The sequence below is a fragment of the Myxocyprinus asiaticus genome, chromosome 13, assembly GCF_019703515.2.
Source record: "Myxocyprinus asiaticus isolate MX2 ecotype Aquarium Trade chromosome 13, UBuf_Myxa_2, whole genome shotgun sequence".
Taxonomy (NCBI): domain Eukaryota; kingdom Metazoa; phylum Chordata; class Actinopteri; order Cypriniformes; family Catostomidae; genus Myxocyprinus; species Myxocyprinus asiaticus.
The window spans coordinates 15,593,057-15,665,145 of NC_059356.1; the positions used below are offsets into that span (position 1 = coordinate 15,593,057).

Here is a 72,089-nt window from a genome sequence, read left to right on the forward strand (position 1 = left end):
ATGGTAAAGGGGGTCTGGAGGTGATGGTGAGGACCATATCGTCCAGGCGCTGTCTCCACCATACTCTGGGCACTTAGCCCAAACACAGTGCGATTCCACATTATAGTGTGTTTCTGCTCTCTTAAAGTTATAGTTCGCCCAAAAATTAGGTTTCAGTGAATCATTTAATCCAGTTCACAAAACTGGTCTGAATGATTCATTTGTAAATCAAAGGAAGATTTCAACTTGAGAACTAATGCAATGATCCGGTCGCAGCAGTTCATAACTGACTTAAGCAAAAGATTATCTGTGAAAATCGACTGAAATTTCAGTTCGCTCTTCACAAAAAGCTATCGTTTAATTTAGAAGACTTGGAATGTATTTGCGTGGACTACTTTAATGATACTTTTATGATGCCCTTGTGTCCTTTTTAAAGCTTGTTAGCTCAAGTCCCCATCAATCTTCAAAAGATTTTTGGGGTTGCACAGGATAAAAAAAGTCATACAAGTTTGGAACAACATGAGGGTGTGTAAATGATCACAGAAGGTTCATTTTTGGGTGAACTATTCCTTTAAACCAACAAGGGGTGTGGGGGTTAGCACAGCAGGGAACTGGAGAAAATATTCAGTAACAGCAAGTGTGAGACCAAGTGGTGACTGACAAGAGTTGTAATCTTCTGCCGTCACAGATGGGTCCCTGAATGATGGTTCACAGGAGGAAGGATCCATATTGCTGATGGATAGGCAGAGATAATAAACAATGTCGCTGCTGTATCTTGCCCTTCTCCCTCAGGCTTGGGCTTTGTTGCAGATGGTGCTGGACACTTAGAGGCAAAAAGGCAAGAATACTAAGCCTTTTGACAAATCTAAACCAGATGAAGCCCATATCTCTTATATGAATACTGTCAGTGTAACTATCAATGAAACAAGGCCAGTATCAAGACTCACTCTGGGGAGGCTTTATGGGGTGGCCTGCTTTTTGGCCCCATCGCAGGTGGGCTGATGTAGCTTGAGGATGAAGGCAGAGCACCTGGCACACTATGCCAGAGGCTGGCTTGTCTTAGCTGGGGGCGAGTCGCCCATACAAAGCCATCTTGTTGAAGCTCATGGTCCAGATGGAACAACTCTGTTTGCCAAGGATACCGCTTTCCACTTCCTGCTCCAAAATAAAAAGGCCAGTCTTCAAACAACTCATTAGAACAAAGAGTCCTACACAGACTAGTTTTTTCTTTTACATTTTTGTATCTCTTCATCTCTTTTGTACGCTCGCTGCCTCTCACGCATGCATGTTCAACCTCACACTATTTCAGACTCATGCTTCAATGGAATAATGACGTTCTGCTGGTCGAGAGAGAGAGAGAGAGAGAGAGAGAGAGAGAGAGAGAGAGTTGAAGTAACACACACACAGTCCCTCTCTCCCCATGAGATAGGCCTTCTCTCTCACCCCCGGGCAATAATAGACTAATGCTTTCCAGATGCTGTATTCACTGGCCATACCCAACAGTGGAAGTACCCCTCTCCCGGGACACTTAACGATGCCCCGGGGGCCTTTGAGAGAGAAAGGTTTGAGTCTGTACTCCCTCCACCCCATCCTTTCCCTTTTTACACACTCGTCTCCCACCACAATCAAGAGCTACTGAGCATTGATCAGCAAGCATGAAGGTCAAAGGACAGAAAGCAAAATTCTTTTCTCAATCTGGTTCAACTTTCATCCAGTTCTCATGCCATTCACACACAAAACTACGAAGTACCTTGTAGGACAGAGAGGGAATTTACTTTTGGAAATTGTTTTGTGTTCCTCACAAGTTTTCTGTTCCCTCGCAATAGTTTGCGTTTTCATGCAATTATTTTGTGTTCCCTCACAATAAGTTTTGCTGTCCTTTGCAATTGTATTGCGTTCCATTGCAATAAGTTTTGCGTTCCCTTGCAATTATTTTGGGTTCCCCCGCAATATGTTTTACGTTCCCTTGAAATAGATTGCGTTTCCTTAAATACGTTTTGCGTTACTTCTGAATAGATTGCATTCCCTCGCAATCGTTTACATTCACTCACAATGTTTTGCGTTCCCTCGCAATAATGTTTACGTTTCCTCACAATAAGTTTTGCCTTCCCTCGAAATACCTTGCGTTGCCTCTCAATCATTTGTATTTTCCTCGCAATAGTTTGCATTCTCTTTCAATAAGTTTTACATTCCCTTGCAATTATTTTGGGTTCCCTCACAATAAGTTTTGCATTCCCTTGAAATAGTTCGCATTTCCTCATTATAAGTTTTGCGTTCCCTCGCAATCGTTCACTCGCAATAAGTTTTGCGTTCCCTCGCAATTATTTTGGGTACCCTCATGATAAGTTTTGTGTTCCCTCACAATCATTTGCATTGCCTTGCAATAGTTTGCATACTTATGCAATTATTTTGCATTTCTTTGCAAGAAGTTTTGCGTTCCCTCGCAATATTTTGTGTTCCTTCACAATGAGTTTTGCGTTCCCTCGCAATGAGTTTTGCGTTCCCTCGCAATGAGTTTTGCGTTCCCTCGCAATAAGTTTTGCGTTCCCTTGAATTTGTATTGCGTTCCCTTAGAATTGTATTGCGTTCCCTTGCAATACATTTTGCGTTCCATTGCAATATGTTTTGCGTTCTCTCGCAATTATTTTGGATTCCCTCACAATCATTTTTACATTCTAGAAAATATGTTTAAACTTTTTACGTTTCAGAAAATAAATTCCCTCCCTGTCCTCTAAGGCACTCCATACAAAACCCATAAGAGGTGTAGATGTGATTGAAATTATTTTAAAAAGATAGACTTCTCAGCATTTATTAATGCCATTTCAACAGGCAAGATCTCTAATCACTAGATAAACTCATGGGAATGTGACCTGACCACATGACCTGTTTGTTTTATTAAGGATCCAGGGAGGGTAGGTACAGGTATCTGAGCTATGCAAAGCGTTTAGTTGCCAGCAGCTCATATTTCAGGGCTCAAATGGTGTCCATTTGCCTTAAATTCCTCCAATTCCAGAGTCAGTTACTTTTTAAAGGCTCCTTTTATAGGCCACAGCCAAAAACTGATTACCTCCATGACCATGGCTGAGTTGTTGGTGATGGATGCTGCTCTGGGTTATCTCCTCCACTGCTTTCTATGGTCCTTCTCTGGGCTGTATCAGAGACAAGTGCTGCTTCTTCCCTTAGAGAGAATCCACATTAGCTCCCAAATGCAGGTTGGTTGTCCTAACTTTCTCCCTTAGAGAGAGAGAGTAAGAGAGAGAGAGAGAGAGAGAGAGAGAGAGAGAGAGAGAGAGAGAGAGAGAGAGAGTTCTCACAGGAAGAAGAGAGGGTGGGATTTAGTGTGTGAGTCTGAGAAAAACAGGCCTGTTGGCTTTAATCTTTGCCTCAGTGCAGAGCTGGAAAGGGACGCTGGGGAACAACAAAAGCCGCAAAACCTTCAGCCTGTTGGCATAGCATGTAATCCTTCTGATAAAACACTGATTCTTGAGATAAGGGACAAAACATGTTTAAAATCTGAATACTAAATTAATTTGAAATGGACATATTCGTAGACAAAGGTCTCAGCTATCGAACCATGTAAGGGAACAGGTTCTTATAAAAAAAGCTCTTTTTTTTAAAATTATTATTTACTTACTTTTATTCACTTCATAAATTACATCTTAATTTGTGTCAACTCCGTCAGACACTAAAAAGCATGCTATTTAAATTTGATCCATCCAACAAGTGTGTAAAGTCTTTAATTATCTAATAATGGTGGTCAGTAAAGGAATTAAGTGATAAAATACATTATTTTATTTTTTTCCTGTTTTCACACTATTCTGAAAATTCTGACGGAGTTGACAAAATGTAATATTTGTCCATCTTCACCATGTGTTGTACACTGGATCCGTTTAGTTTTTTTTTCCTCAGTTGAAGCTGCCTCTATAACCTAAACCAAAAAGTCGAAATGATTCCACAATTCTAACAGAAATTATCATAATGGGAATGATGGAGTTGACATGTTGAAGCTGTGATCGCAGAGATTTAAAATATAATTTTTTGTTTAAATGTACCAGACCACGTGTCCTACTGTTACATCCACCATAAGCAGGAAGTGGGAGAAGGGTCCACAGAGTTATAGCTGACCATGACATTGTCCGATTTATTCAGGATTATAAAAAAATCTGACGGAGATAATGCAAAGTGAGGACACAACTTTGATAGGCAGCTTATTTTATGGAGAATATAACTGAAAGTTTAATTTATGTCTTGTTTAATATCTTACAGATCCCTTCCTTTCATTTGATATAAATATGTATGAATTTGTTGCATTTTTAAACATTTTGTTCGACATTGATCCTCTTGCTGAGGACAGGTTAAGACAGGTTGTGCTTACATGTATAGAGCATGCATAAAAAAAATAAATAAAAAGAAATGAGTATATATATATATATATATATATATATATATATATATATATATATATAAAGAAATTATTAAAAAATATAAATAATGAATGCCCTGAGCATACACATTTCCTTTAGATTTAATATTTGTATTATTATGAATTTCTTGATTTTTAACATAAATAGGACTTTTGTATGTATTACATGTTTTGTCTCTTATCTCAAGAATCAGTGAAAAAACAGGATGAATAAAAGCAGAAATATTCTTCATACAGACATATCAATAATTTTTTTTTCTTAAAGGAATAGTTCACCCAAAAATAAGCTAAAAAAATCACCTACTATCCCTCTACAGAGGTCATACAATACAATTTATTCAAATTTTAAGCAAAAAAAAAGTCATAATTTTGTTTTTCATCCCATTTTCCACCCATTATTGCTGCCCCAACCTTTAATAACAGCCTCTTTGCAAAGCCTGCATTACACTGTGAATAGCTTGTTAAAAATAAACTTTCATGTCATTTGCTTTTAAAAATAAACTTTCAACACTCCTTTCTAACGCTAGGATTCTTCTGAAGAATATGAAGAGTGGCAGGTGCAACACACAGGCAAGAACATTACAAGGTTTGGTGGACTTTCACAAAGTTTATTCTATTATTATTAATTAATTACTCTTTTAATTAATTTCATTTTTTAGGAATAATGGCATTTGTGTAACTTCTTCCTTATTCCCTCACCATAACTGAATGGGCCAAGCTGCTGAACACTGGCATGGTTGACACCAGAAACATGAGGATTTCAAAACTAGTTGTTTTTACACCTTGTTGTCTAATTTTTTTTTTATTTTTCACTGGGGAAGTTTTAAGTTCAGTAAGTTACAGTATGTTCTTTTCCGTAGTACAGTGAAGTCCTTTATATGAAAAAACAGAGTAAAATTTGACTCCGCTGGTAGGACATCTTTAAAATTAAATGGCAATATAAAAGGCAGCAATACTGCACTAATGCAAAGAGGTGGGCCATCTATATCTGCATACTGCAAGAATGTGTCCAAAAGAGGAGATAAAAAGACCACACAAAAACAGCAGTTCTGAGGTGTATGACTCAGACTCAGGCTTGGTTCGAGAACTGGAAAAGCCTCTGGATGAAACAGCTCTGTGAGAATATGTCCATCTGCAACACATACTGTGAAGCCCACCTAAAACAAACAAGTTAAAGATGCTCTGAGTTTAAAGTATTGAGAAAAAAACAGCTCAACATGTTTAGCATCCTGAGACACATCCTCCTCAATAAAGCATTTAATCCCTGTTTTGGGTAAATCTTATCCATATTTCCACCTTTAGGTATAATCTGTTTAGACTACAGTAGATAGCATGCAGACTTCAACATGTACTGGAAACAGCCAAGATCTCTAAACTTCATGTGAGTACTGTAAGTCCATTGTATTTCTTACCAAACACTTATGAATTACAAAAGAGAATTGGGAGCTAAAACCTGAAAACGCTTATCATTGTTGAATCACTAAGGATGATAGAAACGAATTGTGAATCGGGTCTCTGCATCACTGAGGTAGACCAAAGAAACATTAAAGACATGAAAAACTCACACAACTCTGTGTGACATTGCTAATCATGTCCTCATGAGCCTCACCACACTTTCACAACCAGAATGGTCCTGAGGTTCTTGTGGTTGCCGTAGCTGATGTTTTCTTAATCCTGGAGAAACACAAGACTGTTAGAGGTTTGGATCAGGCTTTACTATTGGACAAACCGCCTGTTAGCAAAAGCCAAACAAACCAAACGACAGAAAGTTCATTCTTCTGTGGAAAAAACTACCCTACATATAACTCAACTACACATACCATATCAGTAACTGAGAGAGCATTGAGCGTTAGCTTTATAAAGCCGCCATCTTGTGTTGTGAAAATGTATTGCAATATTTTGAGCCTAGGCTATTCAGCCTAAAGTTCATTTATTATCATTATTGAGGCTTCAAATGACTCAGTTTCTGCTATTTAGCTCTTCTAACGCAAATTTCTGTTGAATTTGCAATTTACCATGGTCAGGACTGTCACTAAAATTCATAAGATAATATTTTCGGACTCTTGTACATATCAGAAAGTTGAGAAATATAATTTACATGTTTTATTACCATTACAAAGGCATCATCACTTACAAAGTGTGTAAATAGATTATAAAAACAATAGTGAAAATAGTAATAGTAAAAATACTCCTTCTTATGCTATACTATTCACATTATTAGAATTTAGGAACAATTTTGTAGGAAATTACATAAAAAATATTATAATAATAATTATTATTATTATTTCGATTTTCTGAAGAAAATGCGAATGGTGCTTGCCTGTGCAAAAGTTGCCACCATGATACCATCTATTCTAGTTTTCATGGGTGTTGCTATGTGGTTGCTGAGTTGTTTTTTCTTTAAAACCCCTATGTATGAGTACTAGTATGTTGATGTTTTGCCATAGCAAGCACCAGTAAGTCCATGTTACAAGATTTGTATTGTTGCACTCTGAATGTTTAAGTCTAATTATACTTAGGATGCAACTACACAATGTTGTTTTAAAGGGATAGTTCACTAAAAATGAAAATTCTCTCATCATTTACTCACCCTCATGCCATCCCAGATGTGTATGACTTTCTTTCTTCTGCAGAACACTAACAAAGAGTTTTAGAAGAATATTTCAGCTCTGTAGGTCCATACAATGATCCATATGACTCATGCTTAAATCTATATCTTCAGAAGTGATATAATAGGTATGGGTGAGAAACAGAACAATATTTATGTCCCTTTTTACTCTAAATCTCCCAACATTCAGATATGAAAGTGAAACTAAACAGGCACCACATGTGACTTTCAGATGTAAAAGTGGAGATTTAGAGTAAGATAAGGGCTTAAATATTGATCTGTTTCTCACCCGCACCTATTATAGTATATTTTCATATTATATCGTGTATTTTCATATATCAAACATAGAAAAAGTGCTTATATAGAATAGTTTGAGCATTATTTTAATCCAGGAAAACAAACAGAGACTGTAAGGTCTTCGTGACCTCGCTGAGAGAAATCTGGGCACTCAGCCATGACGGAAAAGTACTTTTCCGAGCACTGAACGGTACAGCCAATAGCCAAGTTATCTTATTAGATTGTTATATTCTATTTACCTACAGAGCTGAAATATTCTTCTAAAAACCTTCATTTGTGTTCAGCAGAAGAAGAAAGTCTTACAGATCTGGGATGGCATGAGGGTGAGTAAATGATGAGAGAGTTTAAATTTTTGGGTGAACTATCCCTTTAAGAACATTTCTTCCTAAAATGTACATATAACCTACTTTTACTTATTGGAGAATTTCCAGGGGGTACACCGGGTTTAACGGCACACTGTAAGGAAAATGTGATTTTTAATCTGGCCACAACAAAGTGTTTCAAGAATGAAAAAAAATATATATATATAATCTTTTTATTGAATATTGATGGAGCAACATAATTTGTGTACAAAGAAATAATAATAATTAAAAAAAAGATTGCTTTGATTAAAATTCTTAAAAAAAAAAAAAAAAAAAGTGGTGAGGGGGTTATAGTGATATCGTGAAGGTATAGTAAAAAAATGGTCAATTTAGGCAAATACTTTTGAAACAGCAAGATTACAAATTAAGGAACCAAAATTAAAACAAATTTAGATAATGCTTATTCAAAATAACTACTTCAGAAAAGAGTGTACCATTTCCTGTAAATTTCAATCACATTTGACATCTCATTAAATCTCATGTATTCTATAAACAAATTAATCTCCATTGTGATTGGATCAGTTTATATGAGCCCACTTTGAAATATTTTCATAATTTTTTTGTAGGGGCATTTAGCCCCTGCAACAGTGGGGTTTTTTACCCTGGTCTTTGCTATGTTGTTGTTATTTGTTGTTGTTATAGCCTACTCTATGTGTTATCGGCCATGAACAGGAAGCTATTTGTTATCATCCACTTTATTGTGCGGGGGAAAAAGCTTAATCAACATCCTTAAAAAAAATCTCCTTTTGTGTTCCATAGAAGAAAGTCATAAAAGTAAATACACTTGTCAAAAATGGTTTGAGTGAAAAGCAAAGCACCTACAAAAGTACTGTGATATTGTCATGTACTTCAAAGAATGCCATGGTTGTTTTTGGACATGTGCCATAGAAATACAAAGTCCCTTGGAGTACCATTTATGTCCTCTGAACAGAGGACTTTAACTGTTCCCTGGTCCAGGTTGAAGCTAAGGGGTGACCGTGCTTTTGCAGTAGCTGCCCTGAAACGTTTGAACAGCTTACCCCTGTACATAAGAACTGCCCATACTTTAACTATTTTTAAATCTCAGCTAAAACCCCAGTTTTTCTCTCTGACATTTGGTCCAACAGAGTTTATGATAATAATTAGTGTTATTAATATTTTTCCTGCTGTATTTCCTTTTCTATTTTATTTATCTTTATTTTTATATCTCATTTCATATTTGATTATTGTATAGTACATTGGTCAATAGTTTGTTGTTTTTAATCATGCTTTATTAATAAATTGACATTGATATCAAATTTACATGGTATATGTACAGTATATCATTCAATCATTCAGAAGAATAGTACCATGTTATTACCATCTGATACCATACAGTTTTTTTTTTATATGGAAAACATTGCCCAACTTTCCCTGTTTATCATAGTATTGTTCTTTCGGTTGGGTGATGAAAAGCCTTTTCTTAATTTATGGAACTGTCTTTAACAAACAGAATTGTTCTTATTGGGTGGAAAGGAAAATGAAATGTCATGGCATTCTCCAGCTTTTAGTTCACTATACTCATAGAGTTTGAGTCATCCCGTCAGAACAGGTCTATGAATCGCATTACAGAAGGGGATTTTTGGTCCAGTGGGGGTGCTGCTCTTAGTTGGAAGTTTTCCCAACAGAGCTTGGGGTCATACCAGAAATCATGTGATCTCTCAGCAGGCCCACTTTTTTGTGCACAGTCAAGCTCATCTTTAACATTTTAAAAGAAGAAGAAGAAAAGGGGAAGGGGTAGAACCAAAAGCCCCTAAATCAAAATGCTCTGCAGAGTCGAATATTTTTTAAAGAAAATATCTTTCAAACTAGTAATACACTTTGACATTCACTGCGTGGAAACATGGAAACATTGTTTTACCTTAGCCCAGTTGCAAAATAACTGCATCCGATCCATCTTTTGCAGCATGTCAGCTGCCTTTATCCTTTCCCCCACAGAATTTATTGAGTGTTGCACAATGCAAAAACTCAGTTTTAAAGCTATAATCTTTGAAGAAATTGAGTTTGAGTCTGTCAATGAAGCAACTTGTCTCCATTATCCATTATATTATCCTCTATAGCAGCTATGTAAAGTACAAATTGCAGGGGTGTAATTGAACATTAATTATACTTAAAGGGAGAGTTCAACCCAACATAAAAGTTGAATGGAAAAAGATGCATTAAAAAGGTAATGACATTTCTTGATCATTTGACATATAAGAGTTCATTGTACTATAAAAACATACTGTAAGTGTCAGAACTGAAAACTGCCTCAATAGAAAATAGCATTTATTTAAACAAAGCTCTTGAAATAACTCGTTTGGAATTTGTGGAACTTGTGACATCACAAGCACCAAATCCATCTGCATATGACTGCCTCCAGCAAGACATCAACACCTATTTTTCATCACTGCACCTTTGGCGCCGCCCACTGGTGCTCACAGTCATCACACAGGTGAAGAGGAGAGAGATGGGCCTGTCATGGGAGATTCATCTACAGCAAAGAGGCCTTACACAGGACACCTTCATGTGTCTATCTGGATTTAAATAGTTTTCTACATAAACATGCACTAGACCAAAGTCTTCCTTTTTATCATGCATCTTGCAATGCTTTTAAAAGATGCGATGTCAAGTTATATCTCTAAAAAGAGACCCCCATTCTGTTTCATCTTGCTATTTGCTGCCTTGTTGTTGAGTTGTTATGAAGGCATCCTGGACCCCTTTTGCACCCATCTGTGCTATTTTTAATTGTTGATCTTTTGTAAACATGCACTATATGGACGTCTTTGATTGTTTTAATGTGTTTCTGGTGATGTGCGCCGTGTTTTAAGAGTGGTACAAGCCCAACTTTTAAAAAATGCGTCTCATTCTGCTGCCTGACTGGAAGAAACACATGCTGTTCTGTGTGTAAACAAACACGGAAGATGTGAGATGTCACTCTTGTGGAGACCAGCATCTCTGCTTTGGCCAGTTGAAGCCGGTTGAAGCCCACAACATCACCATGGATTGTATGTTTTTGGGCTCATTTCAGCGTGGATTGCTTGTGTACCAGTCACAACATGATTCAAGCTTTGCAAAGGAACTGTTATTGAAAGATGTGGCAGTTAAACACTACCAGACCCGTGAGTAAACAGTTTCATTCACGAATGTTTCAAATTTCATGACTGTTTGATAGCTGCTGTGCTTGAGTGAACAATCTGATGCATTCAAATGAAATGTGAATTTCATTTTCAAAAACATTCTGTGTTTTCCCCGAAAAGTAGTTATAATGTGAAGTTTGTTAATTTTCTTCTGATTGTGTTTCAAATATAGCTGTATTTGAGGGGCTGCATGAAGTTAGCCAATCATAATAGTGGGAGTTTACATTGAAGTCTTAAAGGGCCATAGAGCTTAAACCGAGCTTTCAGGCAGAGTTGCAGGATGGAAAATGATCATATATTATTAAATTATGACTGTTTTGGTGCAAAAACCTTAACTGACATTATAAGTGGACCTCAGTGAAGATAATACAATTATATATATATAAAAAGGAGTATATTATGACCCCTTTAAATTGAACGGTGACTGAGACTGTCAGTCCCTGGCATTCTACCTAACTTCTGTGTTCCACGGAAGAAATAAAGTCGACCTGGTTTGGGACAGCATGAGAGTGAGTAAATTATCATTTTTGGGTTAACTATCCCTTGAAGTATTTGTACTTTACTTAATTACTGTTAAAACCGATTACTCTTGCTCAATTACATTTCAAATTCCAAAAATATACCTTTTACTCATTAAAATCTAATTTAGACCACCAAAACACAAAATGTACTGAGTTTTAAAGCCAATAATATTACGCTCCCAGCTGAACTTTTATAGTCATAGACATCAGTTTCAGTTTAAACTGTATTTGGACACAGCTCATCATCAGTCACCACAACACCTAAAGCAATGTGTTGTATTTATGGCCATCCCCATTGCTAAAAATGGACAAACTTGACTCACGTGTGAACATGACTCATCCATTTTAGACTATAGTCAAGCGTCAAACAACTAAAATAAGCTGCTGCTGAACTGAAAGTTTATCCATTTCAAGGAACAGGTTTCAAAATAGAGGTTTCAGTTTTACATCGGATGTGTCCTAAAGCCTTAGTCAAGACATTGAGAGATTATGATTAAATAGGTTGCTTTACAAAGTTTGTGTAACAAAGCTACTTAAACAATAAACTCTCCTCTATCTCTTGAGTGAAAAAAGGCTTAAACATTTACTTTTTTCTTTTAAATACTAGTACATTTAATTGTGAAACTACTGGCTACATGCTTTGACTTTAAATTGAATAAAAGTTAGCCACAGTATTCACACTTTCACTTCAATATAATGTCCTACTACTTTTTACACCTCTGACCTAAAGTGCTGCTCTGTTCACAGCACGATGTATAAAGCATTCCTGTTGAAGTACATTAATCTGATTGATCTACAAAGGAACTATGTGGAGGTTTGACACTCCCAAGGACATGCTGGAGTGGGAAAAAGGGGTTTTCGTTGAAGAGATCTACAGTGCTGCACTGGTCAAATGAGCAATGCTCTATAGTGTAAGACTGGAGAGAACGCAAAATGTTTTCAACATTATAACTTCTTGAAGATACCAACATATCTAGTTATCTATCTCTCTGTTTTACTGCACCCCCAGTACAAAACACTTATACAGTATGCACCAGTTATTAGAACACGTGAGAGGTTCTTTCCCGTGCAAAAGTCACCCCCGGGGTGTTGTGGGTGGTTGCCAGGGGATTACTACATCTTACAAATGTGTTCTATGTGTATTATAGCGTGTTGGTATATGGTTCCTATTGTGTTTAGTGGTTGCTAGTCTTTACGTCATTTGTAAATCTGATCGCTTCGAAAAGTAACAATTAGCACAACTCTTTATTACAAACTGCACAATTCTGCAAGTATAGATCAAAAGTTAAAATCAGCTAAAATCTATCTGTGCTTACTGAAATTTGAAACAATGCCCCTCAGTGGCCGAAGCTGGAAATGTTTTTGAACATATGCATGTTTTTGCTCTATCTCACAGCCATGATAATATCTTTTTATTCTAGCCACCAGTGACAAAGTTTGAATCTGTCATTCATGTTAACTTTTAACCAACAACCTAGACATTTTTAATTTTGTTTTATTCAAATGCATCAAAGAATAAAAATATTAGACATCCCAAAAATATTTTTTATGTCCCAAAATAATTTTTTGTGTTATCTTCAATTCCTAAACATAAGGAATCATACAGTTTGAAAAGTTGGAATATATAAATGTAGGACTTCATAAAACAACAACAACAGCAACACTACATGGAAAAGAACAGAGCAGAGGCATACAAAGCTTTGGAAAACAAATGGTGGCTGTTTGGGACTGAGAAGTACACTTTATCAGTGCTTTTGATCAGTTCCATGTTGTCATAGAATGTCCTTCAAACAGCTTAAAGGAGCAGAATAAGTTGTGCCCTTAAGGTTATCTCTCTATTTTTGTTATAACCTAACTCAGTGTAGTTAGTATTTCATTATGCAGGTGCATAAAACTTTACTGTTGTGATGAGAAACTGAGAATGAATCCAGTCTTGAATTGTGATTTTATCACAACACATTCCATTCTCCTCACAGAGCCCCCTTGTGAACCCCTTTTCTGGATATCAAAAAACACAGATAAATGGAACTTGCACAATATATTCCTAATCTGACTGTAATCAGATTTCTCATTCTGTTTAGGGGTCATGTCATGTTAAATTTTTTTGATATTTTGTCATATACAGTCAAGAGGTCATTGTACTATAAAAACATACTGTAAGTTTCAGAACTCCAAAATTCCTCTTCACTCCAAAAAGAGCATTTATTTTTTCTACCCTGTAAAAACGAGTCATTTCGAAGTCATTTGGCCCCAATAGTGATGAAGGAACGGGATGTTCATCTGAATGTCCCCACCTCCACAGCACATGACAGAGAAGCGGCTGAGGTACTCCAACACTGAAAGTGGTACTATTGTTACTGTAATTTGCTTTTAACCATCAAAAAGTTTAAGATGTTGAGTAAGGTTCCCAGACGATGTTGTGTTCCTAGTTGTGGAAAAACTGCTTCTCTGCATAGCCTTCTAAAGGATCCTAACAATAGGAATGAGCGGTTTAAATTTATTTAAAGGAAGTTCCTTAACGCGTCAATGTGGGACTGACCTAAGCTCTAAAGTATGTAATATCGTGAAAGTGCACATTTTATTAATTCTACCCCAAACCAAAAGCTCAGCCCTAAATCTAACCATCAGTGGAATAAAAATGTAATCTTAGAAAGGAAATGGAACCTCCGAATTGCAGTTGTCACTCGTTATGCAAACGTAATCACGTCCTGGTTTCAACTCGGGATGAGAAGCCAGGTCTCCTTCGCAGCTGAGGCAACAGGCTTCCAGTTGCGTGACAGGAGAAAGTAAATGTGTTTGAACTGATGCAAAAATGTATAATGGGAGATAGCGCCTGTCAGTAACTTGGCAGGATGGGGCTGCTACCAGGGTACGAGAACATTCAGAAGCAACATGCCGACTTCCCATGTGATCATGTTGCCTTGCTATTGACATTCTCATTGCACTAGACATGGACTAAAAGCCACAAAACTCACATTTTGACTCCATGGGGTCTTTAAAATTGATATCTCATCAGTAAAGCTTGACATTCACTGGCATTTTTTCATCTTAAGAAAAACACTTCTGCATGTATGTGTGTACAAGTGTGTATTTTCTGTATTGTTTTATAGATTAATGTTAAAAAAAGTTTTAAAACATGGTTATGAAAAACCATAGATGATGCAATGCAGTAAAAACCTACATTTCAGTTGACAGCTTATAAAGCTTGTAAGGTTTTAAAGGTGCCCCACTCCTCTGAGTAGCCTACAGACACAGGAAGCTCTGTTCTTCAGTGAAAACTGATCCTCTCCTACAATCTCAGAGGGTTTAGTGCTTTCTGAATTCCTCTTATCAGGATCTAGCCAACCATCCTCTCTTCCGGATTCTTGAGTGACACAAATTTATTTTCATTTTTAATCCACAGCAAGTCATTAGAACTTGTGGAACTTGCTTAGTAATGCTTGTGTCCCTTTATTAGGTTTTGTTAATCAGTTTTATTAGTCACAAGTAGACAATGGATTAGCAAACAGTTCTGCAATTGCATGTCTGGCCAGCATTGATTTGCCATTACCAAAGCACAAACATCACAAGTTAGAAAATCTGTGTGTAAATAGGGTAGACTGAGTACAGTTGTAACACTTTTTGCTGTAATGCACAAATACTGACCAGAATCAATGTTCCATTTTTTTCCAATGAGATGCTCTTATCTGTCTACCAACAAAATAGATGTCAAAAACCTTCATACGTACAGTAGTTCCTGTTTTTCTGCCCCGGGACAGTTGTAATGTGCTAATAAATAAGGCATTAGACCTAACTAACTTAAATAAAATATACTCACACATTTTATACTCTGTGATTGTTTTCAAATATTTCCAATGCTTGCATATGTATCAATTCTAACACAAGCATATGTATTTATTATCACACATCAGCTGAAAATCCTCTCTTGGTTTTCCTAACCCTGATCTGAGGCATCCTGGGACATTAAAGGGATAGTTCAGCCAAAAATGAAAATTCTCTCATTATTTACACAACCTCATGATATCCCAGGTGGGTATGACTTTCTTCACCAGAACACATTTGAAAAAAAATTAAAATTGGAAAAATATCTCATCTCTGTAGGTCCTTAAAATGCAAGTTAATGGGAGATTTCTCTTTTGATGCTCCAAAAATCACAGACAGTCAGCATAAACATCATCCATATGACTCCAGCTGTTAAATTAATGTCTTCTTAAGGGACACAATCACTTTTGGTGTGAAAAAAGATCAATATTTAATACTTTTTTAACTCTAAATCGTGCTTCCGGTCAGCAGCTGTACCAGTGTGTGACGTAATCGAATTGGCATGTGCATCACAGCCAGAAGAGCAGCGCTGTTTACAAGTGAGGAGGAGGAACACTGTACAGAAGCTTGGTTGGTTTTGGTTTAGATCGGTATTTATCTGTAAGTTTACTTACAATGGTGCGTTTGTCTGCTTATCCTGGATGTCTCAACTGAGTGGACAACGTAAGATTACATCCGTATCATGGCAACGTGAATACGTCACACAAGAGACCGCTTGAGCTCCACCTTCTCGTGAAGCTTACCCGAAGCGCTTGATCATAGTTAAAAAGTACTTAAATATTGATCTTTTTTACAACAAAAGTGATCGTATTGCTTTAGAACAGTGGTTCCCAAACTTTTTACAGTGGCGTACCCCTCCAAACATTTAACATCCATTCGCGTACCCCCTCTCTAACGCATAGATAACATTCACACAAGGTATTTTGAAAATATGTATATTTAACACAATTATCTTTGAAAAACATCTCCCTTATGTTATATTTGTAAATGTTTTGTACATGTTATATTAATCATATACATATTGAATAAATGGCTTACCGACTGGGATGTGTATGCTAGATATGATATAACTGCATAACTTCAAAACTCCCCTTGAAAACTTCGCGGTATGCAAGAATAGCGTTTGGTTCTGTGCCTGGAATTGTGCATCATTGCAGGTACGGCATTGCTGGCTGACTTCGAGCATTGTGGGTAAGTATCTCTGCAATTGCGCAGTCAGCTCAAGGTGCTTTTTATGTCACATTTGACACTGTTAGCAAGGTTGAGCTCATTTGCTGAAAAACATCATACAACAATGGAAAAACAGGTCTCTAGCGTGCGAGCAAATGTTAGTGAAAATTACTGTGTGTGAATATGGAAAATTATTTGGCTGCACCGGATGTCTGACACCTGTCATCAAAGCTTATGAACTTAAACTATCAGAATCAAAACTCCCTATGCATCTAACCTTAAATACAAATTACATTTTAAACTGCAAAAAAAAAAACAACAAAAAAAAAAACACAAAATAAAAAAAATAAAAAAACAGACAAACTAAAATCATGGACGACTGACATGTGCAAGTCTGCTGAAACAGTGAAGCATTAACTATCACTAAGCTACATCATCTAGCAGTGTGCTGGGCTGGCGAAAAATTATACTTGTGTGACGCAGGACGCATGAGTAGATGCATTTTTTTAACCGCAAAAAAAAAAAAAAAAGGATTATTTCATTGGATATTTATCTGACCTTTATGACACAACCATTATGGTGTTTCTACACTAGAGGGTACACAAAATAATTTTCGCCAGTGAGAAATACATGAACTGGCTTGAATGTTATTATAGACAGTGATGAAACCAAAAGAACGGTAAATCTCAGAATGTTATGTGCATACCCCCATGTCACCTCACGTACCCCCAGGGGTACACGCCTTATGTTCTATCCATCCATCCATCCATCCATCTATCTATCTATCTATCTATCTATCTGACTGGCTGACTGGCTTTCTATCATTTAACTCATTAACTTATTTGTCTTGTTTACTTATTTTACTTTTTATAAGCTTTCAACCTGAGAAAAAAAATCATGCCCACCCACTATTGTTTGTTTGTGTAGAGCCTAAATAATGACACAGTATGACACAGTGAGTCATTGAGTACACGTGCAACTTAGGCCTATAACTTAAGGTGACCAGATTTTTGTCAAGTTCAGTGTTCAATAGGTCATTGAAATTTCATGTTACTTGTTAAAATGGGGACAAATCGGATTTTATGTATTTTGACCATGGTGAATGTGGTGTGTGCTGAACTATGCACTGTAAGAAATTATTTTGGTTAAACTTAAAAAAGTAACCTGGCTGCTTTAAAATTTTGAGTTCATTTAAAATAAAATTTGAATAAAATATTTATTAAATAAATAAATAATTTGAATAAAAAGGTCTAGTAAACTAACAAGTAGTGGAATTAATTTTTTTCTTTTTTTTTCTTTTTTTTCTTTTACATTATATCAGTGCATTGCCATTGTGCCATTAGTTTACTCAATACAAACCCAGATTATTTTGTTATGTGAACAAATTAGTAAATCTAAGTTGATCTGGCAAAAATATTAAGTTAACAAATCATGGAAATATTTTTTTACAGTGTGGTATATCATGTCTCAATGAAATTCACGGAAGTTGATCATTTTTAGTGGTCTTCTGTTTAATCTTTAATGAGTTCATTCTTTTCTATGCTGTACAGATGACATTGTGGCATAAAAGTGAACTAAACAAACATGTTTAAACAATGAGGAACTATTGCAGCTGACTCCACAGCACAGGGGTCCTGCCCTTTGAGCATCTTAATAATTTCATGGAATACGGTGAAGAATGTAAACCTTTAGCATCTAAAACATATTTTATCATATGACACAAAGATATTCAATATTGTAGAATAATGATAATAATAATTTTTATAATACTATTTTACCTAACTGTTTGCGAATCTCATGTGGACATGTTTTTCTTAATTACTACCTTATGCATTATGGTGCTCCTTTTCACTCACTTGTTTCCCTGCAAGGTGCAAATCTATGCTGTAATGTACTGACTTACTCTACATTTCTTTGCAGATATTTTACTATACATTTTTAGTTTTCCATGTTATTGATGTCATATTCTTATTTTTAATTTATTTTGGGCATATGTTAATACAAAAAATGAGTAAATATGTGAGAAGGCGCTTCCTTTAGTCAGTGTGTGAATATTACTAGCGCAAGAGGGAGGGAGAGAGGATGGTGGGCCGATAGCGCTGATATACACAATATACAATGATTAAAGATAAAATTATTAATTTTATTTGTTCATCTGCGGGGATTAATTTGATTACTTTTCACCAGTATGTTATTGTTTGTGCGGTCTGTGCGGGAATTACAGCATTATGAAGGCCAAACTTTCAGGAATGTTTTACACTGTGCAATACAGTCCCGTGCCAAATTCAGAATCTGTTATAAAATACTTAACAACATAACTTGATAACATAAATAGCTAGTATGTGCCTTACCTTGAAGTTTATAACAATGATGATAATTCTCTTCAATTGCCTGTTCCAGTTCTTAATGGCAAAACTGTCCCGACCAAGTAATAAGTAAAGGAATATATGAATAAATTGAAGCTGCTCTAGCGAGCAGCCCCCTCTGTTGGTCAAAATAAACAGCACAAGGTAGGCTTTGCTGCTCCGGCTTTCTTGCATAGTAATATTTCACTATGAACGCTGTCTTGAACACTCTGGAAAAACGGGGGCATTTCTGGGGACAGCTCCAGTCGGGGACAGGCCACCAAAAACCGTGACTGTCCCAGGAAAACGGGGACGTCTAGTCACCCTACTATAACTGGAAGTCAAATAATGGCCAGGGGAGGAGGAATGCATGAAAGGAATGCATGAAAGAGGGATGCATGAGTTTAACTAGAACTCCCTTATTAGAGCGGGACATTCCAGTGAGCTGAACTGCAGGACAAGATTGCAGAACTGCTAAAGGATTTTCTATGACCAAACACGTGGTCACTTTCACTCTTCATCTCACGCTGGTGAAATTTAACACAGATCTACAGAGAGAGGAGACCATCGTTTCTTGGGACCAGAACTGGTTTTCAAAATGCAGAAGCGTGCGTTGTGTCTCACCACAACATTTCAGATTTTCGATATTAACAAAAGAAGAAACAAAACGTTTGAAGTAACGCTGTTGCGATGTTTTAGGAGTTTTCTGTACTTCTCACTTGTATCGCTAGTCGCAGGTAAGAATTTAATTGTTTTTCTCATAAATTGTTTTTGCTCTCTCTCTAGTTGAGATTAGTTTACAAACAAGATTATGGGAAAATAGCTTATTTAATTCCTTCTATTAATAAACCCGATTTACATAAACATATAATGTTAGCCCAGCAAGAACGTTACCCTAACGTTAGTGAATGGTTTGCATTTGGTTTGTATATATCGTATATATTGGGGCGTTATAACGGTAGAATGATGGGATCAGAAGGTTATGGTTCTTTAAAACACACTGTGGTATTGAAGTATTCATATTCATACCATTATTTACATGCTACTTTAAGGTTTTTCAAAGAGTACAATGGTAGTCCTCAAAAAACATGGCATTACTTTTTGTTGTTGTTGTTGTTGTAATGAATACCGAGCCTTGACTGCGGCTGGCAATGGTTAATACTTAACAGCTCGTGGTAGTTTATTTGAATTATTTCTGCCCGTCTAGTAACATGATACTGTTATTATACCCTGTCATACAAGTAATTCGTTGCCTTTTTCATTTGAATTTATTTAGCACTGTCCAATTTAAAGCAAACATATTTAGACTGGCAGTCGCTTGTGAGGAGGGCGCAGTATCATTTTACAGTAAATCACAGTGTTCTTTTCAATGTATTTACAGGTACTGACGTTCAGTGTCCCCCTTATCAGCTCAGTCCGTCAAAAGTCGTGAGATACGGCGATTCTGTTTCAGTTAACTGCAGTACTTCTGTCCCTCATGATGGGATGGGCCTGGAATCCAGTGATGGAGGAGTATCCTTGACCATTGACAGTCTGGTCACCTGGAGAGTGTCAAACCTGAGGCAATGGGATATAGAGCCAATCTGCTACATAAACTATAATGGAGAACAGTGTCTAATACCCATACCAATCATTATTTACAGTGAGTTTCATACTTTTCTGCTTTCCATTCACTGATATATCAATATCTGCATTGATTGCTGTAGATATCAGAGTCTTTAAATCATTCTTCACAGAGACTCCAGGCAATGTGTCCATCAGCACAATAGATAACACTGTCATAGAAGGCAATCAGTATGAGCTCCAGTGTGACATTCAGGATGTGGCTCCTGTTAGTAATCTCAGTGTGAAATGGTACAAAGGACAGACTCTGGTGAATCTCATTAAATTTGATGACACCACTGAGACTCCAGTGAATGTCACTGCTACACTCTTCATCACTCCAAACAGAACTGATGATGGAGTTCAATACAGGTGTGAAGCAGAACTGGAACTGGGACCAGAAGGACCTCAACCTCCCCCAAGAGTGGCATCAGAATCTCTCAACATTACAGTTCATTGTAAGTCTATTGATTGGTTAGCTTTAAAGCATATTTGTGTAATGCTTACTTGTAATGGACTGTCCTTATAGCATTTTGTGGCCCCCACACTGCAAGATTAAAAAACAATTGATAGATTATCTGTCATTCAGTATCATTGTTCATTGTTCATCAGCTATTTAAATTCAAATCAAAACATTAGGCTTGTTAATGTGACAACTGCTTTTCTTATTATGCATTGATTAACATGAAAAGAATAAGATGCAGTAGTTCATCCTAATGCAACAACTCTTAATGCCATCTCTTTTCCTATACATGTGTTTTTCAAATTCTTCTTTAAGTTAAACCGATCATCAATGAGACCAAACTGCCCTCTAAAGTTCCTGTGTTTCGAGGCTATCCAACAGTGCTTGTTTGTGAAGCAGAGGGACACCCAAAACCAACAATCAGCTGGAACCACGCCAACAACGTTATAGTTACTGATGGAAATCTCACTATAACTGAAGCAACATATGAGAATGATGGTATTTACTACTGCACTGCTACAAATTCTGTTGCCACCACCATCAGAAAAGTGACAGTGGTTGTACAAGGTAACTATGATTATTATTATTATTTTTTTTGATGTTTTGCATTCAGCCACTTGACTTGATCTACTTTGGTAATTGCTGTTTCTGTTTGCTTTAGTAATAGTGCTTCAATTTCTGATTGCAAACATACAGAATGGTACTGTGGTTTTTTCAAAGCAGCACAAGTTTGAACAGGACAGTTGTTGTTTTTCATCAAGCTTATAACACATATTAAACACTTTAAACTGGTTTGGTTTGGTTTGATGCATAGTTTGGTTAGATGAAATAAGAAAATTATTATGAAAATATGACAGAAAACACAATTTGACAAAGTCTAAGATGCATGTGATTGTTCTCTTTGCCAGTGTGCCTTTTTACTTTTACAAATTTTACTTCAAACAATTTGCTAACACCTTTCAGATTTAAGCATAGATTCTTTCTTTGCAATTACAGTACTTTGGCCTTTCAAACAGTAGTTGCACCTTTGGATGGTGTTGTTTGGCTTATTTGTGTGGTAATGCTCCGTTTGCAGACTTAATGTCAGAGGATGTGTAACTGTACGGAAGGCAAAATTATCTTTTAATGTCCCCAGAGTTATTCGTATAATTACATTTTTACTAGGAAGAATTCCAACTGCAGTTCTTTCTATTACAGAGCTTAATTGCTGAATTTTTAATATTAAGAATTTCAGTTCGAGAGCTCTTCAATTGCATTTTTAATAATGAAAATTCCAATTACAGAGCTTTACAAAGGAATTTAGAATTTTCATGTTTCCATTGACTCCCATTTATTTTTAATTAGAGAACTCTGCAACTGCGTTCTTTCTAGTAAAAATATCATAAGGGAGCTCTGTAAATATAATTCTTACTAGTAAAAACTTTATTGTAAATCTAGTAAATAATTACTAGTAAAATGCAATTGTAGAGCTATGTATTTCAATTGTAGAGCTCTGCAATTGCATTCTTACTAGTAAAAAAGCAAATAACTGTAATTGGAATTTTTGCTAGTAAAAAAATCTATTATAGAGCTCTGTAATTGAGATTCTTACTAGTAGAAAATCTATTGTAGAGCTCTTTAACTGAAATATTACTAGTACAAAATGCAATTACAAATGAGAAATGCTGGGAGCAATAAAGGAATAGTTCACCCAAACATGAAAATTCTCTCCATCCCAGATGTGTATGACTTTCTTTATTCTGCTGAACACAAACTGAGATTTTTACAAGAATATTCCAGCTTTGTTGGTCCTCACAATGCAAGTAAAGGGGTACCAAATTCCAAAATTTTGAAGCTCCACAATGCATATAAAGTCAGCATAAAAGTAAGACCATAAGACTCCAATGATTAAATCCTGTCTTCTGAAGCAACATGATAGGTGTGGAAAAGAAACAGATCAATATTTAAGTCCTTTTTTACTATAAATTCTCTACCCTGCCCAGTTGGTGGTGATATGAACAATGCAAACCGCCAAAAATAAAAGAAGAATGTAAAAGTGAAAGTTGAGATTGATAGTAAAAAAGGATTTCAATATTGATTTGTTTCTAACCCACACTTATCAAGTTGCTTCGGAAGATAGGGATTTAACCACTGGAGTTGTATGGATTATGAACTTGTAACAGGGTAAAGGTGGGCAAGGAGGAGGCGGGAACCTACTGAACAGTCAATGTAACTTTTAATAACATAAATCAACTTAAATCAACTTAAACACAAACACACAGACACACACACAGAGCGGCCGCATGTGGCTCTCTCTCATGAACTGGCGCCTCCAATCTGTCTTTATCCCCCTCCCGGCTGATTAGCCCGATTCAGGGCTGTTTTTTGTGACCTCATGGCCCGGCCCCACCCTCCTCCTTGTCACACTCCTCCCATCACCCAACTCAGGCCGGGGAAACCCCCGGCATGACGTACTCCCCTTCCCTCCCTTCCTGGAGGGCGGGGTGTTGTCCTTCCGGCCTTGCCTGCCGGCAGGTCTTCCCTGCCTTTCTGGAGCCCTGGGAGAGACGAGGGGAGGGAAAGGGAAGAGGGAAAGAGCGTGGTGGAGCGACAGAGAGAGAGAGAGAGAAAACTGGCTCGCCTGTTCCCGGACACGCCATTGCCTGGTCCTCAGCCACTCCTCTGACCTCTGGCGGACGACAGCTCCCTCCTCCCTTGGCGGACAGCAGCGAGTCCTCCGACCCCTGGTGGACAGAACAACTCCTCCCCTTTCTTGGAAGACAACAGTGGTTCCTCCGACTCTCAGTGGCCGGCAGCTACCCCTCCGTCCCCAGGCAGATGGCTGCAGCTGCTCCCCTTGCAGATGGCAGCGGTGAGGACTCCGCGACAGCGCATCCCAAATGGAAAGCTTTTTGCTTGCTCGCTTGGATATATAACAATTGTTGCATTAAGGCTCCAACTGTTCCTTAGAGTTGCTGCAATGATTTTGACTGATTTACTTGTATGCTTTGTTTCTTTTGACACATAGAATTACTGGACCATAATAGCAGCAGTTATTGTTGCCATAGTGGTGGTCATCTCAGTCATAATTTTCTGCATCTCCTTTTTCTACAATAAAAAGGCCAAGAAGGGTCATAATAGCCTGAGGAGTGCACAGCTCAATGCATAAAATGGAGACATAGCACAGCCAGCACAATTCCCATGAAGGAACTCTCTCAGATAGATCAGTATCTTGTCTTTGGTGATGATTTCTTGAGTTTGTTCCATCTGCTAAGCCCCACAACAGACAGAGCAGCTTGTGAGAGTATATATGGAGCAGTCCACTTCACTCTATGATCCAGCTGCAAGTCACATCTGCCAACTTGAATGTATCTCAAATAAAAGCATTTTTATGTTTTTTACTTACCAGTCTTTTTTTTACCTTTATTTTTTATTTTCTCCCTATTTGGAATGTCCAATTCCCAACTTGCTCTAAGTCCTTGTGGTGGTGTAGTGACTTGCCTCAGTCCAGGTGGAGGAGGAAGAATCTCAGCTGCCTCTGCATCTGAGACCGTCAACCTGCACATCTTATGATGTGGCTTGTTGAGCACATAGCACATGTGGAGGCCCATGCCATCCACGGCATCTACACACGACTCACCACGTGCCCCACCAAGAGCGAACCACATTATAGCGATAACGAGGAGATTACCCCATGTGACTCTACCCTCCCTAGCAACCAGGCCAATTTGGTTGCTTAGGAGATCTGGCTGGAGTCACTCAGCACACCCTGGGATTCAAACTCACGAACTCCGGGGGTGGTAGCCAGCGTTTTTACCACTGAGCTACCCAGGCCCCTCTACTGACCAGACTTGTAAAATATAAACTTATGAAAGAATATTTATTTCAAGAATGTAAATATGGTCAATTTTATGTTGACACTCCAGTCCAATATTCTGTGACACACAAAGTGTGGGAAGAGAAACCAAATAGTCTTTCCAACAGACCCACCCATGTATATATCTGAGGTAGCGGATGTGTTGACAATGAGGGTAAAATGGGGTGAAGTGAAATGACCTGATAAAGCAGATAACTGTTGCCGTCTCGAATGTGGTCATTAAATGCTTAAATGCCATGTTCAAAATGACATTACATTTTCGAAACATGTAAAACACAGATGAATGAGCTCTACCTTTCTTAAAAAAGGATTTGTTTTGATGGTGCAAATTAATAAAGTTCAACATGCAGTCATGTCACCCTGTATCTCAAGACCTGTTGCCCACTGAAGCTAAGTAGGGTTGAGTCTGGTCAGTACCTGGATGGGAGACCTCCTGGGGAAAACTAAGGTTGCTGCTGGAAGAGATATTAGGGAGGCCAGCAGGGAGTGCTCACCCTGTGGTCTGTGTGGGTTCTACTGCCCCAGTATAGTGATGGGGGCACTATACTGTAAAAAGGCACCATCCTTCAGATGAGATGTTAAACCGAGGTCCTGACTCTCTGTGGTCATTAAAAATCCTACAGCACTAATCGTAAAGATTAGAGGTGTAACCCTGGCGTCCTGGTTAAATTCCCCCCATTGGCCCTTCTCAATCATGGCCTCCTAATAATCCCCATCCACTAACTGGCTCTATAACTCTGCTCTCTCCTCTCCACCAACAGCTGGTATGGGTTGAGTGTACTGGTGCACTGTGGCTGCCGTTGCATCATCTATGTGGATGCTGTACACTGGTGGTGGTTGAGGAGAGTCCCCTGTTCACTGTGTAAAGTGCTTTGAGTGTAGTGTCAGAAAAGCGCTATATAAATGTAACGTTCATTCACTCGAAAAGATCTGTGGGGGAGGGCAGACTAGGCAGTGCTTTCCTGTATAAATGAATGGTCTGAAATGGTGTGTGTTACCTCTAGAGCTGGTTGACATAAGAATGAAACACTGTTAGCTTGTGGAAAAGCAGTGTTGATCCAGCGCGGCCACCATTAAAATGACGGCGTGGTATGATCTTCACATGTCTAATTTTGGATCTGCTGTCGCAGCGGTATGCTTTGAATGGTAGGACATTTATATAACTTGTGTTGTGTTTTCCCAACAAAGAAACAATTAATTTCGTTTCAGAAGCGTTTTTGGTTTTGAACTTGGAAAGGGATGTTAAGTACGTCATAAACTGACCAAAAAAAGCTCTAGTATTTCCTTTCCTTCACTGTTTTGCACTTCTTCAAAGACTTAAGTGTTGCATAACAATCCATGTATCTGGCGATAGAATAACGTTGTCAGATAAGATAAATAAATGGTCTTTGTTAACATTCACTGCCTGCTTGAGCTAACCACAGTCAGTCGTACTCAACCATAAGATTAATCTGTCATCAACTGCAAATATATTCAATAGAATAAGTTTTCCAGTAAAACATAACAAACATATGCATGAAACATCACCAGATGTTTTCTGATGTACACAAGTGTGATGTCTCTAGCCCAGTAATTCTGTGTCCGTTAGTCATTTGGAAAGGCTATTACAGTCAGGTACATTTGACCCGTTTAAATGGTTGATCGTTGTGTTCTGTGATTAGTGACAGAGCCTGCAAGCATTGTTGTTTTTTAGAATTTAGAGGAAATTAACCCGTGACGTGCACCACATCTGCACAGCCCACCCGCTTTAACTGGAAATTCCTCAACAACAATGCTGACAACACAAAATAGGTTAATGATTTCACCGAATGGGAGCAAAGGCCAGTGTGCTGTGGCAGATTTGTTGGGTTTGATATTATTGGGTAGCTGATGCATAAGGTCCATGAACTATTTTTTATTTTTAATTTTTTGATCAACATCAAGATTTTAGACATATGCCCGAGGTGAAAGGCACTTTTGATTTAATTTTGTCCTATAACAGTTGCACTACACTATATCACTATAAGCTCTATAAGGAGGCCTATTTCCACAAGTGTGTTTTTTTTTTTTTTTTTTTAAAACAATCTTCCATTATTATATCTTTTCACACAAATTATGTTGCTCCATCAATATTAAATAAAATATTCAATAAAATATTCAATAAAAATATAAATTTTGCTGGATATAAATAAATCAGATAGTTTAAAATGAGTTGTAAGTGGTTGATCTATAAATGCAATTTATTTAGGGAGCTCTGTTAAAATGTGTTTCAGCATTTTAACTATTCCATTTATGCTTATGTCTTCCAGATATTTTCATCATCACTGTAAATCACACAGGACCAATGATTGTGGGCAATCAATATGAGCTCCAGTGTTGCATTCAGAAAATTTTTCCTGATCAGAGTCTCGTTGTGAGATGGTACAAAGGACAGACTCTGGTGGATCTCATCACCGTCAATAGTACAAACAGTACAATGAATGTAACTGCTTCACACTCCATCACTCCAAACAGGACTGATGATGGAGCTCAGTACAGGTGTGAAGCAGAGCTGCAACTGGGAGCAGAAGGACCTCAACCTCCTCCTAGAGTGACATCAGAACCTCTTTACATTGCAGTTCATGGTAAGAATGGATTGATCAGCTTTAAACAGCTGCTGTCATGCAGAAAATTACATTTAACAGGCATTATATTGGTTCTAGTTATTGCCATATGAAATAAGAAATGTGATAAGGATGTGTGGAGTCTTGCATTGTCCCTGCTACATTAACTTCTGGAAGTGTGTAACTTCTGCAATGTTAGAATAATTACACACTTCAGCTTTAAAGCTAGCCCATGATGTCTCTGATCTCTGGCATTCAAATTTAAATAATCTTTTGTTTTGTACCATTAACATCTGTGATTTAGCTGTTTTAAAATAACACGTCCATTTTTATAACGGTGAACGTGTGTTGAAAGATCAGACGTTATTAAATGTATAACAAATAAAAATACATAAGCAATCAATTCACACAAATGATATTTGTAAATACAATAATTTTATTGAAGTGACTATATGCACTAGGTGTAAATAGCACCTTCCCACACAGCGAGGCTATTTGCACTTAAGTTGTCTGGTGGAAATACAGAGAAAAGACAAACTGAGCCCCTATGTCTCACTGCAATGCCTTAGTGTGTAAAAACGGTGTAGATGTGTTTTTCATGCAGACGGGCCTGGGTTCGATTCCCCCCTTTGTCCCACTTTTCCCCATCCTGTTTCCTGTCTCAACTCTTAATATTTCCTTTAATACTACTTTTTTCCCTTTAATACTACTTTTTTACTTATATTAATGAATAAAAATAAATATTAGGATTGATTGCCTCACAGTGATTTGGTCACTTGTTTTAATATTGTGGTTACTATGATTTTACTACAAAATATCATGGAGATACTATGGTTACTGTAGTAAAACCATGGTTAATTTTTGTACAGGAAGGTTAGGGTTAGGTGTAAGGATTGGTGTAGGGCAGGGGTGCTCATTACATCGATCGACTGGTCGATCTCGTTAACAGTTCAAACGGAAAAGGGAGTAGAGAGAGAAGCTACTCAACTGAATTTTGCATCAAGAATCATCAAATTTCACTTGTATTGGTTATGACTCCTGAAATGTACTATGTTAGTATTTAATTAGGGGTGCAAATCTGCCACTATTACAATTAGTGCAAAGAAGAGGCTTTTTGTTGCTGTTTACATTTAGTTTAAATAGCATCTATTGCTATTTGTACTTTGTGCAAATAGCCACTGCTTAATTTAATTTCAGAAAAACATAGAAGCTGTGCAATGGGTCAAAAATAAAAAAGGGTATCTGTCAACTCAAGTACAACGTAACGCAACGTCCACTTCAAGTATAGGCAGCTCCATTGATTATAATGGGAGAGATTCAGTTTGAACATGTCACAACTTGCCGTACACATCCAATGTGGACACATTGTTAAAAAAGTGTATTTGTGTGGTTATAAGGAAGGGTCAGATGAGGCTGTTTGGATATCTGTTTATTAAATCTTTTTGCCATTTCACAACACATCCACTGTAGGAAACTAACTGGGGAACTACTATCTACATCATTATCCTGACTTTTGATTAAAGACTAAGATGTAACATGCATTTAGAAAAACCCCACATTTTACTGCTTGTTTAAGAAAATGTGGCGGCAGTGGACAATCTTAGATTTTGTACCCCACACACACAGCACAATCCAAATGTCTGTATAGATCAGAATCTGTTATTCAGTACAACGGTACACCATAATTTATTTCGTCTCCATTAATTCAAAACCAAAACAGACACTTATCAGTGTGGCAACTGCTTTTCTTTGGGTTTAAAAAAAAAATAAAAATGTATTAACATGGATCCAAAGGGGGGGCGCTATATCGCGAAAATGTTTACGCTTAAAACGTTGAAGTTTCCGTATAAACAAGTCAGGCATATGAGGTATCATTTGAAAGCTTAGAATCTGCACTTTTCAGAGATCACCATCACTTTTGCATTTATGTTACTTAAAATAACAAAATAAGGCCTCAAAACCTTTGCATTGAAAATTCAGCTTGAAAGATTTTCAAAAGAATCAAAGTGAAATGATTTCTGTGAGTCATCAAATACAACCCCAATTCCAAAAAAGTTGATAGAGTATAAATAATGCTAATAAAAACAAAAAGGAGTGATTTGTAAATTATATTCACCCTTTACTATATTGAAAGCACTACAGCTACACATTATATGATGTTTTACCTTGTGAATTTCATTGTTGTTTGAAAATGTACAGTAATTTCAAATCAGATGATTGCAACACGCTCCAAAAAAGTTGAGACGGGCAATTTAAGACTAATAAAAATTTGACGAGTTGAAATAACAAGGCAATGTGAAACATATGTTAAACAGGTGAGGCAATCGTGTCATAGTATATAAGGAGCCTCCAAAAACAGCTTAGACCTTCAAGAGCAAGGATCATTCAAGACTTCAGTTTGCCAACAGATGCTTCAGCAAATAATCCAGCACTTTGAGAACAATGTTCCCCAAAGACAGATAGGAAGGATTTTGGGCATTTCACCCTCTACAGTGCACAATATAGTTAAAAGATTCAAGGAACCTGGTCAAATCTCAGTGCGTAAAGGGCAAGACCAAAACCATTTCTGAATGCGTGTGATCGCTGATCCCTCAGACGTCACTGTCTTAAAAAACAGCATTTATCTGTAATGGATATCATGAACATGGGTTTGGGATTACTTTAGTAAACCTTTGTTAGTCAACACAACTCGTCGCTGCATCCACAGATGCAAGTTAAGACTTTACTATGCAAAGCAGAAGCCCTACATCAACACTGTCCAGAAGCGCTGCCGACTTCTCTGGGCTCGGTCTCATCTTAGATGGAAAGTAGAACAGTGGAACAAAGTTTTTTGGTCTGAAGAGTCCACATTTCAAAACGTTTTTGAAAAACACAGCCGTGGTGTTTTCGTGCCAAAGAGGAAATGGACCATCCAAGCTGTTATCAGCATCAGGTCCAAACGCCAGTGTCTGTATGGGCCAGGGGTGTGTCAGTGCCCATGACATGGGTAACTTGCACATCAGTGAGAACACCATGAATGCAGACAGATATGTACAAATTTTGGAACAACATATACTGCCATCCAGAACCGTCTTTTCCAGGGAAGTCCCTTGCATTTTCCAGCAGGACAACTTCAAACCACATACTGCCCGGATTACAAATGCATGGCTGTGTAAGCAGAGAGTGTGGGTGCTAGATTGGCCTGCCTGCAGTCCTGACCTGTCTCCAATTGAGAATGTGTGGCACATTACGAAGCGCACCATACGGCTACGAAAACCCCTTATGATTGTGCAGCCGAAGAACAGCATAATGGATGAATGGAACAAACTTGTGTCTTCAGTGCCCAAATGCTTAATAAGTGTTATTAGAAGAAATTATGATGTTTCACAGTGAAACACTCGTCTGTCTCAACTTTTTTGGAGCGTGTTGCAATCATCTGATTTTAAATTACTGTACATTTAAAAAAGGTAAAACATCATATAATGTGTAGTTGTAGTGCTTTCAATTTAGCAAAGGGTGAATATAATTTACAAATCACTCCTTTTTGTTTTTATTAGCATTTTTCATACTGTCCCAACTTTTTCGGAATTGGAGTAGTATAAACATCTCATTTATGCACCGATCACAGCGCAGTAAGTCCCAAATAGCTAAAAACTTTATATCTGCTTTCTGTTTTCTAAAAAAATAGCAATTTTGTAGTTGTCTGTGAGCATGCTTGGCTGAATAATCTAATGTTATATCTTACGCTGGTTTCACATATCCTCCGTGAGCAGGGTGTGTGCTGCGTGGTCGGGTTGGGCTTTCACATTGGTCGTGTCTCTTCTTTGAGACACAGCTACGGCTCTGTGTAGGAAAAACAGTATCCCACACCTTTTCCTTTGCTAATAAATACTTGTACATATAATAAATGCTGAGGGTTGTCCAACACTTTGTAATTCTCAACCTCCACAATCAGTCTGGTCTCGTCCATTGTTGTGACCATGCAAATTCGAATGAGGTAAATTGTTGCTTCAACGAAAACAGCAGGCACTCATGTGTATGTTTATCTGCGAACTTGGTCATGATCGGTTAATGTTGTAAAGCCCAAAGCCTACTATATCCCTATACGTATATACATAAACAGGCAAAAGCAATATAGTTTTTATTCATTCTTTTATTTAGTTGTGTTTGTTTGTATGCAGACTGTAGTGTTGTAGGCTCAGTTTAAATATTTTTCAAATGCTCCTGGTTATTTTCTATAATCTCCTCATTATTTTAGATTTTCTACACCCAGAGCCACGCAGCAAAAATAGGCTCTACGCCGAAACTATCTGCTTGCTGCCGCTTCTGGGATGCGTCACCTCGCAACTCATGCTTGCAGTGTGAAGGGTGTAATCTGTTAATATGAATACCGAAATGAAAATGCGCTGCTCATGACTCGCTCACGCCCCGCTCACGGAGGATATGTAAACCGCCGTTAGATATTCAGAGCAAAATATGCCATCCATCACAAAAAGCATTATAAACAAATCATCAGAAAAATATGTTTTTGACTATTATAAAATGTTATATATATATCATCACAAAGGGGAGGATCGCTTCTTGTGCTTACTGCCACCTAGTGGAATGAAACAACTTTTCAAAGTGAGCTAGAGTGAACAGAACCAGAATTACATGTTTACAAAGTCAGGACAAGAAAAAATAATTTTCAAAAAACTTGTTTATGATAAGATTATAAACACACATTATTTAGGAATAATTGGGGTCTTTTTTTCTGAAAACATTAGACCACTTTTTTGCATTAATTGAGTGTAAAAAATTGCGGGTGGCTGTCCAAAAATGTATCAGAGTTTAACAGGTTAAGAAGCTGTATTTTATGCTGATGTAGTTCTAATGTTCTTTTCCTATACCTGTGTTTATCAAATTCATTTAGTTAAACCGATCATCAATGTGACCAAACTGCCCTTCAGAGTGCCTGTTTTTCGAGGCTATCCAACAGTGCTTGTTTGTGAAGCAGAGGGACACCCAAAACCAACAATCAGCTGGGGCCCCATCACTAATGTTATAGCTGATGGTGGAACTCTTACTATAACAGAAGCAACACCTGAGAATATTTACTGCACTGCAAACAATTCCGCTGGCACCACCACCAGAAATGTAATAGTGGTCTTAAAAGGTAATTGTTTCAGTTTGCTTTGCTTAAGTAAAACTGACCGTAGTACTTCCATTTCTGTGTAATTACAATTAGAATACAATTATTAATTGGACTGAAACCGTAACATTCCTTTAATAACTGTTTAGGCTGTTGATTCGTTTTCTATGATTGTGTCTGATTTTCTGGTATTCTTTATTTATTTTGACACAGAGGATTACCTGCCTTTAATAGCAGGCCTTGTTGCTGTCACCGTGGTATTCATCTCGGTCATCTTCATCTTCATCTACTCCATCTACTACAAAAAAGCCAAGATGGGCCATTATAGCCTGAAGGATGCAAAGCCTAGTGCACAAAATGGAAATATAGCACAAAATGGCAAAGACAACTCAATTCCCATGAAGAAACTCTCTCAGAGCATTATCCCTGCTTAGGTGATGAATCCTGCATTTGCTCTGTCTGCAGATACATTTACATTACATTTACATTTATTCATTTGGCAGATGCTTTTATCCAAAGCGACTTACAAGAGAGGAAAACATAAGCGAATCATCTTAGGAGACAGTGGTATGAAAAGTGCTGTATTACAAAGTATCACTAGCATCATAATAGTATTCAAAACAGAATAAAGTGCAACAGATTTTTTTTTTTTTTTTTTTTAATGACTGGTTAAGTGCTCATGGAAAAGATGTGTTTTTATTCGTTTTTTGAAGACAGAGATTGAGTCAGCTTCACGGATGGAGTTGGGAAGGTCGTTCCACCAACGTGGTATGATGAAGCTGAAAGTCCGGGAAAGTGTTTTGGTGCCTCTTTGTGTTGGTACAACAAGGCGACGTTCCTTAGCCGACCGCAGACTTCTAGTGGGCACGTAGCTCTGCTTAAATGATTTTAGGTATGCTGGAGAAGACCCAGTGACTGTTCTGTATGCCAGCATCAGAGCCTTGAATTTGATACGTGCATCAACCGGTAGCTAATGGAGAGAGCCAAGGAGTGGTGTAACGTGCTCTCTTTGGTTCATTAAAGACCAGACGTGCTGCTGCATTCTGGATCATTTGCAGGGGTCTAATTGCACATGCAGAGAGGCCTGTAATGAGAGCGTTACAGTAGTCCAGTCTAGTTATGACAAGTGACTGGACAAGCAGTTGTGTGGCATGTTCAGAGAGGAAGGGTCTTATCTTCCTGATATTTTAGAGTGTAAATCTACATGATCTTGCGGTCTTTGAGATGTGGTCTGTGAAATTTAGTCTGTTGTCGATGGTTACCCCTAGATTTCTGACCAATTTGGAAGGCGTTACTGTAGTTGCACCCAGCTGCACGGTGATGTTGTGTTCAACAGCAGGGTTGGCTGGAAAGACAAGGAGTTCAGTCTTGGCTGGGTTGAGTTGCAGGTGGTGCTCCTTCATCCAGGCCGAGATGTCCGCCAGGCAGGCAGAAATTCGAGCAGTCACTGTGGTGTCACTGGGCTGGAAAGACAAGTAGAGTTGCTGTCATCCACAGTCTTCTCAGACAGAACAGCTGGAGAGCAGTTTGTGAGAGTTTGCGAGATCACAGTGGAAGTCAGTGGGTAGATAGTTAGTCAGCAGTTTCTTCAGTGGGTTCATATTTGTTTTATTCATGGACCAGTGTTCCATTCACTTCACTCTTAGATCCATTATCAACTGCTAATTAAATCACAACATTTGCAAAGGTCTGTTGTTCAAATCAGTGGACTTGCAGATTATATTTGACAGAACAAATGTTGTGATGGTTAAAAAGAAGCGCTGAATGTATGTGTAGCCACAGGTTATAACTGAGTTTCCTGGAGTGGAAGTTTTCCTTGATACAGCTTTTATGAGGAATCTGATATTCTGATAACATGATATTACTTGGTTGAGTAATATTTGCTTCGTACACAGATTGTTAGGGAATATACAGTAGCACAACAGTGCCCAGCCACTTTTCTAGCCACCTTAGTTCTGGTAGTATTTTTCCCATTAATTTCTCCCTTTGGGATTTCATTAAATTCTTCATAAAATAGTTCTTAGCCATACAGCAGCTTTGATTTGAAGCAAAAAAGTATTTGAAAATCAGACAGAAAGCCAAAGGTACAAGACTGTTTACTTAACGTCTTAAATGAGGTAATGAACAATCCCCATTAAGCACTGTGAATGATGTAATCGAATTAAAAATGGTGGAAAAATAAAAAACTATATGAAACTTGAAGTTGTTGATTATAAGTATAGAATCAACATAACAGATTTATACACAAATATATATATATTATATACTGTATATACATACTGTGTGTGTGTGTGTATATATATATATATATATATATATATATGTATATATATATACACACACACACACACACACACACACACACACACACACACACACTGGCATCCAAAAGTTTGGAGTAATGTACAGATTTTGCTGTTTTGGAAGGAAATTGGTACTTTAATTCACCAAAGTGGGATTCAACTAATCACAAAGTATAGTCAGGACATTACTGATGTAAAAAACAGCACCATCACTATTTGAAAAAAAGTCATTTTTGATCAAATCTAGACAGGCCCCATTTCCTGCAGCCATCACTCCAACACCTTATCCTCGAGTAATCATGCTAAATTGCTAATTTGGTACTTGAAAATCACTTGCTATTATATCAAACACAGTTGAAAGCTATTTGGTTCGTTAAATGAATCTTAACATTGTCTTTGTGTTTGTTTTTGAGTTGCCACATTATGCAATAGACTGGCATGTTTTAAGGTCAATATTAGGTCAAATGGCAAAAAAGAAACAGCTTTCTTTAGAAACTCATCAGTCAATCATTGTTTTGAGGAATGAAGGTTATACAATGCTTGAAATTGCCAAAAACTGAAGATTTCATACAAAGGTGTACACTACAGTCTTCAAAGACAAAGGACAACTGGCTCTAACAAGGATAGAAAGAGATGTGGAAGGCCAGATGTACAACTAAACAAGAGGATAAGTACATCAGTGTCTCTAGTTTGAGAAATAGACGCCACACATGTCCTCAGCTGACAGCTTCATTGAATTCTACCTGCTCAACACCAGTTTCATGTACAACAGTAAAGAGAAGACTCAGGGGTGCAGGCCTTATGGGAAGAATTGCAAAGAAAAAGCCACTTTTGAAACAGAAAACAAAAAGAAAAGGTTAGAGTGGACAAAGAAACACAGACATTGGACAACAGATAATTGGAAAAGAGTGTTATGGATCTTAACCCCATTGAGCTTTTGTGGGATCAGCTAGACTGTAAGGTGCGTGAGAAGTGCCCGACGAGACAGCCACATCTATGGCAAGTGCTACAGGAAGTGTGGGGTGAAATGTCACCTGAGTATCTGGACAAACTGACAGCTAGAATGTCAAGGATCTGCAAAGCTGTCATTGCTGCACATGGAGGATTTTTTGATGTAAACTCTTTGAAGTAGTTAAATATTTTTCAAATTGTAATAGTAATTTTTCACATTATTAATGTCCTGACTATACATTGTGAACAGATGAATGCCACTTTGGTGAATAAAAGTACCAATTTCTTTCCATAAGAGCAAAATCTGAACATTATTCCAAACCTTTGGCCGCCAGTGTATAAACAAACATGTTATAAAATGTAGTAATGTAGTAAGTGTAATAAATGTGTAAATACATACAAATTTTAAAGATAATACATCATACATTGTGAAATATTTTAACTTCAGAAAACACTGTAAATATTCAATAATTTAACAAATAGGCTTGTGCTGCATCTATGCAAGGGTTTGGTAAAAAACATTTTAGTTTTTTATTTGCATATAGTTTTTATTTTTATAATATAATTATTAATTCTATTTACATTAGGTTCCAACCTTGTGAACAGTGATAACAGCTTGTATCATTATTAAAAATGCAAATTCATGACATCATATAAGTTATTAGAATGTAACATTTTTACATTTGTACACAAGCACAATAATATATATGAAAACTAATACATATATATACATACATATACACACACACATGTATATATATATATATATATATATATATATATATATATATATATATATATATATATATATATATATATATAAAGTATACCATGGTCTGTTTGAATACTCGATTCTGATTGGCTGGAATGCGTTTGGTTCAAACCGTTGAATGCACAGGTAGTTCAGCTACTTTTACTGTCACTGCCATGTTTGTAATGTCGGTTTTTCCACATTTATGTGAAAATGACAATGAATAAAAATGAAATAATACATTTTCTCTGGAGTGCCACCCCTTTACATTCTGTGGATATTATTATTTCTGGATTGTGAATTTAAATTCACAGTTTTGACCAAGTGTGTGGTGTGTGCGCACTACTTTTTCTTTGTGTCTGAATAGGCAGAGCTGTAGATCTAATAACATTTATGTAAAATTAACCGTTATTTTTTGTTTTTCCAGTCAAAATTTGCACTGCAAAAACATTTTGACAGCTGTAACTTATCAATTCCATGGTATAAGCAGGATAATCCACGGTTAGGTGTGAGTTAAACGAGTTTAAATGCACTTTACGGAGACACTTCTTTTAAATGCACTTCTTCGCCTCCACGTCGTGCATTTAAAATAATTTAACACACACCTAGCCGTGGATTATCCCATATATATATTATATATGATTATATACATTATATACAATGCCCCCTTCTTGGTTTTCTTAATGGAATGGTCCGGGTTCAATACAAGTTAAATTCAACTGACAGCATTTGTGGAATAATGTTGATTAACACAAATATTAATCGTTCCTCCTTTTCTTTAAAAAAAGCAAAAATCGAGGTTACAGTGAGGTACTTACAATGGAAGTGAAAGGGCCAATTTTTGGAGGGTTTAAACAGAAATGCGAAGCTTATAATTTTATAAAATACTGTGCATGTTTCGATCAGCAATGTGGACAGCTGAAGTACTGTATACTTTGGCCTTTAGTGGTTTGGCAAAATAATACATGCAAAGCTTGAATGGGTGCAATTTAATTTGGAGGTTCTTCTCCGGTTATTGTGCGTCCTAATATATATTCCATTCTCTGTCAAGAAATGTCGAGATAAATGAAAACAGCCCATTCATAAGAATTTCGTTGTGTAAATGGGCTGTATGCAAGAAGAAGAACAGAAATATGGACTATTAGTGTCTTTCATTATTTTGTGCATAAACTATGTCCTTGTCGAATGTCAGGCATATTTCTATGACCTTGACATGCTTCTTCTATACGCATGAAAAATGTGGTACTCGTCAGGACTAATTGGATGTAGGCGGCATTAAATTATAAAAACAATTTATGTGGAAGTAATCATATTGATCTACTGGCACACAAACCATGGTTTTAAAAGTGATCAATGGCTGTTTGATATCATTTGCTGGTGAAATCCCCAAACTGCAAATGCAGGAACTGAGTTTAGACTTTGCAGCAAGAATACACATGGTTGTCATACTTGTTAATGCAGTGACCAATTTCATAAAAACAGAGCCCCTGGTTGTAACTGTATGACCATTGAACCACATTTCTGAGCACTTTCATTTAGACAGAACAAAATATGTTCTGAAACATTCAAAAAAACAAAAAAAAACAAAACAAAAAAACACCTTGGTTGAAAACGTGTTCACACCATTTATAACTTGATCAGCTACTATGATCAGGATATAATATGTATAATTGGCATATTAACAACAATTTTACTGTTTAAACAGCCATATAAGGCCGGCAAGACAATTTTACCCAACCCGTGAGGCCATTAGAGAAACAAATTGAAAAGCAAAAAATTGTCCTTTAAAAGAATCTGTAATAAAATAAAAGTTAAAAATCATTTTAAATAACCCAAAATATTGTATAATAGAAAGACATAAAAAAAAATAAAAAAATGCGTACGTTAATTTCAACCCACAATCAGAAATTGCAAGTAATTGTATGGCTCTTAATAGGAAAAAGTTTCCCTACCCCTGATTTATGGTAAACTCAAATTTAGAATAAAATGACATTCTCTTGGTGGTTATACTGTATATTGAATAAATGAAAATCCTGAAAAGGAGTAAAGGAACACAAAGTGTACATTCACACTCATAACATTTCAGCATAGTTATACAAAGTTGAAATCAGTGATGTTGACCTGGTGATTTTATACACACGCACACACCCATCCCTGTACGGTATGCATTATATTCTAATGGACTATTTTTTCTCATTTGATTTTTCTGTACAAAAAATTGCTGTAGTAGCAACTTTTATTCTTATTTTTTAAATTGGTAAAAAAAAAAAAAAAAAAAAAAAAATGGAAATATTAGCATTTGGCAACTCTGTACAACAATGAAAAACGGCCAAAAACAAATTCTTAAATTATCAGTTGTGTCACAGAAACCCAGACTTGATGATAGTGTTGAACCCGAAGGCAGGTATTTATTGACACACAACACAAACAGTGAAAACAGGTGAGTGGTGAATAAGCAGATCTGTGCCGATGTGATGAACTGAAACCTGATGATGGTTCGTGTGGATGCAGGTAGTGATAATCCTTGGAGTGACAAACACACAGTGGAAGGTAGATGTAGGTGTGGAGGCTTGGAGAGATCGTTGGAGTTACGGTGGAGAGGAATGGAGGAGAGGTCACAGGTAAGTGAGTCTGTATTCTGAGTGAAGGGAGAATGGGGCTTAAGTAGAGGAGCTGATTGACGCGGTGATGAGAGGCAGGTGCAGTGTTCTGTGTGTGTAAGTTGCAGGAGGGTCAGGTGGATCCGTGACAAATTGTTCCTTGAAACAATTAATATTTATTTATTCAATGTATGTACTGATAAACTTGGAACTTATACAAAATAAAATTGAATGAATAATTGATGTGTTTTATCCAGGTCACTACAGCCTGGCTTATCCTCACTCTCTGTTGTCAATTAGAATAATTAACTCTACTAGCCCTTTCCATTAAACCTTACCATGTTCATTTTGTCTGAAAAGAAAAAATTATGATTGTTATTTATACATAAAATATATATATATAGTATGGCAAACATTTCCAAATAAATAAATAAATGCAATAATATAATAGATGCCACCATTTCTAAAAGTTCCAAATGGTAAAATGTATTAGTGCAGTCCCACTGCAGTACATAGTTGCCATATGGCAACATAGCAGTTTTTCCATTGTGGTACACCATTGCCATATGGCAACGCTTATATTTGAAAAATTATGTAAAACGAATAAGTTGATCAGTTAACAAAAACATCTTATAAACCTATCAATGGTGCAGAAAAAAAAAATTATGTAGAAAAAACATACCGAAATATGTTTAATAGAGCAATTTGTGGAGCGCTTCAGCAGGTGTCTCCCCCAGATTTTGACTTGGAGGCAAAATCAAATGTCATGTACCTTAAATACAGCATGATATTGGTTACTTCCTGCCCTTTTATTTCCAACAATGTATTATATTTAAATTTTTCTGAAAGGTGAGAAAGTAAAAGAAAATAAATTGTTACTATATGGCTACATCATACAGGGTTTAGTATATTGCCTCAACATTTATTCCTGTATTTTAATTTCAAAAAACAATTTATCTATCACAAATGTTGCTATGTTCATATTTTGCAGTGGTATCCATCACAATTAGGTAGTAATCACACTAATTAAACAGTTATGTACTAATTATTGATTGTGAACAGCATGTATGTATAGTAATTTATATATTGCAGTACTGTGTAATATTAAGCATTATTGTTATTTGTTGTGTTTTTAATGAAAATAATGTATTCTACTGTATGTGTTACATGCAATATCAATTACTGTAATTAATTTTGTTTACAAACTGTACGATTAGTCCGGAAGACTTTGTTCCCACTCACAATTTCTCAAAGCTGTAGTGAACTTGCTTGTTATGCTTCACATTCAGTTGGTAGAGGTTTTTATTTCATCTGTAGACTTGTCCAACGTTAATTTCTCATTTGTATGTATTTGTATAAAACGTCATTAGGATTGATACAAAATTGCTCTTTTTTGGAGTGAGGTGTTTAAGTAACCAAGAGCATATTAGAAATGCTGCATAAATAATATGCCATTCAGCTCAACCAAAGTGCAAACTCAAGCATCAGAAAAAGCTTGTGGGTTCTGTTGCTTGTTTACTGGCCAACAATAGAAATGTTAATAGGAATCCAGTTGTTATCTGAAGAGAATGGAGAAGAAACAGAAGGAAACAGAACTGAAAAATTGAAGATTGATGTTAATAGGCAACAACTTTATCACAAAGATTGCCCTGAATGTCGATAATACTCATGAAATATCCAAAAGGGGATGTTAACTGAACTAATGTAGGTACAGTGGTGGCCAAAAATATTGGCACCCTTGGTAAATATGAGAAAAGAAGGCTGTGAAAATATATCCTTATTGTTTATCCTTTTGGTCTTTCATTCAAAATATTCACAAAAATCTATCCTCAGATATCAAACAATTCCAAACACAACACAAGTTTTATCAAAAAACAAATATTTCTTTGTGATTTTGTGGTCAGTGAACTATTTTTTGTTGATCTTTATGTGTGTTTTGGATCATTTTCCTGCTGGAATATCCAACCACAGCCCATTTTAAGCTTTCTGGCAGAGGCAATCAGGTTTTGATTTTTTATATGTTGGTATTTGATAGAGTCCATGATGCCATGTATCCGAACAAGATGTCCAGGACCTCTGTCAGAAAAACACCCCCACAACATTAAAGATCCACCACCATATGGCTACCTCTCTGTATGCACCAAACCCATCTCTGGTGTTTGCTGTCAAAAAGCTCTATTTTTGTTTCATCTGACAATAGAACCCGGTCCCGTTTGTAGTGCCAGTAATGTCTGGCAAATTGAAGATGCTTGAGCTTGTTGTTGGATGAGAGCAGATGTTTTTTTTTTCTTGAAACCCTCCCAAAAAACTTGTGGTGATGTAGGTGATGTCTGATTGTAGTATTGGAGACTTTCCGACCCCAAGAACCAACTAATTTCTTTATTTCTCCAGCTGTGATCATTGGAGAATTTTTGGCCACTCGAACCATCCTCCTCACCGTGCGTGGAGACAATATTGACAAACATCCTTTTCCGGTCCGATTCGTAACATCTCCAGTTGATTGGCACTTCTTAATTATTGCCATGATGGTGGAAATGGGCATTTTCAATGCTTTAGCTATTTTCTTATAGCCACTTCCCATTCTGTGAAGCTCTACAAGCTTTTCTTTAGTCTAACCCACTGTGATTGATGATTAAGGGAATTTGTTTAATATGGATGAATATGGAGAAAAAGATTTATTTAATTATGACATTTTGCCCCCTTTATCAAAAGTGTGTGTGCTTGCTTACCAAGAAGAGAACCAAATGAGAGAGGAGCAGGCTTGATATGAAATATGAGACATGAAGAAAACAAAGAAAAATCAAATTAAATATCACTTGAACAATATTTTTAGTGTGCGTCATTTCCATTCAAGCTGCGATTCTGTCAAATTATGCAAAAAACGAGAAATTATTTAATTTGTCATATGTAGGATAGATAAAATGCTAGTTATGAAATTAGCCTATGACACCATCATTTCCTCCATAAAATGTTATCTAAAAAAAGACATCATTTCAGATGTTCAGAAAAAAATGACAACAATTACAGAATTCTGATGTATGTATATTCAAAGTTGGACATTATACATTAGTGTGTTTTGAGAGAGTCTATTTTCTAAAAGTCCACAGGCCAAAAAACAAAAACACAATTCACATTTCCTTTTCTAGACTGAAAGTTATGGTCATTTCCCTTTCTCTTTTCAGCTGTTCCTGGCTTGTGTTCTTGGCATTAACTACAGGTGAATATTTATGGTTTTTAGGGGGAAAACAAGGGTGGAGTTAATGATGATACTCCATTCAATTAAACATTATGTACATGTCAATTTATAATTCTATAAGGAACATTGCGTGGCACATCTACGGTTAGTTTTGTGATTATGCATTTGTGCACTTTCATTAAAATAAAAATGAACTTGTAATGCTTGTCATTGAAATATGCCTCATATCATGTAAATATTTTAATTTATTAGGTACTAGATGTAACTATGACAACAGGGGTGGTATTTCCAAAAACATAGCACACACACAAAGTGTTATGTGTGGATGAATGTGTTAAAGGGATACTTCACCCCAAAATGAAAATTCTCTCAACATTTACACACCCTCATGTCATTCCAGATGTGACTTACTTTCTTCTGCAGAACACAAATGAAGATTTTTAGAAGAATATTTCAGCTCTGTAGGTACATATAATGCAAGTGAATGGAGATCAGAATTTTTAAGCTCCAAAAAGCACAAAGTCGACACTTGTCAGTGAAGAGCATGCTTTAGATGAAAGTGATGTTTGACGAAAACAAAGAAAAATCCAGGTAAATATCATTTGAAAGCAGAATATTTTCATTGGGCATTAATTTCCAATCAAGCCACAATTTTGCCAAATTATGAAATTACAAATGATAAAAGTGTGAAAATATCATTTAATTGTGTGTATTTATGACCCAGTTTTTTTTTTTTTTAACCCTAACATTAGCTTTAGCAAGACAAAAGAGTGGTCCGTTTTATTTAAAAAACATTAAAAATATAATTTCCATCTCTGTTATTTCCACCAAGAAATTCAAATAAATACAATGGTGGGAATGACACTGTGGTAGGAATTTTCACGACTTGCAGAAAAAAGGTTAAAAATTACATAATATACTGTTGGACATTGTTAGTACACAAATTCAATAAACTAGTGATAGTGTGAAAAATCTTTTAATAAGACCACAGATTTTAAAGTGCAGATGTTGAAGAAACACCGATATATTCGCTATATAGTGCACTATTTTGGGTGTCAGCCATTTTGTAGTATTGTCAGTCAGATTTGATGTCATGGACATATTCATTCACTCCTTCTCCATATAGTGTGTGATTGCACTTTAGGTAATTGTGACTTTAGATGCAGCCTAAGGCTTCATACTGTGTGTTCAAAATAGCACACTACTATGGCAAGCCGATTTAGCTTTTAATGCATTCATGGTTACTTGTAATTGTATTTGTACTAGAGTTTTACAATATATTTTCTACTATTATAAATTCAAATTACAGAGCTCTCTATTTGCAATTCTACTAGTAAAAATGCAATTGCAGAGCTCTACAATTCAATTACAGAGCTCTGCAATGGCATTTCACTAGTAAAAATTTCAATTAAAGAGAAATATAATTGATTTTTTACTAGTAAGAATTATAATTACAGAGCTCTGTAATTACATTGTTACTAGTAAAAATGCTATTGCAGAGCTCTACAAATGAATTACAGGGCTCTGCAATTGACTTTTACTAGTAACAATTCCGATTACAGAACTCTGCAATTGCATTCTTACTAGTAAGAATTGCAATTAAAGAGCACTACAATTATATTCTTACTAGTAAGAATATAATTGCAGAGCTCTGTAATTAAATTAATAAGCTCTGCAATTAAACATATTTTAATGCCATTTTTTCACTAGTAACAATTCAATAAGAGAGCTCTGTAATTAAAAATGTATGGGAGTCAATGGAAACATATGACAAGTAAATATACAATTAGAGAGCTCTCTAATTGGAATTTTTACTAGTTAAAAATGAAATTAAAGAGCTCTGTAATTGGAATTCTTACTAGTAACAATTAAATTAAAGAGCTCTGTAACTGGAATTCTTACTAGTAAAAAATAAAATTAAAGAGCTCTGTAATTGGAATTCTTACTAGTAACAATTAAATTAAAGAGCTCTGTAATTGGAATTCTTACTAGTAACAATGAAATTAAAGAGCTCTGTAATTGGAATTCTTACTAGTAACAATGAAATTAAAGAGCTCTGTAATTGGAATTCTTACTAGTAACAATGAAATTAAAGAGCCCTGTAACTGGAATTCTTACTAGTAACAATGAAATTAAAGAGCTCTGTAATTGGAATTCTTACTAGTAACAATGAAATTAAAGAGCTCTGTAATTGGAATTCTTACTAGTAACAATGAAATTGAAGAGATCTGTAATTGGAATTCTTACTAGTAACAATGAAATTAAAGAGCTCTCTAATTGGAATCTTACTAGTAACAATTAATTAAAGAGCTCTCTAATTGGAATTCTTACTAGTAACAATGAAATTAAAGAGCTCTCTAATTGGAATTCTTACAAGTAACAATTAAATTAAAGTGCTCTGTAATTGGAATTCTTACTAGTAACAATGAAATTAAAGAGCTCTGTAATTGGAATTCTTACTAGTAACAATTAAATTAAAGAGCTCTCTAATTAGAATTCTTACTACTAAAAAATAAAATTAAAGAGCTCTGTAATTGGAATTCTTACTAGTAACAATGAAATTAAAGAGCTCTGTAATTGGAATTCTTACTAGTAACAATGAAATTAAAGAGCTCTGTAATTGGAATTCTTACTAGTAACAATTAAATTAAAGAGCTCTCTAATTGGAATTCTTACTACTAAAAAATAAAATTAAAGAGCTCTGTAATTGGAATTCTTACTAGTAACAATTACATTAAAGAGCTCTGTAATTGGAATTCTTACTAGTAAAAATTAAAGAGCTCTCTAATTGGAAATCTTACTAGTAAAACAAAATATAATTAAAGTGCTCTGTAATTGGAATACTTACTAGTAATAATGAAATTAAAGAGCTCTGTAATTGGAATTCCTACTAGTAACAATTAAATTAAAGAGCTCTCTAATTGGAATTCTTACTAGTAAAAAATAAAATTAAAGAGCTCTGTAATTGGAATTCTTACTACTAAAAAATAAAATTAAAGAGCTCTGTAATTGGAATTCTTACTAGTAACAATTACATTAAAGAGCTCTGTAATTGGAATTCTTACTAGTAACAATGAAATTAAAGAGCTCTGTAATTGGAATTCTTACTAGTAACAATTAAATTAAAGAGCTCTCTAATTGGAATTCTTACTACTAAAAAATAAAATTAAAGAGCTCTGTAATTGGAATTCTTACTAGTAACAATTACATTAAAGAGCTCTGTAATTGGAATTCTTACTAGTAAAAATTAAAGAGCTCTCTAATTGGAAATCTTACTAGTAAAACAAAATATAATTAAAGTGCTCTGTAATTGGAATACTTACTAGTAATAATGAAATTAAAGAGCTCTGTAATTGGAATTCCTACTAGTAACAATTAAATTAAAGAGCTCTCTAATTGGAATTCTTACTAGTAAAAAATAAAATTAAAGAGCTCTGTAATTGGAATTCTTACTAGTATCAATTAAATTAAAGAGCTCTCTAATCGGAATTCTTACTAGTAAAAAATAAAATTAAAGAGCTCTGTAATTGGAATTCTTACTAGTATCAATTAAATTAAAGAGCTCTCTAATCGGAATTCTTACTAGTAAAAAATAAAATTAAAGAGCTCTGTAATTGGAATTCTTACTAGTATCAATTAAATTAAAGAGCTCTCTAATCAGAATTCTTACTAGTAAAAAATTAAATTAAAGAGCTCTGTAATTGGAATACTTATTAGTAAAAAATAAAATTAAAGAGCTCTGTAATTGGAATTCTTACTAGTATCAATTAAATTAAAGAGCTCTCTAATCGGAATTCTTACTAGTAAAAAATAAAATTAAAGAGCTCTGTAATTGGAATTCTTACTAGTATCAATTAAATTAAAGAGCTCTCTAATCGGAATTCTTACTAGTAAAAAATAAAATTAAAGAGCTCTGTAATTGGAATTCTTACTAGTATCAATTAAATTAAAGAGCTCTCTAATCAGAATTCTTACTAGTAAAAAATTAAATTAAAGAGCTCTGTAATTGGAATACTTATTAGTAAAAATTAAATTAAAGAGCACTGTAATTGGAATTCTTACTAGTATCAATTACATTAAAGAGCTCTGTAATGGAAATTCTTACTAGTACCAATTAAATTAAAGAGCTCTCTAATTGGAATTCTTACTTGTAAAAATGCAATTATGATAAGTAATGCTGGGAACATTAAAAGACAATTTGGCCTTCCATATACTACTAAACTATTGGTAATATTTCAGTGCTGTGCAGTATGTATACTGTGCACATGGAATAACCAAATAACCTGCTACATTGTATGTGCAATGTAAACAATGCAATGTGCTCAACTGGACCTTTAATTTCCTGTGCAGTATGCAGTAAACAATACACTTGTGTTGCATTCCAAAAAGACAGGACACAAAACTTTACACAGTGACCACCACTGGTCACTCACGCAAAGTCCTTTTGACGTTACGCTTTCCTGTTTGTTATCCATGTTTTGTTTTTTTGTTTTTTTTTTTTTTTTTTTTTTATTTGAAACAAAAGCTTTTTTTCTTTTCTTATCTTTTTTTTTTTTATGTTATAGTTAGGTTACTTTTGTCAAATTTAAAGTAACATTTTCTGAATTTCTACCTAAACACGTGGACTATCATCTATATACATTACTCCTGTATTGTGATTGGCAGGTTTAGATGAACATGCTCCTCCCAAACTAACTTTATTAGTACATATTTGTATAGCTGGACTTCAGAGGGACACACTGAAACCTGATTACTGTATTTCAAATGAAGTCTTATTTTGTGTGCTAATGATTAACAGTGACATGTGGGACTTCAATCCTGCAAGCAGAGTGTTGGCATAGCAACTGTGCAACAGTGATGAGCTTAAAGGCAGCTGGCCAGTACTCTACAGAGTCCAACAGGGTTCTTTAAACCAGAGAAAAGTGAAAGGAAATTCCATAGACCTTATTCATGCTAGTGCCATCTTTGAATTTTAATGGGAATGACAATGAGGCTGTGAGGGATAGACTTACAGTCTCTTCAATGGGCTGTTCTGCAGTTAAAAGTGTTTTTGGATCATTCCGCGGACAAAACATTGATAAAATATCTGTCCAAGAACATTCAGTATACAAAGAACTCCTGACAACATGAGTTGTGGAAAATAAGATGGGATCTATGAGCTGTATACAGCTTTATACCATTTGTGCCATTGAAGAGATGGTAAGTCTATCCCTCACAGCACTGTTGTCATTCCCATTAAAAATCAAAGATGGCGCAAGTATGAGTAAGGTCTATAAGCAGTCTATTTTAACAATGCACACAGAAGTAAACATTCACTTAAAGGGATAGTTCACCCAAAAATGAAAATTCTCACATCATTTACTCACACTTATGCCACCCCAGATGTGTATGACTTATTTTCTTCAGCACAACACAAACAAAGATTTTTAGAAGAATATCTCAACTCTGTAGATCTATACAATGCAAGTGAATGGTGACCAGAACTTTGAAGCTCCAAACGCATATAAATGTCGCATAAAAGTAATCCATAAGGCTCCAGTGGTAAAATCAATGGGAGGACATTATTATGGACCACGCACGACACAGACGAATTAACCCGTTGTGCACCATATCCAGGATGCGATTGAGGTCCTAGTTGGGGTGGCAAAGCTCTTTTTTTTTTGCGTGGCAGCTGCCACCCCGTGCCACCCTTCTGCCACCCCGTGCCACCCACAATTACAATAGGGTTTCAGTGCTAAGCGCTTGAACCCCTAAAAATCTTAATTACAATAGGATTTCAGCGCCAAGCGCTTGAACCCCTAATAATAAAAATCCTCCACCACCCGGATTGAGGCGAGTCACTACACCACCACGAGGACTTAGAGCGCATTGGGAATTGGGCATTCCAAATTGGGGAGAAAATCACCCCCACCCCAAAATTCAAAATTATGAAAATTCTGCTCAAAACTTCTGTAAGTCCTGCTCTCACCCTCATATCCACTTTACTTGTGAGTCGTGCAACACAGAAACACTAGCTAAGTGATATGAGGGGCATAACACAGAGAGATCTTTACACTGCTGCTGAGGCTGAAGTGAAACAGATGGTCTCAGTAAACATGTTCCACTCCTCATCAGAATTGTGTTTATATGAACTGCAGCTGCAGTATGTTTTGTTCGCATTTACAGTCTTGAATATTCAACCTTATTAGTTCACAAATGCAAGGCATCATAATATCTTGTAATGAATAGTAAAAAGTATCTTGACTGGAAGAATTCAGGGTTCCCACATTTTTGACCAATGCATTTTAATGGCTTTTCCATGACTTTTCTAGCCGTTCAAAACAACTGGATTTATATATATATATATACTGTATATATATAAAAAAAATTTATATAGATTGCACTCACAAAAAGCCATTTTCAGCCAATAAAATATTTTAGAGTTGAGCATAACTAGAAAATATATATATATATATATATATATAATATAGTCACTCTAGAAATTTCCATTAAAATTTTTAATAAAACATTACAAATTTCCTTGACTTTTCCTGGAAACCACAATTTTAGTATTCTGATATTTGTAGGTTTCCCATTACTGAGGGAAGCATGCAAATTAATTATTTCAATTATTTATTTTTGTTACATGGTTTGAATACCCATTTATTTACAGATCAGTACACTGACCTTTTTCCTATTTTTAATCATATCATTTGTTTTGTGAAAAACAAAATAATTGATTAATAAAACATTAATTTGATCATTTGTAATTGTTTACCACTGTATAAAAAGATATAAAGATTGGGTGTGAATGCACTGTCCCTAATTAAACAATAGGATAACAAAACTGCAAATTGCAGATGTAACGTAATTACATTGCTACTGAAAAAAGGTGTCATGCAAAGTGTTTTGCAATATACAGTGTACAATATTTATTTAAAAACAAAACAAATAGTAAATAATAACCATCACATAGTCCACAAATATTGTGGAGGCAGTGTGAACACAGTTACAGGGAGATCATCTGTGGAAAAAATAGAAATATAAGGAAATATAGGAAAACATTCTTGTGGTTTATAATAAAATAGGGATTCATGATAAAACAGACAAATGTGTTTTAAGTGCTAAACATCTCTAACGCAGAACCATAAAATTCAGTGTTCAGAGGAGAACACTGAACACTTATTCTAATCATACAAAATGCCAATGAATTTAAACTTTAGGCATCACAGAGAGTCATAAGGAAGTCAATAATTACAAACCAGGCTGGAAAGATCATATGATTATGGCTGTAAACCATGTCCATTAAAGGGATGGTTTCCAAATATAAAAATACTAGCATTATTTAATCACCCAAACCTCTTCGACTTTGTTTCATTTGTTGAACACAAAAGGAAAATGTAATGAATATTACAGTCCATCATTTCAATACAATGACAGCTGATAAAGACTCAATTATAGTTTTGAGGTGAACTAGCCCTTTAACCCTACATCACTGCAACTTTCGATTATGCAGTGCAAAATAGTGTTGTGTATTCACCATAAATTGAGAACTGCTGAAATAGAAGAGAATAAAACGATTCCGTAACACATTCATTCGTCTGAGGTTCTCTTAGAATATGCTACATAATTACACATTTTGTCCATCTTTTTGGTAATCGCCAACAAATAAATAATTTTAAAAGAGTCCCTAATCTCCTGTGCCCTCAGTAGAGTGGCCATGAGTTGTTCCACCACCAGTTCTCTCACCGCATTGCTCCATATCCACTGTACACAACTGCCGAAATCAAGAGGAAAGACCATTCTCCTCTTCCTGTATGGTGTGATGGCTAGTTAAAGCAGTCTCTATCTTTCTGCTTCCACAACAATACTAGCATGCTCAGTGGAGGGTTGCTGTGTAACAGCTGTCGGCCAGCCTGGTGATGCCGTTTGTGTGGCAAGCTGACCCAGAGTCCATCGTCCCTGGTGACCAGGGGTTGACGGAGGGCTCATGGCCCAGTTGACGTGTGGAGCTGGTGATGTAGCCATTGAAGCGATGGGACTACTGTTCCCGAAGCTCTCAGAGGCTTTCAGGCAGGAGAACATGGATAGGGCATCAGGGAAGTTGGGCGGTGTTGCGGGTGTGTTGGATGGAGTACACATCTGGAATTGAAACACAGACAGAGCTAACTTAATTGTTGGAATCATGCATTACCACATGTTTTAATTCAGAAATTTTCTTTCAGCAACATAGCAAAGTATACTAGAAAGGAAGATTTTGATTATTTGCTTGACAAAGCCTTTTCTGGAAGTTTACAACAGTAAGTAGAAGGTTAGTTTGAAGGTTTTGTAAGCCTTATAAAGTAAAGAGTTTTGGACAGTTTAAAAAAGATTCAAGTTTGAAGATATGTAGTAGGCCTTGTTATGTGGTTGCAAAGATCGTCTGAGAGGATTGGTGGATATACAGACAGACTGACTGAATTCCAGCAACAGGTAGACATTTTCTGAAACATGGAAGTTGCTTAAATGTGGAGGTGACTAAGGTTGTAGACCTTTGGACAAACAGAAGTTGATTCAGTAATGATTGGCTACCTCTACTGAATAAACACCAGACCTGATGCACTGACACAAATGTTGCTATAGCAACGTTTAGTCTTTCAGAGCCCAGAGTTAACAGATAATCAGGGTAAAAACAACATTTGTGGCAAACAACCGTGACATCTTTTGACAATCAACAGTGTTTTTGTGCTCCAGTTAAAATCAAATACGAATGTAAAGAATGTTACAAAGCCTATTATCTTGTGACCATGACACATTTGTTCATTTTGTACAAATGAGATAAAAATCCTTCAGATAAGCCCCTGAAACTATTACTACTCATGCATGAGTTTAGTTTGACAAGACACAGGAGGAAACGTCTGTTTATTAAAAGTCTCTGTGAAATACTTTATTGGACATACACAGCATTCTGTCACCAAGTATAATTGACTATTGTTCCAGAGAACGATGATTTCATCATATATTTTGTGTCCATTTTTTTTTAAGTAGCCATTTAAAATGTGGGATAATGTAAAGTAAGCTGGTCATTATATCACAAAATAAACCCCTTCAGGGTGATATGATGCTCTTACCAGAGCAACTTAGCCTAACTTTTCAGATTGAAGTAAAAATAAATGTAAAGGTGTTAACAAATTAATTTTGATTGTAAGGATGTAGAAAAAAAAAATCATTCAAAGACTGAAATTCTTGGAAAACGTCCTGGTTACTTTCGTAACCTCCGTTCCCTGACGGAGGGAACAAGATGTTGCGTCGATGCTTCCTGCGGTGGGCTCCAGGGCAGGCTGCGGCGGAGCCGTTGCTGTTGCTGCAGGAGGACACCCTTGGCGACGAGCAGACAGGGTGCGGGGTCTTAAGCCTCGCCGTGGCAGGATGTGTTGAATAGCCTCTGTCTGCTGCTTCACTGCCGAGAACTGCTGGGCAAAGTCCTCGACGGTGTCGCCGAACAGGCCAACCTGGGAAGCGGGGGCATCAAGGAACCGTGCCTTGTCAGCCTCTCCCATCTCGACCAGGTTGAGCCAAAGGTTGCGCTCCTGGACCACCAGGGTGGACATCACCTGCCCGAGAGGTCGCGCTGTGACCTTCGTCACCCGGAGAGCGAGGTCGGTCGCCGTGCGTAGTTCCTGCATCAATCCCGGGTCAGAACTACCCTCGTGCAGCTCTTTTAGTGCCTTGGCTTGGTGTACCTGCAGGAGAGCCATGGCGTGCAGGGCGGAGGTGGCTTGTCCAGCGGCACCGTAGGCCTTAGCCGTTAGAGACGTCGTAAACCTACAGGCCCTGGATGGGAGCTTCGGGCGCCTGCACCAGGTGGTGGCACTCTGCGGGCTCAAGTGCACCGCGAGCGCCTTATCCACCTGTGGGATCCCCGAATACCCCTTGGCCACCCCACCATCGAGGGTTGTGAGAGCGGGGAGCTGAAAGATCGGGATTGGGTAGTAAAAGGTGCCCCCCATGATCTTGTCAGCCCCTCATGCACTTCCGGGAAGAAAGGGACCGGGCCGGGACCCAGAAACCAATCATCGAGCCGTGAGGGTTCAGGGGAGAGTGGAGGGTTCCACTCTAGCCTGACGCTTGCGGCTGCCCAGGAAAGCATATCCGTCATCTCTGTGTCGGCCCGAGACTGGGCGACCATACCCGAAGGAGGAAGCCCAGCCGAAGCCTCCACATCAGACTGAACGAGCCCGCTCTCCGATGCTGTGCTCGATAACTCATCATCTTCCAGGGCCCTGAATAAGAGGTTGAACTCGCCCTGAGATGAGCCGGCAGTCTCATCCGAGAGCCCGACCGGGGCAAGCGAGTGTGCTGAGGAATGGGAGGTCCGTGGGGGGTTACCCGGCGGAGGTGCTCCCATTGAAGTCCCCATATCGCCCCCAGTGCTATCGCCCCGGCCTCATACCCAGTCAACTTCGAGTGAGTGACAGATAGGGAACACCCTTAAGTAGATTTTTTTTTTTCATAAAGCAGCAGCAAATGTTTATGTTTTAAAATATGTTTATTACTTGAAATAATAATACCCACCAAATCAAAGTCAGAGTGGTATACCCTACATGCTTAAAAATGTTTGAAAACATTTTTGAACATAATGCAAGGAAAATATGACTTTTTATTAAAGGGATAGTTCACCCAAAAACTTTGTTTCTTCTGCTGAACACAAATGAAGATTTTTAGAAGGAAGTAAATGGTGATCAGATCTTTGTAGCTCCAAAAATCACATCAAGGAAACAAAAGTAATCCATAAAACTCCAGTGGTTAAATCCATATCTTCAGAAGCGATATAATAGGTGTGGGTGAAAAACAGATCAATATTTAAGTCCTTTTTTACTCTAAATGAAAGTGAAACTAAACAGGCACCACATGTGACTTTCAGATGTGAAAGTTAGGAGATTTAGAGTAAACCTATTATATCACTTCTGAATATATTGATTAAAACACTGGAATCTTATGGATTAATTTTATGTTTCCTTAAAGTGTTTTTTGGAGCTACAAAAGGTCTGATCACCATTCACTTGCATTTTATTGACCTACAGAGCAGAGACATTTTTTCTAAAAATCTTATTCTGAGTTCAGCAGAAGAAAGAAAGTCATACACATCTGGGATGGCATGAGTGTGAGTAAATGATGAGAAATTTATTTTTTGGGTGAACTATACCTTTAATACCTCAAGATGTGTAGTCAACATTTAGCAACATTTTTTATTTAAAACTATGTAAAAGCTTATTTTTATTTATATATGAATAGATTTTTTGCAATTATTAATCCAACATGAATACAAAAATGACACTACTAAGAACTTGGCAAACAACTGGTAGGACCTTGAAACTGAAACCTTATTTATAAAGTCTAATCCTACTCCTCTCAGCCTCCCAGTCACAAGATGTAAACCAAATTTCTTTAATTTTATAAATTACTTTGAATCATATATAAACCTTTTGGGGAAAAAAAACAAATAACAAAAAAGCACTGAAAACATGTAAAGTTTTAAAGGAACTGCTTTTTTTGGTAAAAGTATTTTGTCTGGCAATGTTAATTAGTTGGTGACTATATATAAATACCTCCTGTATGCAAGGCATTGAATGAATAAAAAGGTCTGAATCCAATGAACAGAATCATCACCATAGCAACTGCAATATGGATGAAGCAACTAAATTAATCTGTTACAAAGTCTTTCTAGCAAATCAGTCCACTGTCAGCCGTCTTTGGAACGCTCTCGGGAGGCTATTTCCAGTCATGCCAGTGCAGCTCCTATCTACTTGAATGAGGGAACACCGAAATCTCAAAAACGGTTGGTCAAGATTACAATCAAAGAACATATTTCAAATCGACAATAAAATTGGATAATATTAGAATAATAAATTGTGCTTCATTAGCTAATATTATGCTAAAACACACAATTTCCTTGCTTGTATAGCTAATGCACATGCACGTTCTCAAATTGATTGTAGGGTTGTCACGATACCATAATGTAACAAGGTTAAAATGGGAAAGGAGGCGGCGGGAACTGGCTGAACAGTCAAAATAATACTTAATGAAACAAAAAAACACAAACGCACACACGGCTGGTGCATGTGGCTCTCTCTCTCTCGAACTGCTGCATCCCACTGCACTTATCCCTCTCCTCGTTTGATCAGTCCGATTGGGGGCCAGGCATGCGTAATCATGGCCCGGCCCCGCCCTCCTCTTTATCACACATAATCATATCGTATGATACTTTACCAGCTAAAGTATCACAATACCACATGACAGTGTGTTAATTCTTTACACAATTTGTCATAGTGGTTCTTAGAAATTAGCCATTTCACTTGTTGCTCTGGAAGTGGTGGAAATAACTGATGGATGAACAGGGAGAAGGCTCAAATGGATTAACTTGTTACCCAATACATTTTTGTTTGATGTAAAAAAAATAAAAAAATTAAAAAACTATGCTGTTTCAAAACAGCCAATTCAAACGGCACGGCTTTAAACTTTTATTCCATTATTCTGTGATTATTTGAATGTTGGTAACATAAAAATAAAGATAGTGTAACATCGAAAAGACTATTTTGAGCAGTTGTTTCATTATTACAGCCGCTTCAGCCCTTCTCTCCTGGTAAAGAGCAGTGCAAATGCAGATCACACACACACCGGTTTGATCGCACGTTTTAGGAATGTAATCAAACCGTGACCATACCGATATGGGCTGCGTTTCCCAAAAGCATTGCAAGTTTAAGTTGATCGTAGAGACCATTGGTGTGAATGCTTATGATGCTTTTGGGAAACGCAGCCCTGATCATAAGTAAAGTTACTGACACCATGCATTTGTAATTGGAAAAAAATAAACAAGTGCAATGTTCGATTTTAAGAGAAACAGTAAATCTTAATATAAAGCATTTAGGTTAAATGAAGTGGCACTAACCCGTGTGTATTCTGCAGAAGCCGTGGGATGTGTCCGAAGGTGTTTAATAAAGTTGCTGGTGTTTCCCCATTTGGCTTGAAATCTTTGTAGACATTCACGCCAAATGGGTTTTCCCAGTCTCATCAGGCAAAACCCAAAATAATTCAAAATCTCGCTATGTGAATTGTGTTTTTTAAAAAGATTCTCACGGTCCAAAGTTTTATTTAAATCCATATTATCCATTAGGAGACACGACTGCCAAATTAAGATGCTGGGATTCAGATGTGTGTGTCTGAAGCATGGGAAAACAACTAATTGAAAAATAAACAATACCAAATAAGGGGCAAATTCTAAACAGTATTTTGTGCTCTTACAGGGTACTGCGTGAAGAGGACGCCACTCGAAAAGACTATTTTAATGTTATTGCAGACATAGGTCTAATTCAAATGAAGGTTTTAGCGAAAATAATATTTACTACTGCACATACAATATAAATTACGGTACTACTGTATTAATGGTACTATCGTTTAAAAAATACTGTGGCACCAGTATACTGTGCAACCCTATTTGACTGACAGGCGATGTCTGTATCTAAAAGGTGATTGGCTCTTTTATGTGTAAGGCGGGACTTCCTTTCTACATCTGTTGTCTGTTGGGCGCTCAGAGCTTCTTGGTTGAGCGTTCCAATTTCTCCCATTCATTTTAATAGAAGTGGCCTGTCTCTGCTAATTTGCCTTTGTCTGTTAGACCAATATAGCCTAGTTTCCATCCACTATTTTGTTATCGACAAAGTGAAAATGCGTAAAAAATTTTTTTGCGAAATTTGTCGTCTTCTGCCTGTTTCCATTAAAATGGTCTTTTAATCGATAAAAATGGTGTGCGTGATGACGTCATGCCTAAAAAAAACACACTTTGTCGCATAAGTTTTGTTTTATCGCAAAAGAAATCTGCCCTTAAGCCGTTTCCATACAGAAATGTGTGTTAATCGCTAATTGTGTACCTTTCGCCTCCCAGATGTCCCTAATATTTTTCCTCAGAAGTTTTGGTAAAATGGGGAGAATATTGAGACACTTTATTGAATTTAGACAGCTTACTGTTATTTTAATTTCACAAATAAATGCAATCAGAAGATGAGGAATTGCAATTAAAAAGGGAGCAGTTGTCCTTCTGATAGGACTGTAATATTGGTCCTGATGTTGCACCAATTGCAGGTTGCCACCGGTTCCGACCAGAAGTTGAATCGTCATGGCCCTTTTCAAGCTGGCAACCTGCACCAATTAGCGGGGGAAACTTTCGGTCTTGGTATAAGGAGCATCCATCGATGTGTATATGCTGTGTGCACAGCTATTAAAGAAACATTGATGTGGTGTAATATCAGGTTTACATATCATACATTCCTGATATTCAATAGGCTATTTTGAACAATCATCTAATCTAAAGCATTGCCATCACAGCTGCATTATGTCCCGCATATTTGTCCAACAACTTTTAACGACCAACTGAACTTGATTGTCATCTAAAATTAATTTAATGTCATAATGCAATTTACATTTTCTGAAGAAGCTCAGCAAATGCGATCCGAGGTAAAGAGGGTTAGATTTAAAAGTTTTAAAAGGTTCAAAAGCTCGTTTTCTGAAAGCGAACTCAGCATTGGACAAATAGTTCTGATTGTTTATAGTCTTGAAAGTTTGACAGTGCAGAACATTCTGAGAATGTCATTCAGCTGACTTTTTTTTTTCTACAGAACAGGGTAAGACTAATTTAAGTTTGTGTAACGAAAAGGCAATTATATAGGCCTAACAATATTATTTTTTTCATTTGGTAATTTATTTTATTTAATACAGGGAATTTTGCTGGCATTTTTTCAAAAGTAAGCTAAACAATAATTTGAAATAATTGGGCTATATGTTAGTGTTCCAAAAACTGAAGCTTTTTTCCTAGTATTGTGTATTTTTTTATTGTGCACAGAAATGATATGTTTTTTGTATTGTGGGCTAATTCCGTGACTGCCGTCTATTATTTTGAATGGTGTGGAAAAGCAACTTTAATAAATAAACAGATGTCTACCGTGATTAAATTAATCGCAAACAGTGGCCATTCATTTGTTCTCCGTGCACTTGTCGATGTGCATGACACGAGATATTTGTGTTGGCACTCCTGAAAGTGTTATGTTTGCCTCATCGGATCTATATGCCATTAAGATCAATCCATAATCACGTACAATAAATTGGCTTTCAAGGATGTATACTGTCCTCATGATTAACACAGGCTAACGATTGAGGTAAATTCTGTCATGCGGCACTACATTTTTGCGTTAATGCCAATTTTCTCGACATAGTGTTTCCAAACCAGTTTTTCTTGACATTTTAAGTATTGACATAGAGTTTATGTGCTAGAGTTAAAGGGAAAAATATTATGTTGATAATTTGCATTTCCATCAGCTTTATTTTGATGCGCTAAAATTTTGTTCGCAAAAAATCCTTGGATGGAAACGTAGTTTATGATGATACTTTGTTTTATACAATATAACTTGAACTTCTTATTTTAATTATGTATTATTTTATTAGTGTGTCTACACATTGCTTTTAATTCAATTTTTAATTCAATCAAAAAACTATTATTTACAATTTTAATTGCTTTCTATATGCTTTATATTTTATATTATATATATATATGTAAATTTATTATTTCCTCTAAGTCTGTAATAGTACAAATAAAACAAAACAAACAAACAAAAAAAAAAAAACAAAGAAAAATCACTGATAATACAGCATATTTCGGCTATCTGGCCTCAATTAGCTTCACAAACATTTTAAGCAAATAAGCATGCTCATGTCCACCAAAAAATGACATTTTGTCAAAGTCTGAATTGTTTAAAAGTGTTTGAATTGCACTACCATTAGGTTTGGATTGTCTGAAACACACTGGCATTACACTCTCACTAATGGTAGTTGTTTTAATAGTCCCATACATTAGGGAGATCCAGAGCGAATTAAACAGAATCAGTGATTGCTGTGGTGTTTTCCAAGGGTTAACTGAATTTGATTCGCCTTGCATGTGACCGGTAGCATTACTACTTCTGAATAATTCCAGAGAATATTTAGCAAAGACGGGCCACTTCTATTAAAATGGCAGAAGTTGGAACGCCCAATCAAGAAGCTCTGAGCGCCCAACGGTCAACGGATGTAGAAAGGAAGTCCCGCCTTAAAGGTAAAAGAGCCAATCAACGTTTAGATACAGACATGGCCTGTCAATGATCTCGAGATCGCGCATGTGCATTAACTATACAAGTAGGGAAAATTTCGTTTTTATCGTAATCTGGGGTAAAGCAGCACAATTTATGATACCAGTATTGACAGATGTTCTTGCTGATTTGAAATATGTTCTACGAGCATAATCTTGACCAAACGTTTTTGAGGTTTCGGTCTTTCCCCATTCAAGTAGATATGAGCTGCACTGGCATGACTTCAAATAGCCTCCAGAGAGTGTTCCAAAAATGGCCGACAGTGGACTGACTTGCTAGAAAGACTTTGATAATTCCAAGCAAATTATTTGAATCTTAAAAATATCTAAGCAACAAACGTGTTTATTAATCGTTTTAAATCATGGAGGATTCGAATTTCGAACTGGCTACACTGTGTTCCAAATGACAGGTTTTTATTGTTATAAGAGGGTGTAAACACGCAGCGTCAAACGCGTGTTCTCTCATTTTCCTGGAATCGCCCTCCCTCCCCCACAACTTTGGACACGTTTGCAAAAACGCCAACTCCACGAGTCCAGACTATTTTTTAAATCTTTAAAAATAGCTACATTTAATGAACTGCCAACGGGTGACCATACGAACTTCAAACTGTCAAATCGATCATTTAAACGACATAAATGTAGCCTTCGCGAGACACATGCCAGTCTCTGTTTATTTTTGTCTGACTCGTGTTTTCAACATGGCGGAAGTCATCATAACAGACATAAGAAACCATCAAGACACAATGACAAAAACGACAATCATTTATACTTACCATCTGATGGCTGTAAGGAACATTAGCTTCTTGGAAAAAAGTACTAAGAGCAGTCTGTAAAAAAAACATTAAAAATGTATCAATTGGTTATCATTAATAGATATAAGGAAATAAAAAATGTTTGTTGAAGGGCTTTGGTCATAACTTAATTAACCTTTTAGACCTTTATTTCATTGAACAGCAACATTCTTTGCCCAACTTAAAATCTTCGATAAATATTTGGAAGTCCCATGTGTAAAAAGGCTTTTAAGTTGCTGTTGCAATGAGCTTCCCTTTTTATGTTTGTATACAACATAATGAAACCATATACCAAAATAAGAGTTAGTCGTAGTGAAATCTGTTTACAGTTCTTGTCCCACATTTAAAATTGAGATGTACATACCTCAAACTGCCAGTGTGAAGCTTGAAGAAGCTGCTTTGCTTGATCTGCCGCGCATCCGGCTGTGAGAACAAATTGGTTTATCATAACTTGATGCCTTAATTCTTCCATATTCAGTCAAGAAACCTATGTGATCTCCTGAGATAAAAGTTTCAGCTGGCAGTCTTTCAAAAACGACGTACGCAAACATCAACTTGTCGATATGAAACCAAAAAGTGTTCTTCTGAATCAAACAGTAGCGTCCCCTGTTGGGAGATTGTTTCAGATGAGAACTCTGGGATTTGTAGGCAAGTATGCAAAAAGTCCGGATAAGTCACATTAAAGCTGCACTCAGTAATTTTTTCCTCATTTAAAAAAAGTTTTACTTTGAAAGAATTAACTGTAATTTTGTCACCTATGTATGAGACGTGAGATGAGATGAGGATTAACATGTCGGTAACCTTATAAAAGCTGTTTTATTCTACATGGAAAGGGTCTGCACATAGGGGCTGCCATGTTAGGATCACGTGACCAGCCGAATACTACTAGCTTAATCTCAGTAACCGTCCTGTTATTGGAACTTTTCACTCACTGATTAAAGTAATCCTGGCTGACTGTGAATGTGAATTTCTAAAATCAGAATCAGAATCAGAATGAGCTTTATTATTGCCAAGTATGCTTACACATACAAGGAATTTGTCTTGGTGACAGGAGCTTCCAGTGTACAACAATGCAATAACAGCAACAAGACTTTTAAAAAATAATTAAAATTGAATAAAAAATAGATAAATATTGAAAAGAAAAAAGTATATATAGAATACACAATAAACAATATATATATATATATATATATATATATATATATATATATATATATATATATATATATACATACATACATACATATATATATATATATATATATATATATATATATACAGGTGCATCTCAATAAATTAGAATGTCGTGGAAAAGTTCATTTATTTCAGTAATTCAACTCAAATTGTGAAACTCGTGTATTAAATAAATTCAGTGCACACAGACTGAAGTAGTTTAAGTCTTTGGTTCTTTTAATTGTGATGATTTTGGCTCACATTTAACAAAAACCCACCAATTCACTATCTCAACAAATTAGAATATGGTGACATGCCAATCAGCTAATCAACTCAAAACACCTGCAAAGGTTTCCTGAGCCTTCAAAATGGTCTCTCAGTTTGGTTCACTAGGCTACACAATCATGGGGAAGACTGCTGATCTGACAGTTGTCCAGAAGACAATCATTGACACCCTTCACAAGGAGGGTAAGCCACAAACATTCATTGCCAAAGAAGCTGGCTGTTCACAGAGTGCTGTATCCAAGCATGTTAACAGAAAGTTGAGTGGAAGGAAAAAGTGTGGAAGAAAAAGATGCACAACCAACCGAGAGAACCGCAGCCTTATGATTGTCAAGCAAAATCGATTCAAGAATTTGGGTGAACTTCACAAGGAATGGACTGAGGCTGGGATCAAGGCATCAAGAGCCACCACACACAGACGTGTCAAGGAATTTGGCTACAGTTGTCGTATTCCTCTTGTTAAGCCACTCCTGAACCACAGACAACGTCAGAGGCGTCTTACCTGGGCTAAGGAGAAGAACTGGACTGTTGCCCAGTGTTCCAAAGTCCTCTTTTCAGATGAGAGCAAGTTTTGTATTTCATTTGGAAACCAAGGTCCTAGAGTCTGGAGGAAGGGTGGAGAAGCTCATAGCCCAAGTTGCTTGAAGCCCAGTGTTAAGTTTCCACAGTCTGTGATGATTTGGGGTGCAATGTCATCTGCTGGTGTTGGTCCATTGTGTTTTTGAAAACCAAAGTCACTGCACCAGTTTACCAAGAAATTTTGGAGCACTTCATGCTTCCTTCTGCTGACCAGCTTTTTAAAGATGCTGATTTCATTTTCCAGCAGGATTTGGCACCTGCCCACACTGCCAAAAGCACCAAAAGTTGGTTAAATGACCATGGTGTTGGTGTGCTTGACTGGCCAGCAAACTCACCAGACCTGAACCCCATAGAGAATCTATGGGGTATTGTCAAGAGGAAAATGAGAAACAAGAGACCAAAAAATGCAGATGAGCTGAAGGCCACTGTCAAAGAAACCTGGGCTTCCATACCACCTCAGCAGTGCCACAAACTGATCACCTCCATGCCACGCCGAATTGAGGCAGTAATTAAAGCAAAAGGAGCCCCTACCAAGTATTGAGTACATATACAGTAAATGAACATACTTTCCAGAAGGCCAACAATTCACTAAAAATGTTTTTTATGATGTATTCTAATTTTTTGAGATAGTGAATTGGTGGGTTTTTGTTAAATGTGAGCCAAAATCATCACAATTAAAAGAACCAAAGACTTAAACTACTTCAGTCTGTGTGCATTGAATTTATTTAATACACGAGTTTCACAATTTGAGTTGAATTACTGAAATAAATGAACTTTTCCACGACATTCTAATTTATTGAGATGCACCTGTGTGTGTGTGTGTGTGTGTGTGTACACACATATATAGATATATACATATATGAATACATATACACACACATACATACATGAATATATATACATACTGTATATGAATATATATACATACATAAACACACATGAATATACATACATACATATACACATACGTAGTGCATATCTAAATACAAATCGGTTATGTACAGTGCAAGGAAATGTAATTGCAGAAGAGGTAGGATGTGTTAAAAATGGCATCTATAACTGAAAATTATTGTGTTTGAATGATGCTGCATCCACACCCCTAGATGCTGCATTCCACTCAACTTGGGAAGTCTGAATTTCCAAGTTCATACCTAACTGAAAGCCACTTGAAGTCGAACTTCCAACTTGGAAACTCATGCTGAAATCCTCAACTCAGTGTTTGCAGAGATACGGTGCATTACGTCACTCGAACATGTTGGCACACAGGGAAAAGTTAATTATTAACATTCACTTTTAGGCAAAGTTACTACATTACAAGATAATAAAACTTGTTTAGCAAACATTGGCTTAAAAACGGTAAACTGTACTCTCTTTTGACAATCGTACACCTGGAAAACAAATGCTAGCATTGCATAGCATTGTTTATCCTCCTCAATTCGTTACGAGGAGACATCTCTGTTGACAATCAAACATCTGCAAAGCTAATGGGACTATTGCAGTTTTGTTTCCTTATACATCATCTTTCGAGCATATGGCAGTGGAATGCCTTTATGGTTGGAGATCGTAGATATCACGTAGGAATAATCCTCTTCCGGCTTGAATGGATCACAGCATAAGTCCAAGATGACATATTAAAAAAATTAATGAGTGCACCTTTAATAACAAGCTGAAAATGGATTTCCGGGTGATGGTAATTTAGGTTTTATATGTTAAATGTCATCTTTGAATCTTTTATTATTAGTAATTAACAGCAAAATTTTAAAGAGAACAGGTTCACTTACAACTAATTTAAAAAAACTACTGTGGTAGGCCTACTACCATGGCTTTTTGGACATGCAGCATGGTATTCTTTGAAATACCTTGGAGTACCATGTAAATACCTCGATAGATGAACATGACATCAGTCAACATGGTTTACATCAAAGTACCATGATATTTTCATCATATACTGTCATAATACCATTGTTCCACCACAGAAATTTTTGTAAGGGTGGTAATTAACCTACACTGTTTCTCATTTGTCTGTATTACTTTGTTTATCCTTAGTGTATGTTCCATGAACAGATACAAAAATGGCAAAAGACTCCAAAGGATGTGTCAGCAAAACTAGTTAAGAAATCTGTGATTAAAATACTCTTTCCAGGTGGTCAGCTGCAAGATAGCGTAGAGTAACCTACGTTATTCCACTCTGGGTAAATGGAAAATCCACCCTTTGTAAATCACCAACTGTATTTTGACACATTAACAAGTGACTAAACAAATTATATTGCCAAACTTGAAGTTTCAGTATTTTATTTGTTTGGTATTTTATATTTTCCGTCATGATGATGGCCATGTATACTTGCACTGACCCCACTTTGGCCATGAAATAAAGAAGCACCAGCAATTTAACTCTCCTCCCAAACATGTCTGGTGCCCTAAAGGGAGTGTGCATGCTGTTGATCCATCCACAAATATCCCCATATCATCTATACATGCATAAAAACCAGGGTCAGAAATGAAGTTTTACATTAAGAGGCCATTTTTGCTCCCTGGATTTGATTTTCAGGAGCATTTTGGTTTACCTTTATGAGTGCATATTTATTTTTTTCCCCAAACCATTTAAAACACTGTCTCATCCGTTTCTTTAAAATACGTTCATTTAAACAGTTCATTAATAAAATTCTGGAGATTGAGAATTTATTACCTCTTACTCTCACCCTAATTAAATTAACATCAACTGAAATGTATGCCATAATATGCATGACTAGGACCATTTATATTTATATTATACAATTATATTAAGTACTATATCAAATGTAACTAATAAAAACAGAATTCATTACAAGTGAATTTTTGACCCTGATAAAAACATATATAGGCCTATATATTTATACATATATATTCCACTAATATGGATTATTTGCCGTTTCCCAAATTTTGAAGCTTGTTTGAATGGATGAATACAGAGTTTACACGGCTATCTCAGCCAATGGCACAAAAAGGTCCCTTGATTGGATTAAAACAGACTTTTCTTAGCGAGCTCAGCCAATGTTGGTGGCGAGATGATGATGTCATCCTGTGAGAGCATATGTGAGTAAGCATTTAAGATGCTACAATTGTCAAAGATATGGACATATTGCTAAGGTATGCATGTTCAAAAAGAGATGTGCACGTTGTGGAGAAGAACATGACTATGGGAAATGTAAAGAAGGTGCTGAAGTTAAGTGTTGCAATTGTGGTGGAGCACATAGTGTTGCTTATGAAGGATGTGAGATCAGCAAGAGAGCAATTGAAGTGCAGAAAGAGAGGGAAAACAATAATGTGTCATATGCAGAAGCGATGAAGGCAGTAGAACTAAGGAATAAAGAGAAGGCAAGAGGAGAAAAAGTAGTGAGTACTAATGCAAATGAAGATGTAAGTAGAGCGGTAGAGGGGAGTAGGATTACGAGAGATACACTGATTGTGAATAAGAAAAACGTTTTGTTATTTATGGCAGAAGTCATTAGTTGCACAGCACAAACAGAAAGAAGAACAGAAAAGATACAGATTATCATGAGAGCAGCTGAGAGATTCTTGGATGTGGAAGGGCTGATGTGGGAAATAGTTAGGGATGGCCAAACAACAGATACACAGCTAAATCAGGAAGTATGGTTTGGACATTAATTGTGATGTTGATAATCCTACAATGGTATGCCAGAAGCCTTGTGGCAAATGCTCTGGAATTTAAAGGATATGTTAATCAAATGGTAGAAAAAAAAACAAACAAACAAAAAAAAAAAACAGATGTGATATGTTTACAGGAATCATGGCTCAAGCCCAGACTTGATTTTGTCTTGAGATGGTATGCAGCTGTGAGAAAGTAGTGGTGGAGGGTGTGTTACATTCGTTAAACTGGAAATGCCTTATAGAGTGGTGGGAAAGGGAAAGACAATGGAGTATGTGGTGATTGAGGTGTGGGAAGAAGATAAGAGTTATGTAATAATTAACTTTTATAATCCTTGTCAAAGATTGGCTTTAAGTGATTTAGAGCTAATAGAAGGTCAGTGTGTTGAGAGGGTAATCTGGTGTGGGGATTTTAACGCACAGAGCACTTTGTGGAGTGGGGCAACAGTGAAGATTTGATAGACATGAAGAATCTGGTTTGTCTCAATGATTGGGGTTGTACAAGGGTAAATGTGGCATCAGGGCAGGAATCAGCTTTGGATTTAACGCTGGTATCGGATTTTCTCGGAGGAATAACTAATTGGAGAGTTCTAAGGAAATGCACAATGTGAAGTGATCATTTTCTAATACTGACTTCTATTATAAATAATGTTCATGCAAGGTTAACGAATGGGGGAATGATAGGGAAATGGGTGTATGAAAAGGCTAATTGGGTAGAATTTATGAGAATGAGTGAAGAAGGACTTAATATGATTGGGATTAAAAATGAGGGGGATATTGAGAAGATCAGTTAAGATATTGTTACAGTCATAAAAGCTGCAGCGGATAAGAATATTCCCAGGAGTAAAGGAAGGAGGAAGGCTAAAATGGTACCCTGGGGGAATGAGAAATGTGATGAGGCTATTAAAAAGAAAAGGAAAATGTATAGGAGTCAGAAGAACTCTGACAAAACAGATTTGTAGGAGAACTTTTTGTAATAATATGGGGAAAAGTACACCAGTAGAAGAGTTTCAGAATATGATTAAAAAGATGAATGATATTTGGAAGAACTTTGAATACCAGGTTTTGAGTATGGGTGAAAAGATAGCAGTTAAAAATGAAGACAAGGCAGAGATGTCCCTAGATGCATTTGTAAAAGTAAATAGTTCTGAGAATTAGTAGGAAAATAAGGGGAAATACCATTAAAGAATATCCACAGTTAAAAGGTAAGAGAGGAGTTATGAATAATTTGTTGGATGTCCCATTTGAGATGCATGAGTTAAAACAAGCAATAAGGAGAATGAAAGTATCAACTCCAGGTCAAGATGGAATAAGTTGTGATGAAGCATTTTAGTGTCAATGCGTTGGTGGAGATATTATAATATTTTAACAAGATTTGGAAAGAAGGGACTTTACCTCAAAGTTGAAAAGAAGTATTGGGGTTGCCCATAAAGAAGGCCGGGAAAGATCCAAGTATTCCACTGAACTACAGACCAATTGCTCTCACATCTCATTTATGTATAGTAATGGAAAGAATGATAACTGATAATTATTATAATAATCTTACTGTGTCATTTAGAAAAAGAAAGAAGATTATCATCATATCAGAGTGGGTTTAGGAGTGGGAGAGGTATGGATCCAGTAATATGTTTAGAAACTGATATTAGGAAAGCACTGATAAGTAAAGAGTCAGTGTTTTTTGATGTAGAAAAGGCTTATGATATGTAGTGGAAAGAAGGATTGCTGATGAAGTTGGGGCAGCTGGGGATAGGAGGAAGAATGTATAATTGTATTAAAGATCTTTTTATGCAAAGACAGATTAAGGTAAGAGTTGAGGACTCAGCGTCATCTAGTGATGTGATAGAGAACGGCACACCACAAGGAAGTGTCATTAGTCCTTTATTGTTTATAATAATGATAAATGATAAATGATGTCTTTTCAACAGTAGATAAGGGTGTTGGCAAATCATTATTTGCAGATGATGGAGCACTATGGTACAGGGGTAGAAATAATAAGCTAATGTACAGAAAATGCAGGTAGCATTAAATGAAGTTGAGAAATGGGCAAACAAGTGGGGATTTAAATTCTCGGTGGAGAAAACGCAGACAATCTTCTTCACTAATGAGAGCAGTGGAAAAGGAATTAAAGTTGAAATTGTATAACAAGATATTAGAATGGGTCCCTACAATAAAATTCCTAGGGATGTGGTTAGATAATAGGCTTACATGGAGGGAACACATAGAGAAAATAGTGGAGAAGTGTAAGAGAGTTTTGAACCTAATGAGGTGTTTGTCAGGATAAGAGTTGGGGGCAGACAGAATGGCCTTAAAAACCATATACACAGCAATGATCAGATCAGTTTTGGATTATGGAAGTATAGCTTATGGAGCAGCATCAACATCTCACTTGGTTAAATTAGACAGAATTCAGGCACAGGCAGTGAGAATTTGTTGCGGAGCTTATCCATCAACTCCAGTTTCAGCAATGCAGGTGGAGGTAGGTGAAATGCCTCTCCAAATGAGAAGACAACAATTGACAGCAGTTTATTGGACAAATCTTAAAGGACAGGATGGGTTGTAGGGGATATAGTAAATTAAAGAGTGAATGTTTCACCAATTCCTATGTGGATTCTACCCCACCCAATGGTGGACCTGACATTGTTGGAGGCTAGACAAAAAGAAGGTCAGAATGAACAAGAAGTGGTATGGGTGAGGGAGTATTTATGGTTGCTTTATAGAAATAATCCACTCATATTCACAGATGCATCAAAGAATCCAAATAGCGGACAGGTCGGGATTGCATTTACCATTCCAAAGTAAAAAATTGTAAAGAAGAAACGGATATCTGATCAGTTATCAGTGTATACTGGTGAGAGTTTATATCGCGCCAAACGCGTGTGTGAACACAGCGCTGCAACAGCTGACTGATCAAATCACAGACACAGAACAACAATACCCGGACCCGGTTATTATTATTCTTGGGTATTTTAACAAAGCAAATCTCACAAGTGAACTGCCCAAATACAGACAGCACATTACATGCCCCACCAGAGACAGGGACATACTGAATCATTGCTACACAACAATAAAGGATGCATATCGCTCTGTCCCTAGAGCAGTTTTGGGACTCTCTGATCACTGTCTGGTTCATCTTCTTCCAACCTACAGGCAGAAATTAAAATCAACCAAGCCATTAGTAAGGACTGTAAAGAGATGGAGCAATGAAGCAGAGTGGGAACTACAAGCCTGATTCGACTGCACGGATTGGAGTGTTTTTGAGGCTGCAGCCACAGACCTGGAAGAGCTCACAGATTACAACAGTTACATCATATATCAGTTTCTGTGAGGATATGTGCGATCCTACTAGGACTTATTTAAAGTTCAACAATGACAAACCATGGTTTACAGCGGAACTCAGGCAGCTTTGTCAGGCCAAAGAGGATGCTTACATGGGTGGGGATAAAGTACAATCAGGCCAGGAACACACTGAACAAGGAAATCAGAGTGGCTAAAAGAAGATACTCTGAGAAGCTGAAAAACAAGTTAACAGCTAACGACCCTGCATCAGTGTGGAGTGGCATGAAACAACTCACAAATTACAGGACTCCTACCCCCAACCCTGTGGTGGACCAACAACTGGCTGACGACCTGAATGAGTTCTACTGCAGATTTGAAAGGCCCAATCTCACACCCCACACCCACTCTAACCTTCACTTCACACAAACACCAACATCTCCTGCAACCCCCTCCTCCCCCCTCCTGCTACTCAACCTGCACTTAAGATCTGTGAATATGATGTGAGCCGCCTCTTTCGAAAACAAAGGATAAGGAAAGCACAGGGCCCAGATAGCGTCTCACCAGCGTGTCTTTGATCCTGTGCTAACCAGCTGGCCCCCATCTTCACAGATCTTCAATAGATCACTGGAGCAGTGTGAAGTCCCATGCTGCTTCAAACGCTCAATCATTATTCCTGTCCCAAAGAAACTAAAAATCACAGGACTTAATGACTACAGACCTGTCACCCTGATGTCTGTGGTCATGAAATCATTTGAGAGACTGGTGTTGGCCCACCTGAAGAACATCACTGGACCTTTCTAGATCCCCTTCAATTTGCTTATCGAGCAAACAGGTCTGTAGATGATGCAGTCAACATGGGATTGCATCATATCCTGCAACATCTGGACAGACCAGGGACATATGCAAGGATCCTTTTTGTGGACTTCAGTTTGGCTTTCAACACCATCATCCCAGCTATACTCCAGAATAAATTACACTCTCTGTTCCCATGTCTATCTGTCAATGGATTACCAGCTTTCTGATGGACAGGCAGCAGCTTGTGAGACAGGGGAAACTCACTTCCAGCACCTGTACAATCAGCACTGGTGCCCCCCAGGGTTGTTTACTCTCCCCACTACTCTTCTCCCTCTACACCAATGACTGCATCGCTAAGGACCCCTCTGTCAAGCTCCTGAAGTTTGCAGACGACACCACTGTCATCGGCCTCATCCGAGATTATGATGGGTCTGCATACAGAAGAAAGGTTGAACAGCTGGCTGTCTGGTGCAGTCAAAACAACCTTGAGCTGAACACGCTCAAAACGGTGGAGATTATTATGGACTTTAGGAGGAACACCCCAACACTGTCCCCCATCACCATTCTAAACAGCACTGTAGCAGCAGGAGTCATTCAGGTTCCTGGGCACTACCATCTCACAGGACCTGAAGTGGGAGACCCACATTGACTCCTCTGTGAAAAAGGCCCAGCAGAGGTTGTACTTCCTTCACCAATTGAGGAAGTTCAACCTGCCACAGGTGCTGCTGATACAGTTCTACTCAGCAGTCACTGAATCTGTCCTCTGCACTTCAGTAACTGTGTGGTTTGGTTCAGCTACGAAATTAGACATCAGAAGACTACAAAGGACAGTTCGGACTGCTGAGAAGATTATTGTTCGCCTCCTGCCCCCCCTTCAAGAACTATACACTTCCAGAGTGAGGATAAAGGCTGGAAAAATCACTCTGGACCCCACTCACCCTCCCCACTACCTTTCTGAACTGTTGCCTTCTGGCCGACGCTTCAGAGCTCTGAGCACCAGAACCGTCAGGCACAGGAACAGTTTTTTCCCCCAGGCTATCCATCTCATGAACAGTTAACTTGCCCCACTGAGCAATAACTATGTGAAATACACAGTTTAGTCTTTTTTATATTTATCCAACACATCTAACCTCTTCTGCCATTTCATTCCTCTGAAAATAAAAAAAAACAAAAAAACATTTGCAATGTACATTACAGATTCTATTTGCAATGTACATAACAGATAACAGATTTGTATTAGATTTACACTACGTATGTGTATACGTGTATGTATGCATGTGTGTGTCTGTGTGTGAGTGTATGTACGTATGTGTATAATTATTTTTTATTATTTATTATTATCTATGTCTTGCTGCTGTTTTTGTATTGTTTTTGTATTGTTGCACACTGGAAGCTCCTGTCACCAAGACAAATTCCTTGTATGTGTAAGCATACTTGGCAATAAAGCATAAAGAATAAAGATTCTGAGTCTGATTCTGATTCTGATACTGGAGAACTTATGGCAATAATGATAGCAATACAGTGGATAAGTGAGATAAATCCACAACATGCAGTAATTTGCTCAGATTCAAGTTCTACTCTGGTAAGTCTTGATGTTCGGCAATCTGAAACAAGGCAAAATATTATATCGGAAATTCTTCACCTTTTATAAACATTACAGCAGTTAAGAGTGAAGGTACAGTTTGTGTGGGTCCCTGCACATGTGGGAGTGAAAGGGAATTAGGAGGCTGATAGATTGGCTAAACAAGCAATGGAAGGGGATACAGTGGAAAACGTTTCTTCCCCTCTCTGTAAGAAAACTCTCAAAGTCAAGTTTTTTGAACATACCAACAAACCCAAGATGTCAGCTGAGATCTGACTGTCTCGGTTAAAACCCTCTTGTTTTATACAGTTTGATATCTAGCATTTATATTTTGTATCAAATGGATTCTGTTTCCCACCATTATTTCACAGAGCCTCTGAACTATTTTCAATGGTGGGAACCTGGCTTTTAATCCAAAAATAACATTTTAAATTATTTTATCATGAAAGTATGCATTGCTGTGCTTCCCAGATTTTTCTCATGTCTCAGTACCATTGTTCTTTGCTTCAGCTGAGGACACAGAGCAATTCTTGTAGCATCAGCACATTCAGTGTCCTCAGATGCCCTTCCCTGCGTCACACACAGGCCACACTCCTAGTAACCTCATATGCCCTCTCCTGAGTCACACACAAAGCCCAGGCTATTCTATATTAGTACATTTATACATTTGATATATAAAAATCTACTATAAGAGAAGAAAATATAATATCAAGATTGAGATTGGGGGCATACTGGACTTAATAATAGTATGCAGTTAATATCGAAGCTTCCTACCAGACTTTGTGAATGGTGTGGAGTCAGAGAAACAGTAGAACATGTCATTATGTACTGTAGGAAGTATAGTGATGAAAGAGAACTGTTATTGGAGGAGATGAGGAGGAAAGGAGAACAAGAAATAACATTAAAAAGCTTGTTAAATCCAGAAACGGGAAGGGGAACATTTTCAATATTGTTTAGGTTCTTGGAAAGCAAAAATGTTATTTGTAGGATTTAAGTGATGGGAGTATATTAAAGATATTGATGGATAAATAGAAACTCTGGACTGTGAGGGGCTATGTGTTGAGGCCAGAGGAGTTGAACACGCAGCTCTGTCGGGTGAGCAGGCAGGGAGAAAAGGAAAGTTATTGGAGGTTCAGGGATTCTGGTCCATGCTAACAGTAGGTGGCGGTAATGCGCTGTTAAGTTGCGATCCGCCAAAAAAATAGAAGAAGAAGCAGCAGAAGAAGAGGAAGAGGAAGAGGAAGAGGAGCAGCAAGAGGAGCAGCTTCTTATTATTGTTTCGACAAACACTCAACGATAAAAGTGGCCACAGGACGGCGAAGACGCTTTCTTGCCAGTCAGAATTGACTTTTATGTGCTGATATACCGGTTCACATCTTGTTTTATTGACTATTCGTTTGTGGCAGACGAAGCAACTGCTATCTAGTGTCAAGACAGATTTAAGAGATCGGACTGAACATCATACTGTATATTGACGCTGGACGGATCTTCTCTGATCCGACTCCGAAGCAAAGAAATGTTCATTAAACACTCGTCATGTTAAGCAGTTGATCAGCTGACGTTGGAAAGCGCTGATCGTGTTGACATTTCACAACGGCTAGTTTGTTTTGATCGGGCTGTGCTGGAGGAAATGGGTGCAATTCTTAGTCGAAGAATCGCCGGTGTTGAGGATATCGATATCCAGGCCAATTCTGCTTACAGATATCCTCCCAAATCAGGTAAGACTGACTGTGTAAGACCGACCTGCTTGTTGTGACGA

The 72,089-nt window shown here is 36.9% G+C and overlaps 3 protein-coding genes and 1 long non-coding RNA gene across 5 annotated transcripts in view; 2 read left to right on the plus strand and 2 right to left on the minus strand.

Moving 5' to 3' along the window:
• Nucleotides 1-4,811: 4,811 nt before the first annotated feature.
• Nucleotides 4,812-7,180, minus strand: LOC127449995 (uncharacterized). The gene is made up of 3 exons (XR_007898891.1): nucleotides 6,993-7,180; nucleotides 5,968-6,076; nucleotides 4,812-5,559 (listed from the first exon to the last, which is right to left on the minus strand). It is a non-coding gene; the product is annotated as an uncharacterized LOC127449995 (long non-coding RNA).
• Nucleotides 7,181-19,010: 11,830 nt separating this feature from the next.
• On the plus strand, nucleotides 19,011-34,479 carry LOC127449957 (hemicentin-1-like). Its single transcript, XM_051713612.1, has 7 exons — nucleotides 19,011-19,401; nucleotides 20,046-20,306; nucleotides 20,401-20,724; nucleotides 21,045-21,296; nucleotides 26,874-27,188; nucleotides 32,059-32,301; nucleotides 32,491-34,479. The coding sequence occupies exons 1-7, from the start codon at nucleotides 19,263-19,265 to the stop codon at nucleotides 32,709-32,711; spliced, it is 1,755 nt and encodes a 584-aa protein (XP_051569572.1). The 5' UTR covers nucleotides 19,011-19,262; the 3' UTR covers nucleotides 32,712-34,479.
• Nucleotides 34,480-48,733: 14,254 nt separating this feature from the next.
• LOC127449983 (UBA-like domain-containing protein 1) lies at nucleotides 48,734-59,609 on the minus strand. The gene is made up of 3 exons (XM_051713656.1): nucleotides 59,363-59,609; nucleotides 58,981-59,034; nucleotides 48,734-50,199 (listed from the first exon to the last, which is right to left on the minus strand). Exons 1-3 carry the CDS (start codon nucleotides 59,468-59,470, stop codon nucleotides 49,903-49,905), a joined length of 459 nt encoding a protein of 152 aa, XP_051569616.1. The 5' UTR covers nucleotides 59,471-59,609; the 3' UTR covers nucleotides 48,734-49,902.
• Nucleotides 59,610-71,522: 11,913 nt separating this feature from the next.
• LOC127449959 (E3 ubiquitin-protein ligase MGRN1-like) overlaps nucleotides 71,523-72,089 on the plus strand; it is a 21,441-nt gene continuing 20,874 nt past the window's right edge. Inside the window, exon 1 of one of the 2 annotated variants that reach the window (XM_051713616.1) lies at nucleotides 71,523-72,048. In XM_051713616.1, coding sequence (XP_051569576.1) covers nucleotides 71,961-72,048 — 88 coding nt within the window. In that variant the 5' untranslated portion in view covers nucleotides 71,523-71,960. The remainder of the gene's footprint in view (nucleotides 72,049-72,089) is intronic. The other variant, XM_051713615.1, reaches the window with a different exon arrangement.

Excerpts from the sequence above, each read along its gene's own strand:
- LOC127449957 (XM_051713612.1), top strand. The coding sequence starts at position 19,263 with ATGCAGAAGCGTGCGTTGTGTCTCACCACAACATTTCAGATTTTCGAT. Across the intron at positions 20,307-20,400 it reads CATACCAATCATTATTTACA|AGACTCCAGGCAATGTGTCC; the intron begins GTGAGTTTCATA and ends CATTCTTCACAG. Across the intron at positions 20,725-21,044 it reads TCTCAACATTACAGTTCATT|TTAAACCGATCATCAATGAG; the intron begins GTAAGTCTATTG and ends TTCTTCTTTAAG.
- LOC127449983 (XM_051713656.1), bottom strand. The coding sequence starts at position 59,470 with ATGGAAGAATTAAGGCATCAAGTTATGATAAACCAATTTGTTCTCACA. Across the intron at positions 59,035-59,362 it reads CTTCACACTGGCAGTTTGAG|ACTGCTCTTAGTACTTTTTT; the intron begins GTATGTACATCT and ends TTTTTTTTACAG. Across the intron at positions 50,200-58,980 it reads TTCCTTACAGCCATCAGATG|ATGTGTACTCCATCCAACAC; the intron begins GTAAGTATAAAT and ends TTTCAATTCCAG.